Source organism: Xenopus laevis, chromosome 2S, assembly GCF_017654675.1.
Source record: "Xenopus laevis strain J_2021 chromosome 2S, Xenopus_laevis_v10.1, whole genome shotgun sequence".
Classification (NCBI taxonomy): Eukaryota; Metazoa; Chordata; class Amphibia; order Anura; family Pipidae; genus Xenopus; species Xenopus laevis.
In genome coordinates, this window is record NC_054374.1 from 110,238,029 (window position 1) to 110,305,960 (window position 67,932).

The 67,932-nt window shown below is 38.6% G+C and overlaps 1 protein-coding gene, 1 long non-coding RNA gene and 1 pseudogene across 4 annotated transcripts; all 3 read left to right on the top strand.

The window, feature by feature from the left end:
* The first annotated feature begins 1,407 nt into the window (after nucleotides 1–1,407).
* Nucleotides 1,408–19,119, top strand: LOC108709743 (basic immunoglobulin-like variable motif-containing protein). Of its 3 annotated transcripts, none has more exons than XM_018249851.2 (10): nucleotides 1,408–1,542; nucleotides 2,392–2,974; nucleotides 3,713–3,833; nucleotides 6,419–6,514; nucleotides 9,669–9,773; nucleotides 10,512–10,606; nucleotides 11,899–12,031; nucleotides 13,714–13,797; nucleotides 14,278–14,374; nucleotides 15,922–19,119. In XM_018249851.2, the coding sequence occupies exons 2-10, from the start codon at nucleotides 2,500–2,502 to the stop codon at nucleotides 16,216–16,218; spliced, it is 1,503 nt and encodes a 500-aa protein (XP_018105340.1). In that variant the 5' UTR covers nucleotides 1,408–1,542; nucleotides 2,392–2,499; the 3' UTR covers nucleotides 16,219–19,119. The 3 variants fall into 3 exon arrangements, with proteins under 3 accessions (XP_018105340.1, XP_018105343.1, XP_018105341.1); XM_018249854.2 differs by having other exon boundaries at nucleotides 2,392–2,899; XM_018249852.2 differs by having other exon boundaries at nucleotides 1,433–1,586.
* A 12,947-nt stretch (nucleotides 19,120–32,066) lies between these two features.
* Nucleotides 32,067–33,039, top strand: LOC108708971 (annotated as a pseudogene).
* Nucleotides 33,040–42,163: 9,124 nt separating this feature from the next.
* mettl21ep.S lies at nucleotides 42,164–51,488 on the top strand. Its single transcript, XR_001934571.2, has 4 exons — nucleotides 42,164–42,332; nucleotides 47,177–47,232; nucleotides 47,825–47,984; nucleotides 50,934–51,488. It is a non-coding gene; the product is annotated as a methyltransferase like 21E, pseudogene S homeolog (long non-coding RNA).
* Nucleotides 51,489–67,932: the final 16,444 nt, after the last annotated feature.

Below are 67,932 nucleotides of genomic sequence, written 5' to 3' on the forward strand. Positions count from 1 at the left end.
CTAAAGGAGATAAAGGGGCACTGTTCATTGCACACTGGCCTGGCACTTAAGGAGTTAAAGGGGCACTGTTCATTGCATGCTGGTCTTGCACTAAAGCAGTTAAAGGGGCACTTTTCATTGCATGCTGGTCTGGCACTAAAGCAGTTAAAGGGACACTGTTCATTGCACACTGGTCTGGCACTAAAGGAGTTAAAGGGGCACTGTTCATTGCATGCTGGTCTGGCACTTAAGGAGTTAAAGGGGCACTGTTCATTGCATGGTGGTCTGGCACTAAAGGAGTTAAAGGGGCACTGTTCATTGCATGCTGGTCTGGCACTAAAGCAGTTAAAGGGGCACTGTTCGTTGCACACTGGTCTGGCATTAAAGGAGTTAAAGGGACACTGTTCATTGCACACTGGCCTGGCACTTAAGGAATTAAAGGGGCACTGTTCATTGCATGCTGGTCTTGCACTAAAGAAGTTAAAGGGGCACTGCTCATTGCATGCTGGTCTGGCACTATAGGGGTTAAAGGGGCACTGCTCATTGCATGCTGGTCTGGCACTATAGGAGTTAAAGGGGCACTGCTCATTGCATGCTGGTCTGGCACTATAGGAGTTAAAGGGGCACTGCTCATTGCATGCTGGTCTGGCACTATAGGAGTTAAAGGGGCACTGCTCATTGCATGCTGGTCTGGCACTATAGGAGTTAAAGGGGCACTGCTCATTGCATGCTGGTCTGGCACTATAGGAGTTAAAGGGGCACTGTTCGTTGCACACTGGTCTGGCATTAAAGGAGTTAAAGGGACACTGTTCATTGCACACTGGCCTGGCACTTAAGGAGTTAAAGGGGCACTGTTCATTGCATGCTGGTCTTGCACTAAAGAAGTTAAAGGGGCACTGCTCATTGCATGCTGGTCTGGCACTATAGGGGTTAAAGGGGCACTGCTCATTGCATGCTGGTCTGGCACTATAGGAGTTAAAGGGGCACTGCTCATTGCATGCTGGTCTGGCACTATAGGAGTTAAAGGGGCACTGCTCATTGCATGCTGGTCTGGCACTATAGGAGTTAAAGGGGCACTGCTCATTGCATGCTGGTCTGGCACTATAGGAGTTAAAGGGGCACTGTTCATTGCATGCTGGCCTGGCACTAAAGGAGTTAAAGGGGCACTTTCCATTGCATGCTGGTCTGGCACTAAAGCAGTTAAAGGGACACTGTTCATTGCACACTGGTCTGGCACTAAAGGAGTTAAAGGGACACTGTTCATCATTGCACTGTTCAATGCACTGGGTTATAATAATAACAATAATCATAGTTGCACTATGATTATTGGCATGGCATGAATGAGTTAAATGATGTACTGATTTTTATGGATAAAGCAGAGGAGAACTTTGCTTGGTGACACGGCACTGCCAGAGTTAAATGATGTAAGTCTTCCGTACAGTAGGTGGCGACGCTATTGTTTAGTGTATCTAAGAGATCATCAGGCAACTGTTTTGTTGGGGAGGGGTGAAGAAGAGGCGAATGGTAGAACCGGAGCCGGCAGCTTTATGACATTATCAAAAGGTTGGTTATTGTTGATAGCGGCAGCCGCTTTGGGAGGTGGAAAGGTAGGTTAGATAAACATTACATCCTTTGTTTAGACAGAAGAACAATTAGTGCAGGAATTATCTTTAGAATTAGAGGACTAACAACCCCCTCCCTCTCCTGATGGTTCTGTAATTCAGGCATATGTATAATTGTTCTCCAGAGGAAACACCATCAGTCACCCCCCTCCCCGCACTGCAGTGACATGAACCTGCCTTGGCCGTGTGACTGACTGAGCTGCTTTGTTTGGTTTAGGGATCTCGTTGCCTTGGTGCTGCTGCTGCTGCAGTTCCTGTCACAGGCCTTGTACACTCAAGTGCTGACATTTGCTCAGAGTTTATTATTCCTACTTCAAATACACATGTAAAGTGCATGTAGCTGTGCTTAATGTGCATCAAAAGCAATTCCCCTGAATACTTTTCAAGGAAGTATGTGAATGACTGCATTATATTTGCATCTTGAAGCAAAAGTTCATCTTTTCTCATTTGCTCTTTAGTTTGTAAGCTTTTACAAGAAGTAAACTGTTTATCCTCCAACCCATGTTTGTTACATTATTGTAAGATCATCTGTGTGCCCTGTGTAATTTGCTGCCACTCGATAAATAAATAATGCCAATGATAATGATGCTCTGAAATCGTAAATCTCAATCACCAGTTAGTGTGTGTCCATGCCTTATATTAGAAAATAAAATGTAGTCCAGGCAGCTGCTGTGGAAGTGGTCCGTAGCCTCTCCTTCTAGCAGCGCTGTTTCTGCTTTTTCTATATATCAGTGGTCTATTGCCTCATGAAAAAAAACTAATAATAGTTTTTATTGTTTTGCATATTTAGATCTCGTTAAAAGGATGAAGCTCATTAGGTGAGACTATTATAGACCTAAACATTGGCAATATTTTTGTGGGGATTTGCACTGCACTGCAATTTTTGCTTCTTCATTCAATGCCTAACATAGAAGCGGACAGAGTTACAAACGTTTCAGAAAATAACGACCGTAAACCAAAGAGTCGGCCTCTGAGGAATAATCTCCATGAAACTGCGAAATCCTACAATATACAAGATGCTGCCACAGCAAACATTGGGCCTTCTGCAGAAAGACATTATCCACCCTGGGGATGTCCTGTGACACACACAAAGGAAAAGTTCTATACCATCTGCGCAGACTACGCCTTTTTAAATCAAGCAACATCTCTTTGCAAATCATCTAGCTCTGTCTGCAGCTCAAGCTCAGAGGACAAATCTGCTTTGAGCAATGCAATAAATTACAATGATCTTCAGACCAGCGAATCAGATTGTGTATACAATGAGGATGCAAGCTTGGATTCTATATCTAGCCATCTTGGTACGCGTCCACTTTCCTGGGAAATTGATACATCAGACTTCAGCACAATGACTTCCAAGTTAAAAAGCAGATCAGGTGAATCAGCTTTGGCTGAGTATTTTCACTCGTTTTTTGCTCTATATGCTCTACTAGAAATCTAGCAATATATTATTTAGCAGTTAGCATTGCATTAGGCCTTTAGCTTTCCATGTGTTTATTGATTTCTGTACAGGCATACTATGAGTCACTGAGCATGTGCATTTTAATTGATTTCCTTGAAAATAATTCAAAATGTTTACTAAGGGATTGCCCTTTCATTTAACATTTTTAATGCCTTTTAAGCAATAAAAGCATTTCTTAAATTATCTCTATATTTAGACGGAAGTGGCAGTGTGACTTTGCTGATAAGCATTCTTAGTGCAGTGTTTTTCTACATGGAAAAAGTAAGATTTCACTAACATGTGCACATACAGACTAGTAAGTAGCCTGAATAGTATTGGAAGTGCTTTATTTTAGGGTGCCTCTTCATGAATACAGTTATCTATTTATCACTATTTTCTATAAAAGGGAATTATCACCCTATGTTTGATTAATTTATTAGAGGAGTGATTATCATCTCAGAGCTAAGCAACTGTATTATCATTATTTATTTAGTGTTTGATAGTATGAAAACTTCTTTATCGCAAAGGATATTTATAGGTGTATGATGCAAGGTCCACATCTTACCGGTATATTTATTTAGTGGCCCTTAATAACCTGATGTAATGTTATTACCTGAGCTATAACAAAAAAAAAAAAACATCTGCAATTATTTGTGTATTTGTTTTAACGCAGGTGTAAATAAACAAACGCCTAAGAAAAAACCTGACAGGAAGGCCAAACCATTAAGGGACTGTCCGCAACACTTAATCCTGGATGATGTTAAACAGCGGAAAGTTCTAGACCTCAGGCGATGGTACTGTAATTTGCATATTTATGTTGATTTTAAAAAGTATATATATTTCTCTGTGAGAAGTAAATGTCAAAAACTATTCTTTATTCTGCCTGTATATGTTTTTCAGATATTAAAGTAATATTTGGCCTTGATAATACAAACCTCCTCTAAAGGGCTTGCTATTAAATGGCTGCAAGGTTCACCAAGAGTTAGCTCTAAAAAGTATATCCCATGTACCTGTTGTGGCTTCACACAGTTCACTACACAGTTCAGTGTACAAAGGGTAAATAAAAAAGCACATGCCCAAGACTTTAATCAATTTTTAAGGCATAATAGAGGCAAAAGTTAAAAATATTTGGCTAATTTATGAGCTTTATTCCCTCCCACACATTTTCATCACAAGGCATACATTTTCAGGCATAATAGAGGCAAAAGTTAAAAATATTTGGCTAATTTATGAGCTTTATTCCCTCCCACACATTTTCATCACAAACAGCATTTAATTTCTGATGATAGAGCTATGCAAAAGCACACCTGAGGTGGTTAAATCCATAGCAACCATTTGGTCTTCTAGAGCCAATGAAATAATGACAGCAAAAATCTAATTGGTTGCTATGGATTACTAAACTAGGAAAACACAATGTAGTGTATAATGCCATTTTGTACCTTGGGCAAACAATCCCACAAAATAAAAAAAAAACATTTGTTTTATTTTTGTTATTTTGCAACACACAATACTTATAACATACAACGTTCACATTTAAAGGAACTTATCATCGTTATGAACATCCTAAATGATAAGTCTGTAATCCAATAATTCTAAGGCAGACAAATAGACAGCAAGATCCATCACTGACAGTAGTGGTACTGTGGTAAAAACACATCATTATTTGCTGTAATAGGTAATGTTCAGAGATGCAGCCTGTATAAAAGAATTCAAAGCATTATCATTATACAGGTATGGGATCTTGTATCTAGAATGTGTGGGACCTGAGACTTCATAAGGGGTCTTTCCCTAATTTGGATGGCCATACTTTAAGTCTGATAAAAAAAAATTTAAATGCTGGATAAACATAGCAGGATTGTTTCCCCACCAAAAGGATTAATAATAACGTATTTTAGGGGTTATTCCAGCGACCACCACGAATCGCTTCTCTTCTGGATTCTTCTTTCTTCTAATTTCCTGGGGCAGAGTTAAAGTTAGTTAAAGTTCGGCTTTTCACTCTAATGTGTATGCGCAGCCATGAGAAGCAAAAAGAAGCCGGAAAAGGATCGCTCCGTGGTGCTTGCTGGAATAACCCGGGGCTGGTGCAGTTTTCTGCTGATAGGAGCACCAGCCCGGTGTTTCAGGTAAGTAAATACAATCACTTTGGATGCCTAACATTTGGCACCCCCCAAGTGGTAAACGACTTTCCTTCTCCTTTAAAGGGGTTCTTCACCTTCCAAACACTTTTTTCTGTTCAGTTGTTTTCAGATTGTTCACCATAAACAAATACTTTTTCAATTACTCTCCATCTTTTATTTTTTACTGTTTTCCCAAAATGTAAGTCTAAAGCTTAATTTTGGTGTCTCTGGTGTTTCAGTCTGGCAGCTCAGTGATCCAGGAACATTCTGAACTGATATTTTGCTACATTTAGAGGAATATTTATCAAGGGTCGAATTTCGAATTTGAAAAACTTCGCAATGCGAATTCAAAAAGACTAACCAAAATTAGTTTGAAGGTTTTTTTTTGACTGAATAGGTCAGTTTTCAATCGAATAGGTCCGTATTCGGCCGAATTCAAATCGTACGAATCAAAGTATTTCCCAAAAAATCCACCAATTGACTCCAAATAAGTTCTAGGAGGTCATCCATAGGCTAAAACAGCAATTCGGCAGGTTTTAGATGGTGTATGGTCCAAGTCGCATTTTTAAAGAGACAGTACATGATAATATTTGAATTTTCTAATTTTTTTCTAATTTGGACTATTCCAAGTACACAAAACATTTTTTTGAACTCGAAAATTCAACTCGACCTTTGATAAATCTGCCCCGTAGTTGTTACATTTCTCAGAACCATCTGTGAAATATTAGCAACTACTGTATAAATTCTAACAGCTGCCTTTAATGTAACTCAGGAATTCTGCTCAGCAGGGCATAGCAAATGTATCAACTAAATGTATTTATATAAAACAGTTAAAGAGTCAGCCCCCCCCCCGCCCCAAAGCTGCTTTAGAAGGTAAAAAAAAAACTTTACTCTTCAATATCAGAAAAAATAGAAAAAAAGAAAGTAATTGGAAAAAATTGCTTTAGAAAAAAAAAACTTAAGTTTTTACATTGACAGGATGACATAAGCATTCTCCCCAGAAAAAATATTTCCACTTAGTTAAAGTGAGGAGTTAACAGGGTGAGTTGGACAAATTTTTCCACAAACAGTAGAATACCTTGGATCATCCATGCGTATCTTGTTATATTACAACGTAATGCAGTGCCTAAATGGAATTTAAGATTACTGGGTAATCATGATTCAAGTCACTGTTCTACATAAATGTTTATAAATAGTCTTCCATATCTAAAAAGGTGGTTTATCTTGCATAATCTTTTCATTTTGTGCTTATATACTGACAGGTATTGTATCAGTCGACCTCAGTACAAGACATCGTGTGGCATTTCTTCTCTGGTATCATGCTGGAACTTTCTTTACAGTACTCTGGGAGCAGGAAGGTACATACTGTAGTGATTTTACTGTTGTTCTGTTTGAAATAAAACATATATGTGTATTCTGTTTAACATAGCTACTGTGAGGGACGTTACTTTGAATACAATTCAATAACAGCCTTCTTCATTTAAACATGGTCACCAGATGTGCAGATGTTCTCATGATCTGAGCAACCAAGAGTGGTCCACATTGAGCTGAACTAAATGTTGGGCTCTTGAGCCAAGAATAGGATCGCACATCGGACTTGTGCAGAGCCCAGATGATTGATATCAAATATTAATGAGGAGGTGCCAATTTTAGGCTCAACCAAGGACAGCCAAATCTGACAGTTTCTTAGGTTTCACATTATGTAATCATGTTGGACACACAATATCCAAATTTCAGGATTTCTGCCCAATAGTTTCGATGTTTTTACAGTGTGATGACAATCACTTGTCATATAGCTACAAAAAGAGCAATTTGATGAACTTTTATTGTTTATTTGTGTGTGTGTGTGTGGATGCACCCAGATTTTTAAACGGGTAATTAGACTTTACCATTATTGGGCAAGTGCAGAAACTCATAATGGAGACGAAGCAAAATTGTGCCCGTTAATAAAGAGAGATATGCATGCACACAAAGCACAGCATTCACTGTGAGCAAATAACATTCTGCTTAGTACTATTTTGGGTCTTGTTCCAGTACCCACTTCATAAAAAACCCATCTTCAGCTTTTTGTGTAATTGAGGTAGCTAAAGTGGCTACCTTTTAGGGGCAGATTTATCAGAGATTGAGGTGAATTTTCGAATGAAAAAAAATCGAATTTCAAGCTATTTTTTGTGTACTTTGTCTAGGGAATAGTCCATATTCGATTTGTATTTGAAAAAAATATATCGAAATTTATCATGTATTGTCTCTTTAAAAATTTGACTTCGACCATTCGCCATCTAAAACCTGCTGAATTGCTGTTTTAGCCTATGGGGGACCTCCTAGAACCTATTTGGAGTCAATTGGTGGACTTGGAAAAATCTAAGGTTTTTTTGTGAAAAACTTTGAATCGAATTTGGTCAAATATGCTATTCCTTTGATTCGATTGAAAACAGACCTATTCGACCAAAAAAAAAACTTTGACTTGATTTTGGTTGGTCTTTTTGAATTCGAATATCAAAGTTTTTTCAATTTGAAATTCGACCCTTGAAAAATATGCCCCTTTGCCATTTTTTATAAGATTTTATTTTTGCACGTTTTCAGTTACAAACAAATAGACAGAAAGGAAAAGCAGAGGAAAGAAGTGAGGCTAAGGTACAGATTATAGATATTCAGGCATGAGAGTATTCTACAATCAGACATTTTGCAAGTCCCGCCTGGTACCCCATATGGCATCAAATTCAGACAACCTCTTGCTAGGTTGGTCAGTTTGTGGCTTGGAAAGGAATTGATTAGCAATTTTTGCCAAAATTGTTGGGGAGGGGATCCACTGACTTTCAGTGCATAGTAGTGCATGGAAATGGATATGTCTGCGACCTGTTTGAAAGCATCAGGCCACATCTCCTCATCTAACACCAGAATAACTCTCTGCCATTTAATCTTGGATTTTTCAAGAGGGAGGGACCTGAGGAGGACAATATAATGTAGAGGCAAGAGCGTAAGTTCACATTTAACACCTGGACTTGGATCTGGTATTCCAGGTCACTTTAACCAACTGGCAGTGGCAGTGTCCATGGTTGTTTAGCAGAAGGAATTGGAAGGAAACTGTGATCTTGATGGCCAATATAAAGCTCTCAGGATCATTCCAACATTTTCCTGTTCTCCTAAACTCTCTAAGCACACAATTGACATGCACCAAGCAAATTGTAAGAGAAAATTTGCCAGCACATGGTTTGCCTTTATAAATAGTTATTACAAAAAATTAGGTGTTAGTACCACACTTTGGCCAAAATATGTAAGCTCATGTGCCACATCAAGGCCCCTCGTTGTACGTGAGTCCTACACTATATGCGAGCATTATAAGTTTGTAGTGCATTTAAAATCAAGTCCCCCCAGCAACCAATGTTACCGAGTAGTAAGACCATTGTGCACTTACCCTTAGCTCGGGAGCTCTAGTGGGAAAGCAGGGAGCTTTTAAGCCACAGCCAGCAAACATACACCTGTGTATAATTACCTTCCTACGCTATCTATTAGGATTTTAAGTTTACAGTGCATTTCAAATCAAGTCCCCCAGTAGACAATGTGGCTGTGTAATAAGACCATGGTGCACTTCCCCTTAACTCAGGGGCTATAGTAAAAAAGCAGGGAGCTTTTTAGCCCCAGCCAATTACCATACATCTATAATAACAAACAAAAAAAAAAACAAATAGAAAAAGTATTGTAGAAATGATACCTATATTGGCTAACAATAAAAATACATTGCAAACTTTCGGAGCACCAAGGCCCAATCGTCAGGCAAAAAACAAATGAAAACTAGAAAGGCACAGCTTATATACTGTTAGATCAGTGAAAGGTATTCATGGGCAATAAATTAGGAAGTTACAGATGGATTGCGACCAATTATAGAGATAATACAATGAATTAAGGTGAGTTGTAAATAGTCCAGGGGGCAAATTAACTAAAGGGCAAAGTGGCTAACGCTAGCGAAAATTCGCCAGCGTGATGTAATTTCTTTACTTTGCCAATTTACTAACGGGTGCTGACATAAATTCACTAGCGAAGTGGACCTACTCTAGCACTACTTCGCACCCTTACGCCAGGTCAAGTTGTGCTATGGCGAAGGGACGTAACTACGCTTATTCACTAACTTGCTCATTTTACTGAACGTTACTTTTTGCTGAAACTGTTGCTTGGAAAAGGGTGAGTGAAAAGGCACTGTGATACAGTGGGATGCATTATTAAAACTCAAAAAAATCCTAGCATTTTCCATATAACAAATTATTTAAATTGATGATAACTGTGCAGATCATTCTCTGCATGCAGTATGCATCACTGATTCAATATATTGATGAAAGATATTGAACAGTGCCTCATCTGTGCTTCTCTCCTAGAACAGAATGATGATTGTGCTCAAAACAGCCGAACACATTCTGACAAATCCTCAAAGATTTCTTGACAATAAATCCGCACCTATAATATTATAAAATATGGATTTCTGTTGCATTTAATACTACCTTTCTTTACATTTCAAAGCCTTCCACCAATTACTCAAGAGGAAGCTTTACATATTTTGGGCTTTCAACCACCTTTTGAAGAGATTAGGTTTGGTCCTTTTACTGGGAACACAACTTTGATGAGGTAAATTGTGCTTTTTTTTTAGCTTTATAACTGATTTATTCCAGTCTATTCTATTTTAAATCATACCTAACCTACAAACTGACACTATCTCCTTTTCTTTTTACCCTGTTCATAAAAAAATGGATTAGCCTTCAGTTGCAGAAATTGGAACAATTAACTTTTCAGCAAAATTTGCTAATTTTGAAAACATTTTAGAATAATTGTATCTACTGCAATCTGGCACAAGCAAGCACAGGGGTGTCACAAGGATAGAAGATGGCGATGGACTTGTTCTTAAACTGCTCAATATTTAAATGGAGCAACATTGAGCAACAATAGACAAAACATGTAAAGGAATCCCTATATTTACTGCCTTGTCGAGGAAGTTCTTAGGTACACAGCTTCCTTGCACTGGAGCATGCTGCAGTTAATCCACCAAAGGTGCTAGTATAAATTAACGTTATTAGCTGTCCATGCATACGTTATGATATTTTAATGGGCATAGCCTTTTGCTTTGCATCATGATAAATGATGAAAAATGAAACCATTGATGTCAGAAACAGGTAGACATATGATTTCTTATGAACCATCTTTTGTAGATGGTTTCTGAAATGTCCCCACATACTGTAATTGTATTATTTGACATACTTAACAGCTAAGTCTCATCACATAATTATGGTTTCTTGCCACAGTGATCACATAGTTATAAGTGTGTCATTTCTAAAATTCTGAATCACTAAAGGATAGCTCTCTCATCAGATGGTTCAGACAAATCAATGATCATTTCCATGTAAAAGGATGCTCCTATGTCCTGTACAAGCCACATGGCAAGAACAAGACAGCAGGAGAAACTGGTGAGTTATAATAATAATATTGATGTTAAAGATCTGCAGTTATTTTTTTAAATGCATTGCAAATATACAAGTTATATTGTGTCATTGATATAAACATGTACCCACACAGTAATGGATGAATAGTGTTCCTTGTTTATCAATATATTTTTTTTAATTTTTTATCTAGCTTTATTTGTCTAATGTTATTCGGCCTATGTTTTCTCTTTAGGCGAAGCTCCTCCATCTCTCTGCAATGACAGATACAGTGTCAGACTATATTCAGACACATGGAGAAGATATTGGCGCAAAAATTTAAAAATGTGCATTTATATCTACTCCAAGGGGCAAATTTACTAAAGGGCAGGTGTAACTTCGCTAGCGAAAGAGACTGACCCTGGCACTCATTACCACTCAATCGCCAGTCAAAGTTGCGCTCTGTCAAAGGGACTTAACTGCACAAATTCACTAAGATTCGTATTTTACTGAACGTTACCTCTTGCGCCAGACTTGCCTTCGCCACCTCAGACCAGGCGAAGTGCAATAGAGTAGATAAGAGTTCCTCAACATTAGTTGAAAATTTTTCTAAGTCCCAAAAAACTTCCTTTTCCTTTTTTCAGGGTGATAGGCTGCAAAAGAGTTTTTTGGGGTAACCAGCTTCCCCCCTACATTTGATAAGATACAGTATGTGTATCTTTCCTAACACATGTGTAGGGCATTATAACAACTCTAGTTTCTTTTATTAAGATTCCCTGGACTTGTGTAATGTAATGTATTTGCTGAAACATATACGTCCATACAACTTTAACCTTCCGCCGTATGCAAATTAGCCAACGCTAGCGCAACTTCGCTCTGCTTGCCAAATTCGGCGCCCTGGACGCAACTTCGCATGTTAGTGAATTAGCATTGTCTGAGTGAATTTTCGCCTGGCGAAGTGTTGCGAAGCCGTAGCTGGCAAATTCTCACTGCTTTGTAAATTTGCCCCCAAGTGTCTGCAAACAGGCTAACACTGTGCCTGTCAGTGCAGAGATACGTGACGGGGAGGACATCAGCGGACTAAATGCGGGAGGAGAAAAGCCAAGGCTGAACCTGTTTAACATTAGCCTTACTGTTTGCATTGGTGCATAAGAAATTGCTGATGTGTACTGGAATCAGACAGATTTATTCAGCACCCACTATATTTTATAGTATTTTTTTATGCTATGTTCCCCTTAAACCAAGTATGTACAACCCCCAAAAAGCCCTAGATATACAATGAATTGCTCATAGAACAGCATCTCACATTCATCTAAACTTATATTGTGTATGTTTTCTAGCTGTTGGGGCACTATCAAAGTTAACACAAGGGCTAAAAGAAGACTCAACTGCCTACATTTATCATTGTCAGAATCATTATTTTTGTCCAATTGGTTTTGAGGCAACCCCTGTGAAGGCATCCAAAGCATACAGGTGAGGAAAATACAGTGAAATCTCAGTATAAAGTACCTATTAACATACATACATACAGTATAATGGAATATTGATGTACAGTATGTATTGTGAAGCATAATATATCTGCTAATATGATAATTTAATAACAATTGGGAAATGAGGCTCTTTTAGCCCCTAGAAAGTGATCAGATCTTAGCATCCATAAGTCTAGTTAAAACATTGACATGAAATTGTTGATAGGTTGCTAAAGAGCTACTGGTTTCAGTCAGAAATTTTTTGGGTGGGGGTGTACAGAGGGGACCAATGAGACTAGGGCCCTCCAGGATCCAGACTGACACTGCTTTTATTACATCAGCAAGCTTATGCTTTGGTAATGCTCTAACGGCATATGAGGAGTATGATCATTGATTTAAGTTTTAATCACTGCACACTTCAGAGCAAGGCGACACAAAGAAATATAATTGCTGTCATTTGCTGTATAATTTGTTAAATGACCAAACTGAATAAAAATGACTTTTTAATGCTAACGTGCAATACAAATTCATTTGTAGAGGGGATAGTTTCTGCCATAATTGTGTGCAGTTTACCTGAATATCTTTAGTTCTGAATTCTAGATGCTGAAATTACCATTAGATACAGCTAGGTGGTTAGGGGTAAGGGAATCAGTAATTTAAGTTAAATTGACGTAATTGAATTAAGGTAAGTGATACAGTCTGAACTGTTTGAAATGTGACATGAAATAACATGCATCTGCTATTAAAAGGAATTGGTTGAATTTTAAAGGAGAAATAAACCCTAGCCCCCTCCACTGCCACACCATTTCCACCCCTCCAAGCTTCCTCCCAGCTGCATCTATTGCTTTTAAAAATCTGCCTGTATCTTAAACTGCTATAAATGCCCAGAGTTGCACAGCGAAGTTCAGACGGATTTCAGCAGGTTTCTTGGGTTTCTGTGCCTTTTTGCACCACCTTTTATTTTTGTGTGCAATACTTATTCCCTGTGTCATTCCACCTTACTGCAGATAACTTAATTAATGGACTTATTTGTTATTACTTGGGTTGTAACTGACATCTAGTGTAAATTGCATGTCAACAGCCCCATTAGAAATATATTTACTGAGAAAAATGTTGATGTGCTGAATACTTATTTTCACTGATGTAGATGCTATGGCCAGGGAGTTTGGAGGGGGCAATGGAGTGGTTAATGGAAGGGGGGCTAGGTTTTAGTTCTCCTTTAAATTGTTGTCGAATCATAACTAAATTACAGTTATTAAACTAACCACAGAGGCAAAGATTCGCTTATTTGATGTGTACCGGTAATTGTAGTACTCCTGTATGACAGACCCAAGATCTGCTTGTCTGGCAAGTTATATTACTTAACAAGCAAATCTTTGCCAGGTTTAGCCTGCAAAATTGTGCTGTTCAGGTTGTTTGGCCCCTGGGTCAATGGCCCTGTTCACAGCCATTAGAAGAGAACTACATCAAAGGTCTGATGTGGTGCCTATGCAGACCCATCAGAAGAGGACCATAGCTGCCCATTGCCCAAGCCACTACTAGTCAAGGAGACCTTTGTTTCAACCCCATATACAGGCCATTAAGCTGCTGAATTTGGTTTGGCCAAGTTAATAGACAATATCATACCAGCTTGATAACATACTAAGCACATTCTTTAACAGAAATTCACTTTCATTTTTATTTCAGAGGCCAGCATTTCCCACATGAAGTGGAGTATTGGATTTTAATTGGTGAGCCAAGCCGAAAACACCCCACAATTCATTGCAAAAAGTAGGTCATTATTTCTTTATTCAAATATGAATATAATTCTAACATGATAAATTTGATAAAAAATTATTTTTACTGCCTAATTAAAGTAAATTATCATTTTATAAGATATAATATAGGAGGGTTTATACACCTATTCCAATAAGTGATTCAAATCACACATTGAAGTGAATAATCATCATAACTTTTTATGCTGCAAACTGTTATCGACAATATGTATAGTGTTCATTATGTATTTTTGAAAAAATGCGAGAGGTCTTTTAGGAAGATCAGGGAAGAACAAGTGGCACAACAAGTAGAACAACTAAGGGGCACAAGAAGTCTCTAGGGAAATGAATGCCTGCAAAACTATATTAGACTATATTTTTTATCTTTATGTGAAATGAAACTTTTCTAACATTTTTTAACATCATGCTTCATGTACAGTATAATGTTTCACATATGATGTAATAGCATTAATGGATGTTTTCTAAACTCCTTTAGGTGGGCAGATATTGTTACTGACTTAAATACTCAAAATCCAGAATATTTTGATATTAGACACACTGAAAGAGGCCTTCAATACAGGAAAACAAAAAAGGTAAAGGAATGTTGGTATTCATAATTGTATTATGCCATCTTCTTTGTGGTTAAAAGGGATGAAAGGTCATCCCACTAAGTACGAGATCTGTTAGAATCCCTCAAAAGAAGCTTAATAGGAATATAGATTATATTTATTTCTACGAGGGATGCACCGAATCCAGGATTCGGTTCGGGATTCGTCCAGGATTCAGCCTTTTTCAGCAGGATTCAGATTCGGCCGAATCCTTCTGCCCGGCTGAACCAAACCCTAATTTGCATATGTAAATTAGGGGCAGGGAGGGAAATCGTGTGACTTTTTTGTCAAAAAAACAAGGAAGTAAAATATAGTTTTCTTGGTCTTCCCAATCAGAAATTGGTCCCCAAAGTATAACAATCCCTATTTGGCAGACATAGTTTTTTTATATTTACCCTGAGACATTTCCCTTCTTTAGCTATACATGAGGTTGGACTGTGCCATGCAGTGTTTCATAAAATGTTATCAGACGTGAGGGGTGTCTGATAATCCAGTCCCCTAGAACCATCACAGTCACAATGTAGGAGGACCTTGAAGAGGGTCTGATATCGCCAGGAAGCATGTGATCTCAACATAACCAATATATCATTTATAAGGGTGTGAACCATTCATATATATGGGGGAGTATATGGGTATACCTAGTGGATCAATTTCTGTAATCCATTTATTGTTTTATAAATGACCCCCTGCTTTTTTGAACCACCAGCCCTTTCTTATGATCATTAGTTCAAAGGGTAACACACTTATTTAGCTTCCTAATTAAAAGATGTCCTGGCCCCATCCAGTCTTGTAGCAAGATAAATGTATCATACAGCAACATGCTGGAATGTATAATTAAGGTGTGCTTAAGAGAAAATGAGCCAAGGTTAAGCACTACTTTTCTGACATGACAGTGCCCTTTAAAGGAACAGTATCACAAAAAATTAATTGTTTAATAAAATCTACTGTTGCCCTACATTGGTAAATCTGGTTTGTTTGCTTCAGAAAGTCTACTTTAGTTTATATAACCAATATAACCAAGCTGCTGAGTAGCTGTGGGGGCAGCCATTCAAAGCTGAAAAAGGAGAAAAGGCACAGGTTACTATAACAGATAAGCCTTGTAGTATACAAAGGGATTCTACATAGCTTATCTATTATCTACCATGTGTCCTGTGCTTGAATGTCTGCCCTAGTGATGGGCGAATTTGTCCCATTTGGTTTTGCAAAATTGTGATGACCGCGTCTATGTTGAATTTGAAATTTTTGGCATCCAAATAATGTTGACGCGTGACGGATTAGACGCGAAACACGGAAATTCGCTGCAAATTCGCACCTGCCGAATTTAGTCTTCCACCACTAGTCTGCCCCAATGGCTACACAGCAGCTTGTTTATATAAACTATAGTATTTATTCTGAAGCAAACACCCCAGTTTTACCAGTGCTTTGTTGCTTTATTTTTATTTGTGGAGAGTGAAGTATAAACGTTTGCAACTCTAACAGCGACTTGGCAAATAAATCCAAAAATCAGTTTACATGCTAATTTTACCTTACAGGTTGGAGGAAACCTTCACTGCCTTCTGGCATTTCAGAGACTCAGCTGGCAAAGATTTGGTCCATGGCCTTTGCAGCTTGGAAACCTTAGGCCAGAACCCCAGCCACCTGTACAAGGAAGAAGAATCCCTAAATCTGAAAGTGAGGATAATGTCTCCAAGAAACAGCATGGACGGCTGGGGAGGTCATTTAGTGCTGGATTTCAGCAAGATCTTGCATGGAAAAGAATGTGTAATATACGTGAGCGCAGGGGCAGTGGCTCACCTGAAAGTGATACGGACTGTGAAGGAAATGATTGAATTATAAGAAGTGTCATTTGTAGTTTTGGGTTCATGGCACTCCCATCAAGTTAACATTAGGAATATAATGCTATGCATGGTTGGTAGACATCTATAGTGCTCTCCCATTAATCATAAAATCTCTGCAATCTTTTTACAATCATTTTCAACTTCTCTCTTATAAACACCATGGCTGATCTGCAGTAAACTGTATATTGTGTACTGGCACATAAGGGGTGTTTTCATTAGACAATAACATCATTTACTGCAATATCTGGCCTGAAAAATGACTACAAAAAATAATGTTTTAATCTTCTCCATCTCTAATGTGCAAGCAGGTAGAAAATGGAGTCTTCACTGTTATCCCGAACTTATAAAGTGAAGTCATGTGCAGTACTCTGACCCAGTAAGTCCCATGCCACTGCTGCAATACTGTGACACCTTTATCAAAAATCGTAATTTTAACAAAATGTTACTTTTTCAATAATCACAATATTATTCAGTCATTTTGATTTATTAAAAATCTCAAATGGTTTCATTTCGATCCTGTTAATTTGCAGTGAAAAATCACATAAAAGCTGCAAATTGCAATTTTTCCTTTCATTTTCAAGCAAATTGATAAATCCGATTTTTTAAAAAAAAAAAAAAAAAAAAAAAAAGCAATTACCAGCTTGCTTAAATGGAAAGTGAATACATATCTACCATTAACTTCTATGGCATCAGAATAGGTTTTAGGTGGCATGATTCCAATAAATTACAAAATCTTGCTAAAAAAAAATCACAGTGAAGGGGAAAAGTTGGAATTTGCCTCAACTTTGCAAAATTTTCTGCAAAATGATATTTGATTATTGATAAATCATCCCCTATGTATTCTAAAATGATATATATATATAATTTTTTTTTTTTTTTCTAAAACTATTATAATCTCTGTGGGGTGCCCACAGAGATTTTAACTTTCATTGTCCTTTAAAACACATGCTATACCACTATTGGACAGACAGAGTTGGTGCTTTTTCTTGATTTCAAAAAAACTTGAGCACAAATATAAGTGCACAAGTATTTTCTGAAACTCAAATAAATGGGATTTATTAAAGAAAAAAAAAACTCGGTAAATAAAAGCTGGCGAGTTTCTATAGAAGTAAATGGGAATAGCCTCTAATAACTTTACTTATTATTTTTATTTACTGTATATTCTTTAAGAAAACATTCAACATTTTCAGCCTCATTGAAAATGAATGAAACCATGTGATTTTTGCTGCCATTTTTTCTTATGCAACAAAACACAAATGTGATCATACTGTTTAAGCTTTTTTTAAGTAATCAAGCAATCGTGGGAAAAACTTGGTAGCGGAAAAAGAACTTGGTCGCATAAAAAAGTTTTGTTTTCTTTTTCTTGAGATTTTTTCTTTTATATCCTCTGCTTACATATACAATTTTAGGGTACTGCACAGGTGCCATTTGTCTTTGCATTTTCACAGATACAAAATATCAGGAACTAATGAGAAGTGATCACCTAAATGCAATGTCAATGTAATTTAACAGACGTTTTTCAGATGTATAATTTATTGATGTGACAGGACATTGTGATGAGATAGGATTTCAGATTCAGAAACAGATAAGGTTCTGTGGCAATGAAACATTTTCAGTACAGGTGTGGGATCCGTTATCTAGAAACCCGTTATCCTGAAAGCTCCAAATAATGGAAAGGCCATCTTCCATTCCATTTTATTTAAATAATCCAAATTTTTAAATATGATTTCCTTTTGCTCTGCATTAATAAAACAGTACCTTGTACTTGATCAGAAGCAGAACCAGCTTATTGGGTTTATTTATAGTGATGGGCGAATCTGACTCATTTCGCTTTGCCCAAAATTGCCGATATGGGGAAAATTGGCATAATCTATTGAAGTCTATAGTTGACAAATACTTTTTTGATGGTCACCAAATTGTGCAACAAATTTTTGACGCGCTACACATTTTTTTTCACCCCTTAGAGTCTATTGGTGTCATTTTCATGGCAAAACTTGGCAAAAATGTTCGCTCATTACTATTTATTTAATCTTTTCATGGTTTTCTAGTAGACGTAAGGTATGAAGATCCAAATTATGGGAAGATCCGTTATCCAGAAAGCCCCAGGTCCCGAGCATTCTGGATAGCTGGTCCCAAACCTGCACTTGCTTCACTTGGATTGTTCAAAAGAAGGAGAAGATATAAGCACATCTTTTTAGTAAACTTCATTTTTTTGTAAAGCTTTATAATTCCTTGATTTTAGAATAGAATGATGTAAAGAATATAATCTAATCTGTAACTGAAGATCCCAGAAAGCATGAGCTTTCATTGAGTGCAGTTTGGGCTATAGAGCAGGTAGGTAGGTATCAACATTTGGTATTTGGGATGGCCCTTAGAAGCTGGTGAAGCACCGCAGAATGGGCATCCCTGCTATAGATTATGCATGTTTAACAGAGGATATCCATTCATTTAGAAATTTCTGGTCTTTTTTGAAGCAGGGTAATGCAGAAAGTTGTGGTTTAACAAAGACCAGAGGTAAAAGCTTTTCTGGCTGTCGTCATATCCATCTTCTGATCTGCATTATAGACTAAATATTGCCTAGCAGAGGACATTATTTTTTCAGATTCCTTTTTCTCTTATTTTAGCACATATCTCTCTGGCCTATTCATTTGTGCCAGAAATGTGAGTATAAATGAATACTAGACTCAACCCACACCACAAGTGTCTATTCTGCTGGAAAGCTGGCAAAGAGAAGCTACAAAATGTACATAAGTATGGCCAGCAATAATGTCTAAAAATGTTCTTGCTTATTTTCTACTTTTATAGTTCTACTTCATCAATGTATCTGCTTCTTTTTCTTTGATACTGTAACTTTCTTTTCTTAAATAACTGATTAAAATTCAATGATGTACATTTATTGGTGCTTGTGTTTCTTGCTAACTACTACTTTTTAGGAAGGACATACTCTATGTAAGTATATCCAGTGAAGCATTTGAAGACACAACTGTCAACTAGTTCTAAAAAGTAAGCACAAAATTGAGCAGTAAGTACAAGCTGCACCACAGTGGTATTATAACACTCCTAGCAATCACTGCTGGTACCTTTATGCACAAAACACTGTTAAATCTCATGAAGTTCTCCAATCAGGCAACTTTGTACTGTTTTTAGAACACTGTAGTGAACCAGGCCCCCCTGCAAAAAACCTTCAGACAGGCCTAGCACACTCAGATCCCAAACTTCCCGCTCACTTCTCCTCCGCCCACATCCTGCCTCTGCCCCACCTACTTCCCACCCCACCTCTGCCCATGTCTTGCCCCGACTTGCATTCCCTTCCTTGCTGGTAAAAGAGCAGCTGGGGAGGAAGGGGTTTTCATACTAGTTATCGATGAAGAGATGTATGGGAAACATAAAGGCTTCTGCTGTTTGTTTGAAACTTTACCTTTGGACTTATTTTTCAGGTATTTATTTCTTGTCACTTGTTCCTGTACAGCTTCATCCAGCATGAAGTGGAAAACTTGTGAGTTCTTCTTGTTTTCTGAAACACTATTACTTTCCATTTAAATAAGAGCAACAGTTACTTAAAATAAACATTGTTTTTTGTGATTAAAACAACTGGCAAAATATATGTTCAGCACAAGCCCTATTCATTGAACTTATGTTGAGCAAGGAGGTATACTGCCCCTTTGTTGCATCTCATGGCGATGCTAAAACAACTCCATATTTGTGTTGTTTACCTTCTTGTACACACTCATATAACCTGACCTCGTATCAGCTGATGGAGGGAATACATATATATGGTCTGTATCTCTATGCCCTGCATTTAAAATAAGCGAGTTTTATGCTGAATTGCTGTCGCCTGTCGTTTAGGCATGAAAGCAATTTGTATTCTTCAGAAGAACCATTTACCATCTGTTTAGGATCTTATTTAACATGTTATCCATAAACTGTTGACAGTGAAACCTTAGTCGTTTAGTTTGATGGATGCATTTGCTCTCCAGCCTTATGGACTGGGAGGGTACAGTATCATTTGTTGGTAACGTAACCATTAAGTTCTATAGTGCAATTGAGTGCCTCCTATTGCATGAATATCTGTATTGCAGTGTAAACCACTGGCTTTCTTTTATTTTTATAAACTGCCATATATTAACCTTATGGATGGCCAGGTTTGTTTTTTTTTCTGTTTGGTAGTGATCTGGTTCCAGTTGTAACAGAAGGATTTGCATAAAAGGCTTTTTCCATATTGATAAAGGGAACTGTCACTATAACAACCAAAATAATGTACTGAACTAGTGCCTGCTTAATATAGGTAATACTTTTCACAAATACTTTTTCTCCTGTCAGCAGGCACCGCACCTGTCCAGTGTTCTTCCGGCGAGCACCACAGATCTTCGGGTTTTAAATTTCCAGGAGCAGGCGCATGCGCAGTAGAGCAAAGTAGCATGCTTTTTGTTTAAAGTTTGGCTTTCCGCTTCACTTCAAATAAACTGATTTTTAGGCTTAAAAAACTCATTTCGTGACTTTACAAACTCGAAGACTAGAATTAAAACGGTAAAAAGTGTCTTGAATTTTTGCCTAGGACAACTCCCATTAACTTTTACATGATTTCGCCAGCTTTAAGATGCTGATTTATTACATTCATGTTTGCTCTTAAACATTTGAGTTTTTGAAAATATAATTTGAATTTGAGAGTTTTGTAAAGAAAAAAAATCACATTTGAACCTTGATAAACCACCTTCTGAATGTATTGTCCTGTAATCCTGTATCCCATAATGATATATATATATATATATATATATATATATATATATATATATATATATAATGGTGTAAAATAATGGCATAAAATCCTGTTATTTCTGTGTAAAAAAAAATCCATGCCATCATTAATATAGCACTTAGCTCTAAATAATAGATGATTTCCAGGATTGAGATGCACAGCATTAATGTATATGCAAGTACAACAATGAAGCCAAGAGGTTTATTTATTAAAGGTCAGATTTAAGTGATCAATTTAATCAGCTGATTTTGCCCAGCATGTGGGTGGCCAAATTGTGTCCAGATCTGCTTGTTGGGTGCACCTGGCTGTTTCCAGGTACAAATAAATTCAAGCAATGGAGCACAAACATTAGAAATGTAAGCATGCACACAATACATCTTGGTACTCACTACTACGGTCAAACTAACACCCCTGATTTTCAATAGGGATTGTAGCCAGGCATCTTCAGATCCACATCCACATACGCTAGTGTTTCTTAACTTTTCTCCCCAGGAAACACAAAGTTGGTTGTAAACCAACTTTGTAAACCCAAAAATTGGTTTATAACAAACTACACAGCTCATTTTAACGATTATTTTTTTATGAAAGAAATAAATTGCACACTATTAAAAGGGCATAATGGTGTCTCCGTCTAAACAACAAGGGGCCCCATTTTTGGGTTCTGAACCATAAGAATCTCTGACACACAGTACTGCAATGCTTCCTGACAGTTTGATTAGACTTGACTGTTCTAATGTACATCAGCTTTACATAGATGTGACCGTGATCCAAACAGTTTCGAAAAAAACTTTCCAAAGCTGTTACATAAAAATAATGCAATAAAAGGGTTAAAGTTTGCCCAGGTCTAATAACTTATAGCAACCAAGGAACCCACACCACCCTGGTCTGAATGCTCTGCTGTAAAGCTAATCAGAAACACAAAATGACACAAGACTTACAGGGTAATAAAATAAACGACCCAGACCCATTTCTAGGAACCCATCCAAACATTTGCTTGTCATGTGTATTAACTGGATATGCAATGGGCACTGACTAGACCATACCTCCCAACATATTGGAAACTGAAAGAGGGAAAAAAAGATTTGCAGCTCGGGTGCTGCGTAAATTGTTTGACCATGCCCGTTTTGTGGCCAGACCCCCTAATTAACATGTTAATTTTACAAAATTTGACAGGTTATAAAAATTTGTTGTTTTTATGTGTTATTACAGTTTTGCAAATGAAGGTGAATTGCAATTTAAGCTGAAAACCAGTTTCCCCCAAGATACCTGCTTATCTTACAATTGTTAAAAATGTTTCTTTGCTTATCTTAAATTGTTACAAATGTATGGAAGTGCACCTGCCACATATTCAGTGCCAAATGCCAATTAAGTTTTAGAAACATTGTATCTGTTTCTGCCTGTTCAGTGTAGGAGTTCAAAACGAAAGTCGGGATATTTCAGTAACAATCGGGGACTGCAGGTTGAGCTGTCAAAATCGGGACTGTCCCAAGAAAAATGGGACAGTTGGGAGGTATGTACTAGACCCCCCAATAAATTAGAATTCAAAGCTGCCCTTGAACTAAATGACCAGCCTATGAACTAGCAGGAGGGCCAAGTGGCACTACTTCTGGTAGCATAAAGGATGTAAAGACGTTGCTCACATTCTAAAAGTAGAAGTGGATTTAAGAGACAACAAGCAGCAAAACCCTTACCCTATAGAAAAAGCAGAGACATTATAATCCAGGTGCATTTTAGCCTTGGCCTTATACTGCCCAAGCCATTCCTGTTCTGATCTAAAATATGCCCTAATCCTACTCAGGTAATTTTCAGCCCTGTTCAACCTGTTTCAGAATTTAGGAGTTATGGTATTTTTAAAGCGATTCTGTCATGATTTTTATGGGGTAGTTTTTATTTATAAATTACACTGCAAATAATTCACTCTACCATGTAAAATGTAATTCCTAACCCAACAAGTGTTTAGATTTTATTTGTAATATTGGTGTGTAGGCAGCCATCTCAGGTCATTTTGCCTGGTCATGTGCTTTCAGAAAGAGCCAGTGTTGCACGAATGAACTGCTTTCTGACAGGCTATTATTTCCCTAGTCAATGTAACTGAAGGAGTCGCAGTGGGACATTTATGTTTACTATTTAGTGCTGTTCTTATATCTACCAGGGAGCTGTTATCTGGTTACCTTCACATTGTTCTGCTGATGGGCTACTGGGGGGGTGATATCACTCCAACTTGCAGTGCAGGAGTAAAGAGAGACTGAAGTTTCTCAGAACACATGACTGGGGGCACCTGGGAAACTGACAATATCTCTAGCCCCATGTCAGATTTCAAATTTAAATATAAGAAGTTTGTTCTTTTGAAAAATGGATTTCAGTGCAGAGGTTTGCTGGAGCAGCACTATTAATTGATGCATTAAAAAAAAAAAACACAGGTTTTCCCATGACAGTATCCCTTTAAATGCTTTTCAGTGGTCCCAGATAAGTAAACTGTTGATATCGGGTGACAAGACTGTTAATGGGGGATGACAAGGTGAAAGTGCAGTAAACCAGAGGCACTCCCTAAAAATTAGGAGTTGACATGTCTAGAAAAAACTAATCCAAAATCCAGAGAGCCCTGTATTTGCCTGTCCCTTCACCCTATAATCTGGTAATCAAGTGATACATTACCCAAGGTAACACACATCTATACTGGTTCTTTCCTATACAATCTGCTATGCATTTCAAGCAGGCAACCCCAGCTCTTGCAGTCCCAGAATCCTCCCTTTGACATTCATTGACTGGGATGTGATGAAAATTCAGCAGCTGTTCTGCACAATACCATATCTTGCCCACAACACAAGCCATTGCAGTTTCCCCTAAAAGGGGGGATAGACAGTACAGCTGGGACTGTGTGCTGAGCACAGAGGCTCTTGCTGCTCTGTTCCCTGATTAACTCCCAGCTCTGTGCGTCAGTGGCACTGCACAAGTTAAATGCACGGCCGGCAAGACTGCAGCTAAAGCTTGTGTTTTTTTTTCAACAACTTTATTTAGTTACTTTGCGCTGGCAAGGACACCAATGGAAACATTACTGAATAGTTATTTCTCCTGGAAATTGTACAGAATGAAATACACGTGTACACATGTACAAATACCTGTATATGCATATATTACATAGGACTATGTTTGTATAACTTGTGTAGGGCTACTCTACGCAATACTGTACATTTTTACTACAGCACATCTGTAAATATACAAAAATGGAGTTCAAGCATTGCAGTAAATAAATATACAGGGTTACAAAGATTAAGTGCTCTGTTTAAAGGGCCCCGTTGAACTTACAATCAAATATTTATTTGATTTTCAAAGGAATGGCTGATTGGTTACTGTTAACTACTATACATGTGCAAGTTAGCACCAGTCTTCAGAAATCTGCCCAACAACCTTAAACAAGTCAATAAAAAATTGATGGCTTGAACATGACTTTGTGCTTTTTTTTACTCTAAGATCATATGAGAAGGCCCAGTGGGCAAGTAGAATGTTTGGCGATATAATACTCCCAAGCTATTTTTGGGCAGAGATCTACCAAGATAAAGTGTTAAAAGTAGAAATAATGCAGACTCTCAAAGGATAAATGAAAAAACAAAACAGGTCAGTATTCACCAAACTTACAAGAAACCAGTTTTCAGATTGAAGTTCATGCAAAATTTAAGAAGAGACAGAGGTGGAATTTGTTGCATTTGTTCAGCTCGGTAAAAAAATCTGTTTGCAGATGATGTTATGTTGTGTGAATAAAGTTTAACTATACATAATGGACCAGGTTTCCTGCACTATATTTAACTGTACTCTTTTATAGTACAGCTGCTCTTTTTTACTTTTTACTTACCCCGGCTACTGCAAAATGGCATTTCTTGCTACTGATAACTCTTTTATTTACTAATACTCCCTGGTCCTCCTCTGTCAAGGATTGACGTGTAGCTGGCCATACACCAGAAGATATGTTTGTTTGTGGAAGTCGCATTCAGTTGCCTGTATATAGGTTAATAGGGTATTGGCTGCTTTTATTGGCTGTGTAAGGCCAGCTTTAATCTTATTAAAGTTATAAGTAGGCTTCTTCTTTACATATATCTTCATATGTATTGTGGTCAATTCCTTTCTAAAGGTAGTCATAATACTCCTAAAGTTATACAGAGCATATGGAGCAATTGAATGTAGGGATGCAGCAATTTCATCATTTTTGGATTCGTCCGAATACCAAAATGTCAATTACAGGTAAACAGGTAAACAAAAAATGCCATTCATTTTTCCAGAGCTTTAAAATGTAGATTATTGTCTAACTAACACAGTTGCCAGTAGTGGCCAGTCGGTAATTAGCTTTGAATAGTATACAGGTATGGGACCTGTTATCCAGAATGCTCGGGACCTGGGGTTTTCCAGAAAACTGAACTTTTATTTGGATCTTCATACCTTAAATCTACTAGAAAAACATTTAAATATTAAATAAACCCAGTAGGCAGTGTTTGCTTCCAATATGGATTAATTATATCTTAGTTTTGATCAAAAGAAAAAGGAATTCACTTTTTAAAATTGGATTATTTGAATAAAATGGAGTCTATGGGAGATGGCCTTTATGTAATTTGGAGCTTTCTGGATAACAGATCCCATACCTGAACTATAAGTTGAAAATTATAGCAAAGACCCTACTGGTTGATTTTGACAATTGCACTTGTACAATTAAGCACCTATATCATAAATTAGTCGTATACTGTGAATGGGCTTCTAAAAATATATAGAATCATTTTACACTTTTTTACATTTCTCTTGACCTTTAATTACATAGTTTACATTGCACCTAAAACAGATGGTCTAAGAACTACTCACTGTTATTTTGCTGCTTCAGGCAGAGAAAAGATAATGCAAGCAATGAAGCAAGGAAAACAAATGAAAAGCTGCTGAGAACTTTGTTGAAAAGGCAAGCAATAAAAGCTGCCTTATCAGGAAATAAGCAAAGATTTGTATGACGTATATTTTTTATTGATATTCCCCCAGATATAATAGAAATGCTCCGTGCTGAGCCAGATGGCAAGGGTATCCGAGGCAAACCCCCTCCTTCAATTGCCCCCGTTCCGCAGCAAGGTGATTATCAGGGGAGGTGGGACAACCCCTTAAAACCTGCTTCTCACCACTGAGCTGAAATCCCTCCACCCCATCAGCCGACTCCCTCAGCAGCAGTTACAGAACTAAGGGTAGGCAGACAGAAGATGTACAGTATGTGCCTAGCTCCCCGCCACCATTTTGTCCTAGGCACATGTCTCTTCTGCCTGCCCCTAGTTATGGCCCTGGATATGATAAGATAGGATTTTTTTCTCCCCTCTTACTGGAATTTATCTAAACTCCTGAAATATAATTGAAATGTATTTTTCTTTATTCAAGCACTGAAGATTTGCCAAAAGTTTGTAGGAAGGGGACCGAAGACTTGTATATTCTGCCTCCCTTGGAAGATAATGAGAAAAATAGGTAATTTTAAGATTTATCACTACCTGTCTGGATTATACTCCAATAATATACTGCAAAGGCATCTTATAATAGTCAGCATTTAAGGGGACCATCACAATCAGATGACAGATGGAGAACATATTTTCTTTGACAGTGAAAGTTGTTTGTTAATAATTTTTTAATGTTTAATCTTATAATGCCTCATCTCCTGATGTCCCATCCAGGGGAACTAAAGACTAAAATAGAATAATGCTAGAAGTGCTGCATTTTGTATAATAACTATAAACATGAACTTACTGCACCAGAAACATAATAAAATAAATGATTTATGCTTTAAAAGTTGGCTGCAGGGGGTTGTCGTCTCGTAACTATGTAAACATCTTTGCAAGACCAAGACTACGTACATGCTCAGTGTGGTCTGGGATTCTGTTGAAAGGGTTAAGCTTAGGGATCGTCATAAATTATCAAAACAGCACAAGTCAAATAATTTTTGCCATAGAAGCCTATACAGTATGACTGATTAATAATCAGAATATGCAGACTGCACTGGGTCTGTGGATACAAATCTCTATACGGTCACTGGCTGCTCTACAGGGAAACAAACAAAGCTGCTCCAGTTCTGGGAAGTAAAGTAGGGGGGCCTTCCCCCTGCCATTTGAAAGTATGATCTTTTCCCAGCAGAGTAGTTAGGGACCGTTTGAAGTTTCCTATCCGCAGAATTTCACTGCATACAATCAGGTTTGTTATAAAAACGGTACACATTTTTTAATCAAAGTATATTGGAGCCCTTCGGCAATTTTCGCGAGTTTAGGCGCATGCGCAGTTGTTGAAAGACAGAAAATTGCTCCAACTGCGCATGCGCAGATCCGCCGGTCTCATTTCGAAGACTACCAAATACAAGAAGGTTGCACCCGTGAACTCTGCTGGACAGAATCTGCACGGAGGGGTAAGTAAAGACTTAGAGGCATTTGCCCGTTGTAACATTTAGGCTGGGGGGGGGAGGGGGGTCTATGTAGGGTAGGGGGTAGGGGATTTTATAACTTGTGGGTTTGCTTCTCCTTTAAGATCCTGAATGTAGGGCCACCTGCATAATAAATAGGAGATTACCAGTGGGTGCAGAGAGTCTGCAGGTGGGCTAAATAGAACAAGTTTTTGTTTTCAGGAATTTGTTTTTTTAGATTTAATTTTCCTCATAGCAGTGAATAAGTGCAGAATCTGCTGCAGACTGCTTAGATGTATGACAGGCAGTCTTGTAATATGTCAGTGAACATTGCACTTCCAAACTTCTCTTTAATAAGCAAATGGAAATAGTCTTGTAATGTGGTCTTTCTAAGCATATTTAAGTAGTAACTGGTGTTCCTATAGTAGTATTGAAGAATGGCCATGGCCTTTCTTCCTACAAAGTGACCACAAGCTACTCCCTGCACAACAGTATTTTCTGCAGACACTCTAATGGGGCAATGTAATACAAGTCATTAACAGAAAAAAATATTGGCAATGCGAAAAGTTATGCCTCTGTGCGAACAAATTTGCCTTGGTGCGAATCTAATATAGCTTTTGCGAACCCGGAAACTGTTTAGCGAACACTAACAGTGGAAGAAGGTTTGCGAATTTTATAGTTAGTGCCAGTGTGCAGTGAATGTAATAAAACTTCTTAGGGTAAGGCCAGACGAGGAGATTCGGGGAGATTTTGTCGCCTGGCGACTTATCGCCACGTCTTTTGCGCGATTATCTCCCCGAACTGCCTCAGCGTCTTTTCCCCATAGGCTACAGCGCAAAATCGCCTGCGCTAATGCACATGCGGCGATGCGTTTTCAATAGTCGCCCAAAGTTGCCTCAGTGAGGCAACTTTGGGCGACTATTGAAAACGCATCGCTGCGTGTGCATTAGCTCAGGCGACTTTTCATTCTAGCCTATGCGGAAAAGACGCTGAGGCAGTTCGGGGAGATAGTCGCGCAAAAGACGTGGCGATAAGTCGCCAGGCGACAAAATCTCCCCGAATCTCCTCGTCTGGCCTTACCCTTAGTTGCAGAGAACCAGTAGCATCACTTATACTTGGCTGACAGCAGTGCAGAGGGCAGGTACAGTATACCCACTTTTTCAACATTCGTTTAATAAACACTTTTGCTGAACATTCGTTTTGTGTTTTATTTCTTGCACTAAACAATTTAGTATGTGACTTCATTTTCAAATTGTGCCCTGTTTAGTACAAGTAGGGGTGTATGCTATCTCCCAGTGAGAGCTGTGCATAGGTCCAATATCACATATTGTATATAAATCAAAGACATAGACAGCATCTCACTTAAAACATTTATTTGTGCAATTCAAACAAACCACAATTCACAACAGCCTTCCATGGCATTTTAACATTACACACCACAATGCAGCATCACCCCCCCCAGTCTGCCTACCTTATGTTCAAACATAAGGTAGGCAGACTGGGGGGAGACACTGCATTGTGGTGTGTAATGTTAAAATGCAATGGAAGAGTGGACTAAAGAAAGCAGTGCTGGGTCCTGCAACTTTCTGCAGATTGTATACAGGTATATCTTGGGTGGGGGGCACTTTTTGTGGCAAAATAATGTTCTGAAAATTCTTGCCCACTAGTACTTACACATTCCTTGCAATTTTGATAGGAATGTCTCATCGCAGGATGAGAGATCACATTAGCACATTAAAGCCAAAGCTTAGAAGAGCTGGGTCAGTGTCTGGCTGATAATTTGAATTAGTTACTAGTGCAGTGGCATTTTTCTTGTTCATAAATATATGCTTTTTCTTAGCATTCCACCAGTTTTTGAACCACAATTGAGTCTCACAACCACAAGACCGTTGGGTTTTGTATAACTCAACTAACCAGTCAATAGGAAAACACTTCCTATAAAATAAATAAATTTTTGCATCTTCAGGGACTGGGGCCCTTGTTTAAGTCGAGGGTAGGATAAATTCAACCCAATCTCAACAAATTCTTCAGGATAATGTTCAAGCATCAGTCACAAAGTTAAAGTTACGCAGGGGTTGGATATTCCAACCAGACAATGACCCTGAACACACTTCAAAATCTACAAAGGCATTTATGCAGAGGGAGAAGTACAATATTCTGGAATGGCCATCACAGTCCCCTTACTTGAACATCATGGAAAATATATGGGATGATTTGCAGCAGGCTGTCCATGCTCAGCAACCATCACGTTCAACTGAACTGTAGAGATTTTGTATGGACGAATGGTCAAAAATACTGCCAACCAGAATCCAGACATTCATCAAAGTCTATAGGAGGCATCTAGAGGCTGTTAGATTTGCAAAAGGAGGCTCAACTAAGTAGTGATGTAATATCTCTGTTGGGGTGCCCACATTTATGCACCTATTTTTGTTATGATGCATATTGTATATTTTCTGTTAATACAATTAACTTTATGTCACTGCTGAAATCTTACTGTTTCCATAAGACATGTTGTATATTAAAAGGAAGTTGCTACTTTGAAAGCTCAGCCAATAACAAACAAAACTCCAAAGAATTAATAGGGGTTCCCAAACTTTTTCATATGACTGTACCAATACAAGGCAACCACAGCACAGGGAAGATCTGTGCCTCTGAAGATGCTCTCAGTAGCTCCCCATCTTCTTTTTCTGCTGATTCACTGCACAATGTTCTGTGCTGTTGTCACTTACTGAGCTTAGGGACTGATATACAGTACACATATAATATAAATGTCACAATATAAGGATGATTAGTAATTAATACAGATAATTACTACATGGCAGCACAGAAACCAGTGCAACTAGCATCACAATTTAATAATCAGCCTTGCAGCGTCAGCTTATATTACAGGCCAACCTCGTTTTCTGCTTGATAATTTATAGCGACCCCTAAGCTTAGCTTCTCAACAGCTGCTCAGAGCCCACTGAGCATGTGAGTGTCACAGGCACTTTCCAGATGGTGACCCCCTGTGACAAGTTTGAAATTTTGGATCATTGCTGCTATTGACAAGCTCAAATGTCAGGCTGGTGCAATAATGTAAAATATGGAATTGTTAGCCATATTCATTTTTAGGGGTTATTTCTCTTTAAATTGTCAGCCTGTATTAGAAATGTTGGCAACATTGTTGTATTGGTTACAAAGAATGTTTGCTCATTCCAAAGCATTGATTGTACGTACAATTTACATTTGTATGATTTTTGATTTTTGATTTTGACATTTATTAATTGAAATAATCTTTGAATAACAAAATGCAGTTTCTTTAAAGGGGCCCTATGTGTGCAGGCAAATATATACAATATATTCAAATAAACATGGCTGCCACATTTGTTTACATGAGATATATTCCAGCTGAGCCCAATATGTACTGATAATGAAGTCCACCATGAATGTCACCTGTTGCCCGAGTAATCTAGTTCACCCCGCAAAGTTCTTTATTTTTGCCATTTAATTTAATTTAGGTGAGGTGAGGAGGGGTGGGATTATGTTTAAAGTTTGGCTCATCTCCTGTATAGCTTTTTTATATAAAGTTAGAGGTCAAGTTATTTATGTTATTATGTTGTACATTTTCTATTGTTCTTTCTATAACAAAGCTGAATTGCAAAAAATAACCACCAGGTGTCTTCATTTTGCAAAGACCTAGTTCGTAATTGTTCTAGTAGCTTCTGCTGTACTAGATATTCCAGCATTGCTTCTTTTTTGTTACCAATTGTAATATGTAGAATGAGCTGTAACATATATAGGGTCTGTTAAGCAGCTAAAAATACTTGAGCATTGAGATTGTAACTTTGTTAAGTGCCAGCTTACACTAACTTTAATGGGGAACTATCGCGGAAATGAAAATTTGATATAAGCTTCATCATACTGAAATAAAAAAACTTTCTAAATATAATCTATTAAATTTTCTGCATCGTTTCTGAAATTTTCAAGTTTATCTTCACTATTCCCCTCTCAGCATCTGTTTCTCTTCATTCTCTCTTCATGCAGTGTTGGGTGTCAGATAGTAATTGACACTAAGATTTATGAAGGGTCGAATTTCAAGGGTTAATAAATATCGAATTCGAACAATTTTAATCGATCGATGGATTTTTATTCCATCAAAAAAAGCTTAGAAAAGTGCTGGGGAAGTTCCCCATAGGCTAACATTGCAGCTCGGTAGGTTTAAAGTGGCGAAGTATGAAGTCAAAGTATTTTTTAAAGAGACAGTACTTCGACTATCGAATGGTCGAATAGTCGAACAATTTTTACTTCGAATCGTTCGAATCATTCGATTTGATCGAATTTGACCAATTCGATGGTCGAAGTACACAAAAAAATACTTTGAAATTCGAATTTTTTTCCATTCGAATTCTTCACTCGAGCTTAGTAAATCTGCCCCTTAGATCCAATATATTTTATAGGGGGGCTTCCTTTCCTAGCAGATGAATTAGAGCTCATTCAAATAACTGATTCCAGTACAAACAATATCTAACATAACTGCCTATTGCACAAATCCTGCATGTAGAGAGACATGATTTCTGGTGATTTTAATAGCGTGAGCTCTAATACATCTTCTAGGCAAAAGAAAAATAAGGAGTTCCCCTATAAGATATATTGGATCTAACTTTTAATGACTATCTGACACCCAACTCATACAAGAGAGTTGCAATGACAGAGAATATATTGGATGAGAGCTGGGATGAAGAAAAACACAAGAAGCCGTCTGTGTCTGTCTGTGAAGCAAAAGGAAGTGTATCACCAAGAACTCTACAACTAATTTATCAGGTTCTTGCAGAGGATGAAGCCGGGGAGAGTAATAAGAAAATGATGGTTGTGCAAAGTGAGGTACAAGTAGTAAGCAGTTCAGATGAAGAGGAAAATTCCTTAAACAATCAGGATGGAACAAAAACTGTGCTTGGAGCGTCTTTCACCCAGTTCTATGCAGTGTCAAGAATTTACTGTTACCAGTCTGCTGGATTGCACACATTCTAGACCTTTCTTACAAGTAGAGGAGCATTCCAATGAAGTGCATATAGTACAAATGGCTGATCATGATGTACAAGTTGATAATAGGAATGCCCCTAATGCCAAATATAAATTGATTGTTTCACCTTATATGATAATGTTGACAAACCTGTTATTTTGAGTAACACAATTCCAGTAACTTCTTAAATACCTTTACTTTCTGTCAATAGGAGCATACAGGAAACTGTAATGATTCCTAACAACACTGACAGCTTGGATTCTTCCAGATGTATTAGCCTAGAAAGATATGTACACAAAACATCAATTTGGAGATTTATTGAGGAGTCCTGATAAAACTGGTCTGAACTCCTCATCAGCCTTGAATGATAGCAGAACCTCTGCTACTCGGTTGTTATTATTATTATTTGACAAACCAAAGTACACCGAGCCAAGTATGATTCAAGGTTGTAGCAATACCCTGGAAGATATACAGACTATACAACCTTCAGGAAGATCAGAGGTCAATCAACCTGGAGAGAGCAATCCACCTGATATGAAAGTACTTGACAGCAATGACTCAAGTGCCACCTTTGTGCCAATGACTCCTGAAAGTATAATTGTTAATGATGAGGAGTTTGTTAATGATAAGAAGGAGGACTCCGATTCACATGCTTGAACATTATCCAGAAGAATTTGTTGATATTGGGTTGAATTCATCTGACCCTCGACTTTAACAAAAAGTCCCTGAACTAGCCACACAGCCCCACAGCATGATGGAACCTTCACCAAATTTGACAGTAGGTAGCTTTTTAACAACTTTTTGTTATGACCAAATAACTACATTTTTGTCTTATCAGTCTAAATGAGCTTTTCCATACAACAAGTGACGATGTACAGACATATTATTGTGAAAATGGTTTATTTACATGAAGCAGAGTTTTACATATGAACTGTTTTATGCAATATATTTTTATAGAGACCAACATTGTTCATGCAGTATAGTTTTCCTTTACGTATAAGAGCAAACTTGAGGAACCTTAATGGTTCTTTGCCTTGCCTTGAGAGCATTTCTTTATTAAGTGCATTATGGGATAGATGCGGGTGCATTATCAGATAGATTTTCAGAATATATATATATATATATATATATATATATATATATATATATATATATATATATATATATATATATATATATATATATATATATATATATATATATATATATATATATATATATATATATATATATATATTTTGTGGGGAATAGCTCAAAGCAGCCGGTAGGGCTCAGGTAAAACAGTTCTTACAGAGGAGACAGGAGGCTTGGGTTTGCAACAAAAGTGAAACAGGCTCCTGCCTGGGGTTTTATTGTTCAAACCAGACAACTTAAACAGGCACAATTTCCGTGCTAAACAGTCAAATAATAATGTAAACCTCACCGGTTTGCAGTGTTACAGTCCATAGGAAAGTTCCTTGCGGTGGTAACAAACATTTGCCATCTGGAGTTGCAGTCAAACACACAGTTTGTTCACAAAACACTTCACAGCGTGTGTTCAGAGGTTCTCTCTGACTCCCAGTACAACACACCCCCACTCCCCGCCAGGCTCCCTTAAACAGCCCCACCTGCGGACTAATTGGGCAGCATACTGAACTATCCTTGCTCCAGGGTCCTAACCTGTCTTACCCTGGAGATTTAAAGGAGCCAATACCTCAGGCTGGGTGCTATATACCTCCCATCATATACAGGCAGCCTATTGGGACATAGCTCTTTGTCACATACCTCCCCCTCTGTTCGAACCCGGGGTTTCGGACACCATTAGCCACCATACAGTGGACCCTTGACAAGGCATCTGCATTACCTTGCAGTTTGCCTGCTCGGTGTTCCACTGTAAAATTGAAATTCTGCAAGGAAAGGAACCAACGTGTGACCCTTGCATTTCTTTCTTTTGCCTGTGACATCCAGGTTAAGGGAGAGTGGTCCGTAATGAGCACAAACTGGCGGCCCAGAAGGTAGTACCGCAAAGCTTCCAGTGCCCATTTAATTGCTAAGCACTCCCGCTCAACAATACTATAATTTTTTTCTGCAGGGGTCAACTTCCTGCTCAAGTAGACCACTGGATGCTCTTCTTCCCCAACTAACTGTGACAATACCGCACCTAATCCAACACCAGAGGCATCAGTTTGCACAACAAATTTCTCTTTGAAGTCTGGTGCGACCAACACTGGATCTTGGCATAAAACCACTTTCAAATCATGGAATGCCTCCTCTGCCTCTGGTCCCCACTTAATCATTGTGGACCCTTTCCCTTTGGTCAGGTCGGTCAAAGGAGCAGCCCTGCTTGCAAAATTTGGAATGAACCTACGATAATAGCCCACCATACCAAGAAAAGTACGAACCTGCTTTTTAGTGAGTGGCTGGGGCCAGTCTTTAATTGCCTCCACCTTGTTCACTTGAGGCTTGATAACACCTCTCCCTATAGTGTACCCCAGATAACGGGCTTCTTCCAAACCTAGGGCACATTTCTTGGGATTTGCCGTCAGGCCTGCTTCTCTAATGGAATTTAGGACGGCCTGTACTCTGGGGAGGTGACTTTGCCAATCCCTGCTAAAAATGACCACGTCATCCAAATAAGCAGAGGCAAAATGTTGATGAGGTCTAAGAATTTGGTCCATCATTCTTTGAAACGTGGCTGGGGCCCCCTGGAGGCCAAATGGCATACGAACATACTGGAAGAGCCCTTGTGGGGTAGAAAAGGCTGTTTTCTCCCTAGCTGTTTCTGACATTGGTACCTGCCAATACCCTCTAGTTAGGTCAAGAGTTGTTATGTACCTAGCAGGACCTAGTCGTTCAATCAACTCGTCAACCCTTGGCATAGGGTAAGCATCAAACTTTGAGACTTCATTTACCTTCCTGAAGTCATTGCAAAATCGTATAGACCCATCTGGTTTAGGAACAAGCACAATGGGACTATTCCACTCACTTACAGACTTCTCAATTACCCCCAAATCCAGCATCCTCTGCACTTCCTCGTCGACTGCCTGTCTACGGGCCTCTGGGATCCGATAGGGCTTAAGGCGGACCCGAACCTGAGGATCAGTAATGACATCATGTTTTATCAAATTTGTACAACCTGGTATGTCAGAAAACACCTCAGTGTTTCTTTGCAGAAACTCCCTGACTTCTTGCTTTTGTGGCTCTGACAAGGTTTCAGCTATTTTCACCTTTTGTATACCGTCCTGGGTAGGAGGAAGGGGTTGAATTATAGCCGTGAGGACTTCTCTGTCCTTCCAGGGTTTTATTAAGTTTACGTGGTAAAGCTGTTCTTTCTTCCTTTTATTTGGTTGGTAAACTTTATAGTTCACCTCACCTATTTTCTCGATTATTTCATACGGGCCCTGCCACTTAGCCAGGAACTTGCTCTCAACTGTTGGGACAAGAACCAATACTCGGTCCCCAGGGTTGAAAGTTCGAACCTTAGCTGAACGGTTGTAAACCCGACTCTGGGCCTTCTGTGCTTGCTGCATGTGTTCCCTGACTATGGGCATGACTGCAGCAATTCTATCCTGCATGAGGGTAACATGTTCCACCACACTCTTATGGGGTGTTACCTCTTGCTCCCAGGTCTCTTTTGCTACATCCAAGAGACCCCTGGGATGACGACCATACAATAACTCAAAGGGCGAAAAACCTGTGGATGACTGGGGCACCTCTCTAATGGCGAACATAAGGTATGGCAGGAGACAGTCCCAATCCCTCCCATCCTTATCTACCACCTTCTTTAACATGTTTTTCAGGGTTTTGTTAAAGCGCTCTACCAACCCATCAGTCTGGGGGTGATAAACAGAAGTTCTTAACTGTTTAATTTTCAAGAGCTTACATAGTTCCTTCATAACCCGAGACATAAAGGGTGTACCCTGGTCTGTGAGGACTTCTTTAGGAATGCCAGTGCGGGTAAACATATAGAACAGCTCTTTAGCAATATTTTTGGAGGCTGTGTTTCTTAAAGGGACTGCCTCAGGATACCGCGTAGCATAATCCATAATTACGAGAATATACTGATGCCCCCGAGCTGACTTAACCAGTGGCCCTACCAAGTCCATTGCAATTCTTTCAAATGGGACCTCAATGATAGGCAATGGCACTAGAGGGCTACGGAAGTGAGGTACCGGGGCAGACAGTTGGCATTCTGGGCAAGAGTCACAATACCCCTTCACCTCCGCAAATATACCGGGCCAATAAAACCTTTGTAAAATTCGCTGTTGGGTTTTCTCCTGACGTAGGTGACCACCCAGGGGGTGAGTGTGGGCCAGGTCCAAGACCATTCGCCTATAGGGCTGGGGCACTAACAACTGCTCTACCACCCCCCCTTGGACTTTGTCAACCCGATACAGTAAATCTTGACTGACAGAAAAATGAGGGAATACACTCTCAGCCCCAGGTTCCTGAGGTTCACCATTAATTACCTTAACATTTTCCCAGGCCCTATTCAGGGTAGGGTCCCTCATTTGGGCTGTTCCAAAGTTAACCCGAGAGACCTCCAAGTCTGGCATATCGGATGCTTCGGAGGGCTCCAAGGGCAACTCTGTTTCACCTGCTAGTACCTCTAGGGGAAAATTATCTGCTTCAAGCATGGTCTCCCCTTCAGTTACTACCTCTGAGTTAGGTTTACAAACCCCTGGTGCATCCTTAGGAATCCCTTTCTCAGACCCCTGTGGAGAACCCTCCTTTCGCCAGAGCTTCCAAAAGAGGGGAAAGTCTCGTCCCAAAATTACACTATGCATCAAAACAGAGGAAACACCCACTTCATGACATGCAGTACCAGTAACAGTTTCAAATGTCACTATAGCAGTGGGATAACTTTTACAGTCTCCATGAATACAGAGCACCCCAAGATTACGTTCATTAACTTGGTCTGGGCTTACCAAACTGGCGTGTACCATTGTGACTAAGCTCCCGGAATCCAACAGAGCTTGAACAGACTTTCCACCCACCTTTACCACCGCCATATGCAAGTCAGGGTCTGCGGTGCACGCAGGGTGAGCAAACAACGACACCTGTTGAGCCGAGTGACAATCCATGGGCTCTGCAGGTAGTGGGCACCTGGCAGCAACATGACCCCACTCATTACATCGCCAGCATTGCACTTGGCCTTGACCCTTGGTTGGAGGGGACAGCTGAGTTTTGTCAGCTCCTTTAGACCATTCTATAGCCTTTTGGTCAGCCCCAGTATCCTGAGGCAACGAATCACTGGCTTTTCCTGGGGACCTTGCAGATGGATGTTTTGTGGCTGGCTTGCGGTGTTGTGGAAACGATCCTAAGTTGTCCTCAGCGGCAATATAACGTTCCACCATTTCCACCAGGTGATCGGCTGTCTGGGGATCTGCATGACTCACCCATCTCCTCAAGGATGGCGGAAGAGCTCTCAGAAAGCGATCCATAGTGACCCTTTCCACGACTTGAGGAGCTGACAGAGATTCTGGCTGCAGCCACTTTTTCACAAGATGAATTAAGTCATACATCTGGGCACGGGGAGACCTCTCTTGCTGGTATGACCACTTGTGCACCCGTTGAGCTCGCACGGCTGAGGTGACACCCAAGCGGTGGAGTATCTCCGTTTTTTAACTTGTCATAGTCTTTGGCATCGGCTATGGTCAAATCAAAGTATGCCTTTTGCGAATCCCCAGTCAGAAAAGGCGCTACCAGACCTGCCCACTGGGACTTGGGCCAAGACTCCCTCTCGGCAGTCCTTTCAAAAGTATGCAGATATGCCTCAACATCATCATGTGGCGTCATCTTTTGCAGAAAACGACTGGCCTTAATGGAGCTATCTGTGTTAGGGGCCCCACTCGACACATTGGACCCCAGTGCAATCATCTGCTGTACCACATCCGTCAAGAGTTGTCGATCAGCCTCAACCGCCTTTGCTAATGCTGTCAGTTGAGCTGCAAGCAAACAATTAGTCTCTTGCTGGGTGGCCATACTCTGCCTCTGGATGGTATTGGTCTCTTGCTGGGCAGCATTTGCCTCCTGCTGACTAGCATTGACTTTGGCCAGCTGCAACACAAGTTCCTCCATGTTGTTGAACTACAACTCCCACAGTCTGCAGCAGATAGCACTGCCCTTTTAACAATGGTTGTCCTATTATGCTCACTGTCTCTCTGTTGCCCGCATCCGAAACACCATTTGTGGGGAATAGCTCAAAGCAGCCGGTAGGGCTCAGGTAAAACAGTTCTTACAGAGGAGACAGGAGGCTTGGGTTTGCAACAAAAGTGAAACAGGCTCCTGCCTGGGGTTTTATTGTTCAAACCAGACAACTTAAACAGGCACAATTTCCGTGCTAAACAGTCAAATAATAATGTAAACCTCACCGGTTTGCAGTGTTACAGTCCATAGGAAAGTTCCTTGCGGTGGTAACAAACATTTGCCATCTGGAGTTGCAGTCAAACACACAGTTTGTTCACAAAACACTTCACAGCGTGTGTTCAGAGGTTCTCTCTGACTCCCAGTACAACACACCCCCACTCCCCGCCAGGCTCCCTTAAACAGCCCCACCTGCGGACTAATTGGGCAGCATACTGAACTATCCTTGCTCCAGGGTCCTAACCTGTCTTACCCTGGAGATTTAAAGGAGCCAATACCTCAGGCTGGGTGCTATATACCTCCCATCATATACAGGCAGCCTATTGGGACATAGCTCTTTGTCACAATATATATATATATATATATATATATATATATATATATATATATATGTATATATTATTAAATGGTATGTGCACATTTTTCTTTTTATAACCCACACTATATGACTCTGCAACCATTTGTCAGATGAAAATCTGAGTCCAAACTAGAATTCCATACTATTAGCAAAACATATTTATGGTTGTTAAAAACTTCTGATGCAATCCATTGAGTTGTTCTTTATGTATTACTTATGAGCACGTATAAATGACATGTAAGAGCTTATACTTGCAGGATAAAATGAGGCCAAACTGTTCTTATACTGTGTGTTTATGGCTTTCAGAATTATTATTTTGTGTTTTGTGTGTTAGTATCCAAAGAACCAAACACTGGTATGAGCCAAATATTCCCAGGGCCGATGAGGCCCTATTTATGTAAGAGCTGGATTAGACTGTTGAAAAGAGTGGCCAGGGTATCTGCAGTTCTATGAGCTACAGTGCCAACCATATGTCAGAATAGCAGTCACATTGTTATGCCCCAGTTTATAAAATATGTTGGCAGCATTGAGATGATCTTCCAAAGCATCAGACTCTACAACAACAGGTGCTTGCCTGGCGTGGCCTGCACTGGTTGAGCTGTACGGCAAAAGGATATAAAAAAAAAACTCATTACAACAGTGAATGCAGATACATGGTTACACAAGTTGAACATTTAAGGGACAGCAGTCAGCCAGCTGAATTGAAGAAGCTGCTCGGATGAGTAGTGAAACGTCTTCAATGATTAATGAGCAAGTCCAATTGCTTAGATTTACTTCTACTAGAGATATTGGTAAAAGTTCCATCAACCACAAGGCAGTATACTGACAGCAGAGGACACAAACTCATTCTCCCTACACTTTACTCTCTCAACAGGACCACGCTTACTCAGTATTACTCCTCTATGATACCTATAGATGCTGCTTTAGTTAATGAGGTACCTGACCTGCAAAAGAAGAATTTTTAGGGGGTTGTCTGTGCCTTAATACTCTTTACAGAACAGTCTGCACCTCTTGGGCAACTTCTTTGACAGGGAGAACAGCTGTCAGATTCCCCTATCCATAAGCAGAGAAGGTTGTGCTCAGACCATCGTCTCCGTTCTGTTGTATGGAGGCCCATCTCCTACGGGAGAGGGAAACTGCCATTACTCAAAAAGAACTATGTTAATGGAAAAGCTACATGGTGGACCAGATTCAATGTGGGGAAAGATGTTGTGGTTAGATAAGACAAAGTTTTTTGGCCATCCATCCTTTTTTTCCTTTGTATTCTTTTGTATAACCTGAGGCTCAATCCCAGCAATCACGCTACATCAGTATTTGAAAATTAAGATACATATAGGTTACCAGATTAACCAAAAGACCCTGGAGCAAATCTGATGGGCAAATATCACTCCTGAACAGCTGCAAAAACTGGTACATAATTACCCACAAATGACTTAGAGCTGTTTATGCTGCAAACAGTGTCCCAGCTAAACATGAAAGCCTGCCAGTTGAATATTTATGCAAACAGCATATTGCATTATCTTTTGATCATTATTTATTTCCAACATTTCAAATGAAATCAGAACCGTTTTAGTTTTTAAATGAGCTTTTAAATAAAAAGATCACAAAGAGCGCAACATCTTTGTAGGATTTGTTATTCAGCAAAATGAGAAAACTGGTCACATCTGTATACTTTTGTGAGGCAATGTATCACAAAAAAACAACACTTCAGTGAGGATGTCCCATGGGCCATGTGGCTAAGGCTGAATGGATGGATGGGGGGGGGGTGGTTAATAAGTATGTGACATCTCCCAAATCCTACCACATTGACTCTGAGTCAAGGAGGAAAGAGTAGGTGGAAATACAACCATTTCAAATGCCAAATATCACAAAATTAATTTAAATGAATTATCAGACAGAACACTATGTTGGCTTAAAGTGATACTGACATGTTCCTATAAAAATAGGAACGTGTTGGTATCATTGAAAAGAAGCTGCACATGAAATATAAGCAGCTAAAGGCGACCCTCCGACACCGTTAAATCATCTTCCAGTCACGCTGGTCTGGGGGCACCACGATCCCTCCATAGGCTGGAGTCCAGTTTTCATTTGTAATTAATCTATGGAGGGGTCACGCCGCCCCCAGCCACAGCCGGCTTATATTTTTTGTGCAGCTTCTTTTCACTGATATGACACATTCCAATTTTTATAGGAACGTGTTAGTATCACTTTAAGAGCACTATGGGCTGCAAAATGTAGCCCCCCTAGGGCCCATGCACTGAGAACATTGTAGGATACTATGTAAAGGCTGTATCTTGTGTCCCACAAAAAATTCAGTACGCGGTGCAAAGCACAGTGCTGTTGGGGCACAAGTCAGCCCATAATAAATATCTACAGCTATACCTTGTGGCCCCTGGCACTACATAATCTGCAAGTCTGTATTCAGAGTAGGGAGCAATATGTTCTATTGTAAAATGCTGCACCATAGGGTACAACCCACAGGGTGATGTGCAAATCAGTGTACCTTTACCTGTTGCCATTTCCCTTTTGAGTTGTGCATGATAAATGACCCTTGTGGTTTCTCCGAGCATAAAGTAAAAAGGCCCACTTACTGTATATCATACACTATGGTATGCAGCTGCACACACTTATGGGGCAAAACATTATCTTGTTTGTCTTGTTATAATCATCTACTGTATAACTATGTAACACCAATAACACAAAGAACAGTTCACACTGCACTATGAGGTATAATGGCACTGGCTATGCCTTTGTTAAAAATAGCCAAGAGCACTGCAAGGGCATTGCATTGTATAATGAACTGAAGTTAATTGAAATTATAAGGCACCTAATTACTAGTGCAAAAGGAGGAAATCCTGTAGTAGATTTGTACAATGAAACTCCCTAAAGACATTTGAATATTACAATACGGTATGATAATAAATGACTTTCCCAAACTAAAAGTGTTATATCCATCCCATCTGCCCATCCTACTCAGCCTTTTTCAAGGAGTCTGTATGCATAGAAGAAATATGAGACATTCTGATTCAGTGTCCCAGTTGCAGCTGTCAGGATTCATTAAGTCCCATCCCTCTCAAGAAAACCTTCCTGACACATTATCAGTGTGAAACAGACTCAAGTACGTTTTCTGGCAGTCGGTGGAAGAAACGTCTAAAGCCACCAACCAATTGTTTTCCAATCAATGTAGCAATCCAGGGAATGTAGGGAGTATTCTTTCAGCCTGCTGACATCCTCCATTGTGGGCAAGGTAAAGTCATTGTCTTAATCTGCACTCTTTACTTGTGGCTCTTATAAAGACTGATGTCACTAAACTGATCAAATATTTCTCTACACAATTGAATAGAATAGCTGGCAAGCTAAAATAGAAGTTACAACGACACTAACATCTGGAAACAAATGACTCCTGTGTGCAATGTGAGAGATCTACAGACAAATATGTTTCAGACATGCTAGTGCCTGTGAGCTAATAGAGAAGAGTTGAAGGCAATACAAGAGAAGAGTGGCAGTAATTGACCTTCCCTTGCATGATCAAACATGATGTTTGAAGATTGTATTAATCCAGGACAGTCCTTCACTCACAATTTTACAACTCATCCACTAATCCTAGCTCCCTCTTTTGAATGTTACTGTGTTAAAATAAAATTATTGTTTAAGTGGCACAGAAACATGTGCAAAAAAAGTCAGTCATTCATGATATAGATACTCTATAAATACTTTGTTCTTAATGGCCCATTCTGAAATCATAATGTATTATGCCATGGACTACAAGGGCATTTAAGTTTTATAAAGTAAATATGGGTATTATTATAAAAATGCAGCATCATTATTGTAACATAGTTACATAGTTAACATAGTTCATAGTTTTATTATAACTCAGATAGGGTGTGGGAAACATGAGATATGCCAGGCCAGCTAGAAGAGCAGAGAGATACATGTGTAAAATGTTTAAAAAGTGTGAAATATTCGTATAAGTAAGCCAGTGAATGTGTTTTTAATTTTTTTTTATTATTATTTTTTAATTTTGATATGAGTAATATTGGGAACATGGTGTGCTTGCCAGGGCAAGGTGAGTTTATGTGCAACGAAGTTCAAACATGCTGTGTAGGCCACAGGCCTGTTGTTGATCAAGCTTGTAGGTCCATTAGTCATATAACAATAAAAGTATAATTGGTAGACCACTGATAATCTGCTTTAATGGATTGTATGGCAGCCAAAAAGGCACAGCATGTACAATGTAATAGCCATTTTGAGCCAGATCAGACACAATGGAGGTGATAGCCATAATTCCAAATTGTCTTGCCAACTGTATTATCCTTTACATTGGTGGTTGGCAGTAAACTCTCTATTCACAGCAAATAAATCTAGCAGCCTGGAGTCTGAATTGACCAGCCATTTGCTGTTTTTGGTACTCTCTTTTAGTGCAAATTAAGCCATAATTACTTGGGCTATTTTTGAGAGAATTAGCAAATTGGCCAGACTTATGTTTCTTACATTCTTTCTCACCTCCACTGTCAGATCAGAGTGCCCTTGGGATAGCATTGCATAAAATAAATACAGGTACTACTATAACAATTATATAACACTTTTATATTTTATATATTAGGCAATTGTATCTTAAAAGTCTAATTGCTTTTGTGCAGTGAAACAATTGTGTATGAGAATTACATTTTTTTCTTGGAATGAGGAGCTGTTCATCAGTATTTTAATCATTGTGATGGATCCCCCTGTGCTTATGACAGAGCCATCTGTACTTGGGTAAGAAATTAAACCTGAGCTGCTAGGGGGCTGCTGATGACCTGGATTTCTAGCTTATCATTTTCTGTATTGCTTTTACCAACACAGGCATACTGTTGGGTTATCTCTATAAATAGATCTACATTTTTTAATAAATTATGTATTTATTTAAAAATGCAATAGAGCAATTAAAGATGCATTTTGGATTATGACCATTGATCCAATAGGGAAGGGGTGGGGTAATATCTTTTAGATCAGACCATGTACCTAATGGCTGTTAAGTCTTTTAAAGTATTCATACAGAGACCCACAGTGGAATCAATTCCTATAGCTAAATGTATACCCTATAGGCCAGGGGTCCCCAACTTTTTTAGCCGTGAGCCACATACATATATCAGCAAAGCAAGCATGAAAAATGTTCCTGATTGGCCATTTGGAAACCCCTATGTGGACTGGCAGCTTATAGGAGGCTCTGTTTGGCAGTACACCTGGTTTTCATGCAACCAAAACTTGGCCTCAAAAGCGGAAAAAATAAGCACTCGCTTTGAGGCCACTGGGAATAACAAACAAGGGGTTGGTGATCACATGTTACTCATGAGCCACTGATTGGGTATTACTGTTCTGAACCATTTTGTGTGCACTGCTTGCACTGCTATCAGCCCATGTACAGAAGATGCTTCCTTGGAGCTTCTAGCCAGCTCCCACTTGTTATTATTATATAGGGTTTTTGGAGTGTTTATACAAATGGCCTGTAGATGTCACTGTGCTCAAGACTTATACTGTGGATACTTTCTATACAGCTTGTGGTGTTAGAGTTGCTCACTGTTGTGTAATGGCTGCATGAACCTGCTAATAAAGCACTGTTATACTCAACTACCAAAACATAACAAACTGGCGACAAGATGTCTCTTCTAGCTCTGCAGCAGCCTGCACCTTTTTACATTATTTTTTACATTATTACTGCTGACCAAGAGGAGATCTCTGCTGCTAGAAAGCGTGCTTTACTTATTCACTGCCTGGGAGCAGAGGGACAGTGTATATTCTATACATTACCATTAGCTGATGAGACTTATGAAACTGCTCTTGCTGCTATAAAGAACTTTTCATTACAAGAATAAATGTGGTGGCTGAAAGATATAAATTCCTTCAACGTGGACAACATAATGGCGAATCCACAGAACAATTTGTAGCAGCTTTGCGAGAGCTGGTTGTTACCTGTGAGTTTGGGAATCTAACAGATGAAATGCTAAGAGACCAAATAGTGGAGAAAACAAACTCACCTCACATTAGAGAGAGACTGGAAAGGGATTTACTACACTGCAAAACCGTGCAGCAAATACAAATAAAAAATACTGCTTTCGCTGTGGTTCAACACAACACATTGCAAATGATGTTACATGTCCTGCAAAAGCTGTACAGTGCCACAAATGCAAAAAGGTAGGACATTTTCTAAGATCTGCCGTAGTTCTGCTAAAGATGTTCATGAAGTCACTACTGGTAAATTTATTCCAGACAAATTTATATGCACTGTCAATGTCAATACTGCTTCTGCTGACAAGGGACACTCCATTAACCTGATGCTTGATACAGGTTCAGCTGTTTCTATACTACCAAAGGATATTTTCTTGAAATACTTTGCAAAAGATCCGCTTGTTGCCCCTGCCTTGAAACTGGTCAGTTACTTAAAGGATCCAATCCCTGTGCTTGGTTGCTTGCCAGTGACTGTACAATTTGAATCAAATACTGCAAAATGTGACTTTTACATTGTGAATAAAGGTACTGCTATACTTGGAAGAGATCTCTTTGCTGCATTAAACCTACAATTAGTTGATGGTCTCATGGTGTAGAATGCTACTTGGATGATATAATTGTCTACGCTCCAACTATGGATCTTCATGACAACTACCTAAAAAATGTTCTGAAATGCATTTATTCTGTAGGACTGAAACTGAACCTTTCCAAATGCCACTCAGACAAACTCAGCTGTCATTGCTGGGTCATATAATTTCACAAGATGGATTACTGTCTGACCCTGACCATGTCAACACTGTTACACAAGCACCTACTCCATCTGATTTCCAGACCTTATGAGCTTTCTTAGGTCTTACTTCATGGTATTCTAAGTTTATTCCCAACTATGCTTCAGTTGTGGAGCCACTTAGAGCACTACAACATGGAACTTTAAGTCTGGTGTGGTCAGAGTCTGCTCAACATAGCTGTGAAATAGTGAAACAGTCCTTTATTGTGAACAGTAGCTTTATTTGATCCTGCACTATCCACTATGGTTACTACAGATGCTTCAGATTATGGTGTTGGTGCAGTTCTCACTAAGATCCATGCTGATCATACAGAGAAAACTGTTGCATTTGCATCCAGAACACTTACAGAGGCAGAGCGTAAGTATTCAACTGTTGAAAAAGAAGCTCTAGCTTGTGTTTAGGCAAAAGAAAAATGGAGAACCTACCTATGGGGTAGAGAATTTACCTTATACTCTGATCATAGCCCTTTAACTACACTGCTTACAACAAAGGGACTAGGAATAGCTGGAATGCCTATAGCTAGATGGTCAGCAAGGCTACTGAATTTCAATTACAAAATGCAATACAAACCATGTTTGAAAAATGTTACTACTGATTGTTTGTCACGTTTACCTTTACCTGCAGCTTCTGATACATTGGATGAGGACATAGAAGTTGTAGCATTGACTGATTTACTATCATCTACAGTTACAGCTGCTGATTTTAAGCAAGCTTGCCTCACATGTCCAATTCAAGTAAAATTACGGGACATCTTACAAAGCAAGTGGCCAAATGCTGAGTAGAAACTCAGTCCTGATCTTCAACCTTACTACAGGATTAGACACAACTGTCCTTAGTAGATGGCTATGTTGTCCATGGAGCTCACCGCTTACTGGTACTAGAGACCTTGCGAGAAAAGCTCAGACAACTTGCACATGAGAGTCATCAAGGAATTGTACATACAAAACAAAGACTACTAGAACTATACTAGTGGCCAGCAATGGATGCCGATGTGGTAACTGCCATTCATTCTTTTGTTACTTGTCAGAATCAGGACAAAACAGCTATCACACATACACCACCACTTCAGCCAATACCATTCCCTGATTCAGCATGGGAAAAACTTGCTATTGATATTGTCGGTCCTTTTACAGAGGCTCATATAGATTGCAGTTTTCAAAGTGAAAAATGGGCTTTGAGCTTCTAACCAGCTCCCACTTGTTATTGTATAGGGTTTTCAAAGTGAAAAGTGGGCCTTTAGTTAAATAATTAAAATAATCCCTTATTCAGCACACTGGTGATTCTGAAACAAAGAAGACTGACTTTGCTTTTCTTACAGGGAACTATTGGACTTAAATGGAAAGCACAGAGAATCACAAATGGCAGAAGATAACGGTAGGAATTATAAAGCAAAGACTAGTGCATTCTAATTAAAACATTCATTTATTTTATTCTTTTATTGTTTTACATATACAATCTGTTTTAGAGCATATAAAAAATGTTGCAAATTTTTACTTGAGCTGCAGTCTGCTATAGAAGGAAGATCCTGTTCTTCTACCCCTAATTTTTGCAATACCTTAATCATTCCAAACGTTATAACAACATTATATGCATCTGTTAAGGCAGAAAACATTTAATATGTTTAGCATGGAGTATATTTATGTTTTCCAGTTAATTTACTCTTGAATAGAGTTAATGGGTAATTATGAGACCTTATTCTTTAAAATCACAGTGTGGTAGCACTTGCACCCTTTGCCATATGGAACCATATGCATGGTTCCGGTAACATCAGAATACAGTATAATCATTTCAGCCGTATTGCAACTGTGCACTTTATAACCACTTACTTACTAATAAATAAACTCTAACATAGCTGACCACAAAATCAAAAAACACATACATTTAAAAGACAAACTAATAAACACTTATGTGCATTACATAAATAAGCTTCTAGTTGCCATACAAATTTGTTTTCATGTATTTGCAGAAAACTGGACCAAAGAAGAACTAATAGTATCATCCATCCTTGGACAGTGCTTTGTTCCTGCAAGTGTCACGAGTGTGGCCTGGGAAAGTTTGAATTCCTTTGAGAAGAAATAAAAATTGTGGAATCCACAGACCTCTATGGAGCTACAGTGTGGTCTTCTGTATGTTTATACCATTTTGTAATGCTTGCATATCTAGATACAACAAATATAGCATGTATTCATGTGATAGACATAGAACTCAAATATACTTCATGTACTAGATACATTTGAAGTGTTTTTTAAGTAGTAATACATCCTAAATGCGTATAGATTTTTTGTAACAATGTCAGAGATGAAACCTGTACAGGTATAGGATCCATTATCCAGAAACCCAATATCCAGAAAGCACTGAATTACAGGAAGGCCATGTCCCATAGACTGCATTGTAATTAAATAATTTGTAAAAATGATTTCCTTCATTTTTCATAATAAAACAGTACCTTGGACTTCATCCCATACAAGATAAAATTAATTGATTTTGGTGGCAAAACTATCCATTTTGGTTTAATTCATGTTTTTTCTTTTTAACAGACTTAAGGAATGGAGATCAAAATAATGGAAATATTTCTTATTCAGAAAGCCCTGGGTTCTGAGCATTCAGCTCCCATAACTATATTAGGCTTAGTGGGGGTTTAAGAATAATAGAACAGGATACAATTGTAATGTTTATTGTGCATATCACTGTGTTTATTGTACTGTATGAACAGCCCAGACATAAATTGGTGCATAGCCAGTACAATGGAAACAATATATCAGCTGTGCACAACATGGTGACTTTTACCTATATCTAATATATTGAGTTATCCAGTGCCTTCAGCTAAAGAGATTCATACATTTATTAGTAATGAAATTTTTTTTTAACTGATTGGGCCCTAGATGCGTGCAGAGTATTTGTAGATGTGCTAAGCTCACAGACACCAATACTGGTCCCATTTATCCCTGTTCCACCAAGATGATGAGCACATGATGACCAGGGGCACACGAGATGAGGTGCAAATAAGTGTCCCTTAGAGCTCATCACTTATGGCTTGCTCCTCTGCTTATCCTCTTTGTAAAATATACAAAACATAGTGTAGCACTGTTGGAAAAAAGGGTACCCTACAGGCCCAGAGTTGTGGAAAGGCCACTAAGGCCCGGGCCTAGGGTGACTAGGGCTCAACCACACCCACATTTTTTCAGAATGCACAGGAGATATGATAGTTTTTTAAATTTTCCATGCGCCAATACCCATTGCTCCGATCCCAATGACAAAAATTTGTTCAAATAAAGGGGATGGGGGCGACGAACACCAGTGGGCCTAGGGGTGCCCGCTATGTAAATCCAGCCCATAGCCTGCATTTTTTAAAAATGCACAAGCAAACTTATGTAGTGCTATCAAATACAGACCGAGTGAGGTTGAACTCAAAAAAACAATTTACCGTAAGGATAGGGCATATTGTGCTGTTTTTTTTTATTGCATAGGGTTATATACATATTTCTTCAGTCCCTCTTAATTGTCTATCTAGAATCTAGATGAACCACCAATAACTAATAACTTTTGTAAAGATGTTCTCCCAAAGAAAATAGCTGTTAACCATATAAACATAATCAATGGCAGTATAAGATCACCATCTATCCATGGGAAAGGAAGCGTTTCCACCTGCCTTTCCCAAATTATAGCATGGGAGAGCTTTTCTCAACAGCTATTTGGGTCATATGTCTGTCTATAAAATGATAGCTAAATAATGAGAAATATGCATAATAGCTTTAGGTAAAATCTCTTTTCAAATAAAAAAATGTGCAACATTTTGTTATTAAACATACATTTTTAGCAGCATTCATTGTGCTATGATTTGTATAATACAGTATAATTAAATATTATGTTAAAGGAAAACTATACCCCCAAAATGAATACTTAAGCAAACTCAGTAGCATATTAAAGAATCTTACCAAACTGGTATATATATTTAAGTAAATATTGCCCTTTTACATAATTTCCCTTGAGCTCCCATTTATGATATTCTCTGTGCTGACACCTGACCAGAAATACTACAACTCTAACTGTAACAGGAAGAAATGTGGAAGCAAAAGACAGAACTTTGTTAATTGGCTCATGATCATGAATGGTTTGTTTGTGTTCACTGTGAATCATAGGATCCCAGGGGGCCGCTCTTATCTCTTAAAATGTCAGTTTCTATTTATGATTACCCAATGACACATGCTACTAAAAAGTATGTTATTATTATTATTATTAAAATGGTTTATTTACATGAAGCAGGGTTTTACATATGAGCTGTTTTATGCAATATATTTTTATAGAGACCTACATTGTTCAGAGGGTATAGATCTCCTTTAAGACAATAAGCCTGCTTGGACTAATTGTGATACTTATATACCTTATCAGAGTATCTATTCACAGTAGGACACTTTTCCATTTCCACTCTTATCAGCTTTCAAATTACAGACTAAAATGTACAATACCCATTTGATCATTATTGCATCCCCTGAGAAAAGCTGGCCCAGTTATCTAATAATAATTGCTATTAACATGTTCCTGCTTAGCACTTGCCACACAAAATAAGTTTTTATTCTACATTACCATAGACTGTATGTGGCCAGCAACATCATATACAGACATAACATATTTATGTATGCATTTTGGTTATTTGTCATAACATTCATTTAAAGGTATTTATCAAGGGTAAAAACACGATGGGATATTTCTATCTATCTATCTATCTATCTATCTATCTATCTATCTATCTATCATCTATCTATCTATCTATCTATCTATCTATCTATCTATCATCTATCTCTCTCTCTCTATCTATCATCTATCTAGCTATATCTATCTATATATATGCCTGTCTTTCTGTCTGTCTGTACAGCGCTACTGCCCCCCTTTAGTTCCCCCTTAAACTTGCTCCATCTGTATGATTTTCAGGTAATCTACTTCAAATATTTGTTACCAATTATAATTTAAGAAGTGTGTAAACATTGTGTGATAAACATGTTATATCTCATCATTAAGCACAATTATACTTATAGAGTTACAGTTAATAATTAATACTAATATATTTCCTTTTCTAGGAGTATGAGTAACTGCAACAGATCTAAAGGAGCTTGTTGGAAACCTTCAGTACAACATTACTCGTAACACGAAAGAGAAATGCAAATATCCACCTCAAGTTAAAGAGCTGACCTGGGGACAGGACTTAGACAAAACATTTTCTAAATCATCCATAACATTTGATCATATCCTCAAAGCTGATGTTGTTTACCATCACTCTTGTTTGGAGGAGCTTCTAGAAAAATTTGATCTTTTGTGCCAGGATAATACCACAATCCTCTGGGTCATGAGATTTAGAGAACAAAGCACAAGACCTACCAATGAATTTCTGGCCAAGTTTCAGAAATTGTTTGACATGGATATTATCTATGACTTTCCTAGTCTGGACATAAAACTATACAGAGCTGTCAGATGCTGCAGGAAAATAGTCTAATTGCAATCTTTTTTTAATTATATATTTAAGTATTGTTAAGTTTCTAAAATTAATTATAACATATTTAATAAATTTAATGAAGGTGGTGTTGCTAGAATATATTTTTTTCTTTAAGTGTATAGAATGTAGTTATAACATAAACTTGTAAAGGTGTTAAAAAAGTCCAAGAAGGGTTATTAAAATTATAGTGAGTAATTTATTAGTGACAGGAAAAAAGCACTTGGGGTATACAGTATACTGTACGCAGCCCCAGTTGAAGGGCAAATTCCAGTTACATACCAAAAATGTGGATACACCAAGAAAAAGTATTCCAAACAAGTCATTATAGAACGAATAAAGGAAAATGTTATTAGGACATACAGAACCTGACACATTTAATGCCTAATGGGGCATTTACTCATAGGCTGCTTATAACCAGGGGTGCTCCACCAATGAGGCGAGTTGAGTATCTCGCCTCAGGCGGCAGTGCCCCACTAGGTACCAGGGGCAGCAAAAATGCTGCTCCTGGTACTTTAAGATCCGAATTTCCGGTTTTGAAACCAAAAATTCGTCTCTTCTATTGCAGAGAGCGCAATTATGCTCTCTGCGCTAGCGTCCTGGCCTTCTCCACCGCCCTCGTGGACCCCCTCCCAGACCAAAAAGTGAGCGCACCGGGGGGGCGGCAGCAACACCAAGTTGCCTCAGGCGGCAGAGGGGCCAGGATCACCCCTGCTTATAACATACACTAAATTAATAAAAATTGGCTCATTACTTGTCTGCGCCCATCCTTTGCCTGTTTATAGCATAACTCCTAATGTATTTTAAGATCCATAAACAATTCTCTCTAGAGAACAACCACAAATATCTATTTTAGCAGGCTTGAGTCTTATTTAATGTGAATATCGACTTTACCTACAGGGGTCTCTAATTACTAATACAAGTGTATCTGTTAAACAGAGTTCAGTGCTGAAATATTAGAAACTTAGACACATTCCTCTGTCTAATTGCTAACACCCATCACCCTCAGCTAGACATGAAAAAGGCTGCTAACTGGGTTACACCGTATCCCTTTACCTAAAATCTCAGTGATGCTACTGCCAAGCTGTTGGGAAAATGCACTAAGATGTGATAAGCTGGTGAGCTTTTTCTCTGACAATGATGGTATGGTCCAGGTGCAGAATATAACCGAATTATGTAAAAAAAAAATTGGCATTAAAAAATGAGTTGTAGAATAATTGGCAAAAGTAAGTTCCATTAGAACATGGTTTAGCATTTGACACTGCCAATGAAGTCTATATAAAAAAATGGAATTGCATTAGAAGTTTATCATTGAATTTAACCCTGTCGAGTATGTCAAATTTGGAAATACGAGGTATAGGGCCAATGCTCTTGATATTGATGTATTATTCTTAATAATTTGTGCTTCCCATAATTCCCAATCTTTCAAGCCTCTACGTGTAGCGTTGTTGAAGTAGGTTTTTATACGACTGTCCTGTGGACCAAATTCTAGCTGTAGCCTTCACAAACAGAATTTAATATGTAATACCGAGATTATATAAAGGGAGGTTGATTACTATGAAGCATGGTGTTTAGTCTGTAAGAATTGGATAAACTTTTGCAGCTACTTTTCCTCGTGGTGTTCATGTGGGAATGTTACCAAGTGTTTTTAAGCTGCAATATACAAAAAAAAAAAGGGTCTATGGGTGATGACCTTCCAATAAATTGAAGTAGTAAGGGATTCCATACATGTATTGGACTGTACGGATTGGAGAAACTTCATTTGATACAGTAATGCATGACTGTTATGTTCTCTAATAAGGTAATGGTGTTAACATGGACATATAGTCAATATAAACATGTTTTTCCATGGTGGGAGAACCTTTTCATTGGCAAACAATAACATTCATATTTACATTTATCAAACCAGCAAAGGTATTTTGCTGCCAGAGGAAAAACACTTATATATATGAAATAAAGCTTCTTACTGGAAAATTTTGGCTCTGCTAGTGCACTGGCAATGTAACCCCCCCCCCCCCCCACACACACACACATTCTCCGTCACTGGAAACTGTATAGGGAGGATTGGTTTATTCTGTATAAGATAGAACCAAAAAGGCCTATGTTTTGTTATTTTGTGTTTTTCCCTTTTTTTAATAAAACTGACCATGGGCCAGTTGTACCCTATTTTGGGTCTTGAAATAATTTTTATGTCATCCATTTATGAAAATTTAGGGGTTTAGGTTAGAACCTGTCATTTCCCCAAAAGCATGCTCGTAAAAAGCAAATAGTCAAAGTGTTTATAAATCAGTCAGGCTGTAATGCAGAGTGAATCCCCATTTGAAATTCCATTCCAAACTTAGTGCGCAGTAATGCTCTGGAAGAGAGAGGGTTTAACAGTTTATACACAGCAGTTCCAATTACATCAGTTCAGCAGTGATGTGTCTGACATACAAACTAGACATTTTTATGCAGGCAGCAAAGGTTATTGACCCCACACACATACATACACTATTGAGGACATTTAGCTAAATAATGTTGTATAGGGAAACATGATAGCATATAGCAGTTGCCCCTTAAGATAAGATACTCAGTATTGAGAAGGTCTTCACATACTTCCACATTGTTTGGTTTAACAACAGGTCTTTTGAAAGCTCAAGTTTACTCACAGACTTCATTTTTGCTTTGAATGCTTGCATGTCACACATACTACTCGCTGAATATATCGATAAGACTTGGACAGATTTGAACAATTATGATCTTTCCTGGAAAAGATCTTTCCAAGAAATATTGTTTATTTCAATACACATGTGTAGAGCTGAATCATCAGATACAGTATACAGGTAGAAACAATATAATTCCACCTGTATCTGACGATTCAGCACTAACAGTGGCCCAATCTAAATTTTCTGCCTGGGCCAATCAGCGAGCCGACCGTTATCCAAGTCTTCTGCTGATATGGGTCGGCTCATCTCCTGTAAGATATTATCAGTGCATCTATTGCCACCTTTAAAGTGACAAATAGGAACTATGCATCCATGCAATAATAAGGATTTTTTGGGCTTGTTCCCTTTAGTAATACAGGTATGGGACCTGTTATCCAGAATGCTCTGGACCTGGGGTTTTTCAGAAATTAATAGTACATTTCAATCTCCTGCTACTGACTGGTCACTATTTTAATTGTCACTCTGGCTACATATTGGTGTTACTACCATTATCTTCAAAGTTGATTCAACACAGACTCACATCCTTCTGGATTCCCCAGTTTTATTTTTAATATATCTACCTTTCCTTCCATTACCCCTGATTACCAGTGTTGGTCTGGGGGGTCTGGGCCACCGGGGCTGCCAAATCAGAGCCCCCGCCCCTCACCTCAACGTAAATCCCCTCTCCACCCACCAGCACAAACCTGCACGTATCAGTTCCTCGTGTGATCAGGCAGGTGCGGGGAGGAGGGTCAGGAGCGCAGCCGACTACTGGCTGTTCGCAGTGGGTCTGGGCCCAGGGCTGGGGCCCACTGTGTTTTTTCCCTGTCTGTTACGATAGTGGGTACAGTACACACTATATAATGGACACAAGAACAAGATAAATGGGGGCCATCGAGTAGAAGTGTAGCGCTAATCCTGCACATATATTCAGGATAACAAATATTTTTCCTATTGATCTGATAATGATTGAGAAAATAGGCTACTGTATATTATGGTGCTTGCAATAAATGACCGAATGGCCGAATGGCCGTTTTCCATGAACTCACAGGTGTAAAATAAAAATGAGGCTTTAATTGTAATGGATTTTGCTAAATCTTGGTAAAGTTATTAAGTTCTCTACTTACTTTTCTACTTTATTCTTACTTACTTTGTTTGTGTTCAGTTTTGCTTAACCCCTGCTTGTCTCCTGAATTAGTAAATCGACTGCTTTTTGTTTATGTTGCTGTTTTTGTGTTTCTGACTGCCTCACCATTCATTCACCATGGGCTCTTTGATATTGATATTTGATGTAGAAAGGCAAAAAGCCTTACTCAGAGGTATGGCCATAGATGGGAGGTTCCTGACTGTAGGAACTGTTGTCTCTTCCACTAATCAGACTATAGGTCAGAATGAGTAGCACTCATTTTACACCCTTCTTTGCCTCTCTTGCATGAGACACCTGTCTGAATTGCTTTCAGTTCTTTTAGTTCACTTGAGGGCGGTTAGTTTTAATGCAAGAGCAATTTTAAATATAGGCCAGCTTTTAACTATTGCAATTTTTCCACATTATGATTTACTAGGTCTCCAAGTGCTATATAGGTAGAGCAAAACTTAAATGAATTCTATTGTATTCCTTATGATGAACTTACTCCAACATTGCTACTATTCTACAGACTTACTTCCTGTAGCTATTCATTCCTATAAACTACCTATGATGGTGCAAGTGCAAGCATGTTTAGCAGAAGCTTAACAAGGTATTTATAATACTGGGGGTTTTCTTTGTGAGAAAGATAGCAGCCTCCCTCTTGTATAGATTATCTAGGGTTTAACAGTAACCTATTGTGGTTTCAAAATGCATTTCACTATCTTTCAAAACAAAAATTAAATTAAGCATATTTATTGTCTTGAGTTTCATTTCATTACAAAAACACCTAAAATCAAAAACACCTAAAATCTTGCACAATCTATTATTACAATCAATCACAATTACAATAGCCTTGGTTCTCTCTAGAGTTTTATTTTGTCATACACACTACTCTGGGCTCTCTGTGCTTGCTTCCTACTAGACATTAACCAGAACAGCCTGCACCAATGGCAGACTGGCTGCACAGGCCTTACATTTTACAGCAAAGTTAATACTTAGGTAATAAAAAGAATTCAGTTTTTTATTTGTAAATAATTTTAAAAACTATGTCTATTTTTTGCACTTCTGTATTACGGACCATTTTTTTTGTAGATCAGTGACATAAAATCCTAATCAATTAATTCCATTTTAATTCCAGGTTTTAACCCAACACAATGTAATCCTTGGGTTAAATACTTATGCAAAGCATTGTAGGGTGACAGATGGTTTAAAAATTTATTTTCTCCCATAATTAATCCTCTTTGGATGTTTAATGCAATGAGAAGTATCCCCATAATGCATATGCATAGAGGAATGCTTTTGAGGTAGTTTGATCTGATTCTTTTCTATCTCTGATCCTGGGAAACATCCCCAGAATGAAGTATGAGTTCTCTCATAAGTACAGTATACTAAATATAATGTGGTTGGGGCTTCATATTCTTTGACCATCTGAAATACACAATGTGGGTATTCTAATAAGTTGATGCGCCATAACGATATCAAGAGAGAGGTATTGTGACAGATAGACCACAAAATACATATAGACAAATACAAGATGTCAACCCAAGCACTCAACCCATTATCAATATATTTAAGATATTAAGACATTTTCTGCATACAGCTACTAAAAAATGTATTTGAAAGTATGTATACCAGTGGGGGTATAAAAACAGCTAGAATAACAGTTTTACCATGGTTATGCTTTTAATGAAACCCAGAAAAGAAACCAAGAAAATCTCATCTATATGCATTTCTGTAAATGAATCAACAACCTTAGTGGTAGAGGAGGATACCTGCCATGTTCAGAACAACCAAGTAATATTAAGTAATAAAATGCAAACATTTAGGTAAATCTATCAGTATTTTAGCACACATAACGAGATGTAAAAATATACTTCCAGCTGGTTGATGATTTTAACTGCCATAAATGGCTATTGTTTATAGCAGGCACAGCCATACACCTCTAACAATTGACACTGAAATACTCCAGCTTTTGTTTGTCTTGCATTAAAACAATGTGCCTTCATCAGTCATCCAACATACACTGACTGCAGCAGCTGCATCAAATGGTGCAAAGGGTATGAAAACTGAGCTTTTAATGCCATTCGGTATCAAATTTGTGCTATGCACTGAACAAAATGTCAGAACTTGAATACTAATCTATGTCCGGTTCTATAGAAAGGCACAGAAAGTTATGCTGGGTAAGATATATGAATGATAACATTACAATCCAATTTGAACATAAATCTATTCTTATCAAACAAACACTAAACCTTAATCCTATGACACATGATATTTTATTACTCTTTCCAGAACAATGCTTGAGTAATGCATAGCTCTGATATTTGCTGGGATTGGCTTCTACATACGTATCTATATTAGCAGCCTGTAGAAACAGCAGCTAGAAATAAACTAGGGAAACATGCATGACTTTCGGAAATTTTGATTTCTGTTTTCTTTTCTTTTTTTTATAAGATTGGGTTCATAAGGGTAATGTTTGTACCCAACATATGTACTGTCTGTGCTACAGATTTGCATCACAAAATTCTAATTACACAGATGGGCTTATTTACTGAATTTGTTATCTGCAATGCTTGATAAGGAGATAAGGGATCTTTCTGTAAATAACATTGAAGCTGGTACTATGGGCAGGATAGTATATATTATATAGTATAATTATAGTCAGTAATTTCCATGCAAGTTCAGTAACAAAATTTAGGGTGGGAGCAAAGTACAGATGCATGGGGAAGGTTGTGAAGGTCAACTACAATTACCGTATATACTCGAATATAAGCCGAGTTTTTCAGTCCCCAAAATATGCTAAAAAACTGTACCTCGGCTTATACTCGGGTCAAGCGCAAAAACGGGCACCGGCGTCTAAGAATAGTCGCCGGCGCCTAGGAATAGTCGCCGGCGTCCAAGCCTAGGAATATTCGCCGGCACCTCCAATGGGAGCAGAAACCCTCAATTTTTTGATTGAAACTTACCAGAAGCTGCTGCATTTCTCACCCTCGGCTTATACTCGAGTCAATAAGCTTTCCCAGTTTTTGGAGGTAAAATTAGGTACCTCGGCTTATACTCGGGACGGCTTATACTCGAGTATATACGGTATGTACGTGAATTGAAGCAAAATATGAAGACTGAACTTTATATAGCATCTATTTCTTACATATAGAAATGGGAAAGCATGTAAAGTTACCTTTTTCACATTAGAGAATGGTTTGGTTACCATTTTTCTTGTCAAACAAACTGGTTTTGCTTGACCATGGAAAATGGAATTTCTGCTAACAGTGGGCTTTAAAGGGGAACTATCTTGAAAATGAAAATGTAATATAAGCTTCATCATACTGAAATAAGAAACTTTATAAATATAATAAATTAAAAATTCTGTACCGTTTCTGAAATAATCAAATTTATCTTCACTATCCCTCTTTCAGCATTTGTTTCTCTTCATTCTTGCAGCAGTTGGGTGTCAGATATTTATTTACTGTTAGATCCAATAAATCTTATAGAGGGGCTCCTTTTGCCTAGAAGATGCATTCAAGCTCACTCTATTAAAATCACCAGACGTCATGTCTCTTACTTGCAGGATTTGTGCAAAAGGCAGTTATTACTGGAATTAGTTATTTGAGTGAGCTCTAATTGGATCTAAAGGACCCCATACACGGGCCACTAAAAGCTGCCGACAGACCAAGTCGGCAGCTTATTGGCCTGTGTGTGGGCCATTCGACGGACGTCCCTGATCGATAACCGTGCGAAAGTCGGCCAGATTGCGATCGGGCAGGGTAAAAAAATCCCTTTGTATCCCGCATCTGTTCGTTGATGCGGTCCCGCGATCCTACCGTCTGTAACGCCTCTCTAGGGCCCACCTCAATGTGGGCATATCGGGGAGAGATCCACTCGTTTGGCGACATCAAGTGGATCTCCATGTGTATTGCCACCTTAACTGTCAGTGATAATCTGACACCCAACTGCTGCAAGAAGACACAATGAAGAGAAACAGATGCTGAGAGAGGGATAGTGAAGATAAACTTGATTATTTCAGAAACGATGCAAAATATTTAATTGATTGTGTTTAAAAGGTTTCTTATTTCCGTATGATGACGCTTATATTAAATTTTCATTTTCAAGATAGTTCTCCTTTAAGTAAAAGGCTCCTTTTCACCTGTCAGTGATGTATTCAGTGTTCGTGGAAAGAAAGAGCTAGGACCTTGGAAATTATAGGGTCATGAGTAAATAAGAACCAGACAGTTTAAGGGATACGGATTATGGGAGTTGTAGTTTAAGGGATCTGATGTGTGTGTGGTGTGTTACAAAGGGTTTAAAGGCAGAGGAAGAAGGGTTGGACCTCAAGCAGCGCCCACCTTCCTTCCTTATAGTAAAAGGGTGTTGTGATAACAGGAAGCACTTGGAAGTATACTATAAAGTATATACTGTATACTATATAAATATATTTGCATGAAATAAAGTCATTTAGAACCCTTAAACATGCTTGCATATTGGAACATTGCTTAGGAATATGTTTTTTTTTCATGATGCGTTTCATTATGGGTGGAGAGCAGGGAAAGCCTGAATCAGCAAGCCCAGCCATAATGTATGTGTATCATTGATGTAAAGATAGATCTGCAGACTGGCCAGGATATTTTCAATTCCAAGTTTAACATAGGGAGTCTATAAACTATCTATTCCTGTTGCAATTTCTGGGAATTACAGGTATAGTGTTATATAATACCCCCCCTCATCTCACACTGAAGATGTCCTCACACAGAACTGACGGAACTGTCGTTGATGAGAAGTCCAAGCATAGAACTACTTGTCAGTAATGTAAGTAAATAAACAAACGCCTCACTGTAGGAACCCTCAATACACCTCATTATATCAGTTTAGCCCAAGGCTTAAACAGGGAGATCTATATCACCAATTTCAGAAGAACTGTCAATCAGCAGCAGAAGAAAACCAGGTAAACAGCATAATCAAAGCACTGCGTAACTTGGCGCTATATAAATAAATGGTGATGATTCTGTACTTCATGAACATTTTTATTAATGGTTTAGAAATTGACTATTACTACTACAAAATTGAAAATACTGACTTAGTTACACTAGTAATTCCATTAGAGAACTTTGTGAATGCAAAGCCATACTGTATATATAATGTTGCCTAATGAAGTAAAATGTCATCATTGAAAAGCAGTACCTGTCTGTCCCATCCTATTCCCCGTCCGTCTGGTTCTGACTCTTGAAACAATGTAATAGAAGCCACCTGATTATCATACCAGTGAAGCAAGAAGCATGCAAGGCATGTTGGAAAAGGAGGTTTGTTACATGATTTCAAGAGTCAGAACCAGGAGTGCATAAAGAGACAGGCAGATACTGCTTTCAGTTACAGTAACATTTACAAGTAAATTTAAATTTGTGAAAACATATAGTGAAATGTTGCTCAGAATTACTGTACATTTTCTATTATAAGGGCTCTTACTATTTAGCAGTTTTATATGAATCTTAACATGCATGCTGAGTGTACCCATATGCATTCATAAGCATTTTGTGAGTTTAACATGCATTTCTCTGCTTTACTGTATTAGAAAAGTGTGTCCAGCCCAAAAAAACTAATGTTGCATTTTTTTTAAATGCAAATAAAGATTGCTACAATAAAACACAAATCTGATCGTACAAGCAGAATATGAAGGTATCGATTCCCGGATGTGTTTAGGTGAGCTCAAACCTGCACAGAAAATGTCTGTGTTTTAGAGTCCTCCTGCAAAAAAAAACTATTTTTTTCAGTGTAAAATGTTGTAGCAAACAGTGTTTTGGAAATACTAATTGTCCTGCCACTTTCATCTCTGCCATCGTTCTCTTTCCAATCCCATATAAAACTCTGCTGTCTGTTAATAGATAGGATCATATAGGATCATTTAGTGGTTCAATAATAACATTTTAAAATGTAGAATAAATTGCATGCAATGTACGCAGTGTAATGTAGTAATACATTCTATAGCCTAAAAATCACTACAGAAGCACTTTAATGGGATACTGTCATGGGAAAATATGTTTTTTTCGACAAAATGCATCAGTTAATAGTGCTGCTCCAGCAGAATTCTGCTCCGAAATCTATTTCTCAAAAGAACAACATTTTTTTTATATACAGAACAATGGAAAGTTACCAGATAACTGCTCCTTGGTAGATTTAAGAACAACACTAGGGGGCAGATTTATCAAAGGCCGAGGTGAATTTTCAAATTAAAAAAATTAGAATTTCGAGCTATTTTTGTGTACCTCGACTAGGTAATAGTCTAAATTTGATTCGAATTTGAAAGAAGATCGAAAATTCGAACATCGAAATTTATCATGTACTGTCTCTTTAAAAATGAGACTAAAACTTGCCAAATTGCTGTTTTAGCTTATGGGGAACCTCCTAGAACCTATTTGAATTCAATTGGTGGACTTTTTTTGGGGGGGGGGAAATTAGAATCTAATTCGATCGAATGCGCTATTAATTAGATTCGTACGATTCGAATTAGGACCAGGGGCACTCTGCCAATGAGGCGAGTTGAGGCACTCGCCTCAGTCGGCAGTGCCCCCCTGGTTGACAGGGGCGGCAAAAATGCCGCTCCTGGTAACTAAGAGACGAATTTCCGGTTTTCAAACGGAAATTCGGCTCTTCTAGTGCAGAGAGCGCAATTGCACTGCAATAGCGACGTGGACCCCCCGACCCCCGTCCGGCGCTGAAGGTGAGTGTCATGGGGGGTGGCAAAAACACCCCGCCTCGGGCGGCAAATTGGGCAGGATCGCCCCTGATTAGGACCTATTCGATCCAAAATGTACCTATTCAACCAAAAAAACCTTCTACTTAATTTCAATTGGTCTTTTTGAATTGAATTTCAAATTTTTTCAAATTTGAAATTTGACCCTTGATAAATATGCCCCTAAGTAGTAAAAATCAATGTCCCACTGTGACTCCTTCAGTTACATTGAGTAGAAGAAACAACAGCCTGTCAGAAAGCAGTTTCATAGGGCAGAACTGGCTCTTTCTAAAAGCACATGACCAGGCAAAATAAGCGAAGATGTCGCCTAAACACCAATATTACAACTAAAAAAAAGCACTTGTTGGGTTAGGAATTCAATTTAAGGGCTCTTACTGACGAGCGTTTTTACCTGCGCTCCCGCAGGAATAGACGCATTACATTTTTTCCAATGGGGCTGTACTCACACAGGCGCGTGTAGGTGCCGAACGCAGGAAAAATGCAGCGGAACGTAGGGGAGTGCAGGTAAAAACGCTCGTCAGTAAGAGCCCTTACATGGTAGAGTGAACCCCAGTGTTTGGTTAAGGACTTGGACAAACTCCAGCATCTCTTGCAAGATTCAGATTTATCCTAATCATGTGAACGTAATCTGAGTGCTTAATGTCATGCAGTTGTAATCCACTGGACAACAGAATGGGGAATTCCTTGTTTACAACTGACAGCACTTTTAAAGTACATCTTAATATGTGGTTTAGTATTTGCCTGAAATTTTTGAGGAGGATTTGACCATATGCAAAAATGATGGATCTGGTCAGTCTCTTCTGTGTATACACTAGCCAACAAATAAGTTGCAACAATAGTTGAGGGTATTTGTAAACAAATGATAATCATTTCACTTTCAGTCTCCATCCTCATCGTACGTGATGTTGCTCAGCCTTTTTTATCTCTAACATATTTTTAGCTTGCACACAGTCTATCAGAATCCAAATAAATATGATATGTTCAGTCAGGAAAGGTTCCAGTTTTGGCATCATGTCTGCTTAGCGATAATGGTTTTCTCTGGCAAGTGTGCAAAACGTAACACTGGAAGCTATTGTGACATTTGGTCTGTGTAATCTCTCCTTAAATAGCACATTGTCACACTGATCACCATAATTCAGTGGTGAGTCATTATCTCAGGTGTTTATAGCAAAAATGTCAGACCTCAGACCATGCCCTTTGCCTGACCTTGGAACCCTGCTTTAATAGAAAACCATCAAAAAATGATTGTAACATCATTGGTGCAGAACTATATATTCCGGGGCTACTTGCCTCAGGCAGCAGTGCCCCCCTGTCTGCCAGGGGCGGCAAAAATGCCGCTCCTGGTAACTAAGAGCCGAATTTCCGGTTTTCAACCCAGAAATTCGGCTCTTCTAGTGCAGAGAGCGCAATTGTGCTCTCTGCACTAAGCGACATGGACCGCCCGTGCCCTCTCCAGCGCTCTAAAGGTGAGTGTCGTGGGGAGGGGCGGGGGCTGCAAAAGAAGGCAACCTCAGGGGGCATAATGGCTAGAATCGCCCCTGTATATATTCAGTGGTGTAACTAGATGTTACTGGGCCCCACAGCAAAATAATTTTAGGGCCCTCCAAAATATCAAGTGGTTGTCCTGTTTTCCCAATATATATGAACATTATTTATTAATTAGGGCCTCATGGGCCCCCCTATACCCCTATATTGCTAGTTATGCCCCTGTATATATTACAAACGAATTACATCTCCACAAGCATTTCTGCATTCCAATAAAAACCTTTTAGAATGAATGTGTTGTATATTGAAAAGACCCGCTTATTTCCAGATATACAACAACTGTTCACACAGAGGTGATTTTTATAAGCCAGCAGAGAACATACAGTATATAAACCTGGCTGTGGGCATACTGGAAATCCTCTGTAGGTTGTCGGTAGGTCCCTGGGAATTGAAGTTAACAATGTCTGGATAGTTTCCAATTTCCCATAACTGCAACAGACAGCTCACAAAAACCAATACTCATCATAGTGTTCTTGACTGCTATAGATGCAAATAGATTAGAAAAGCAATATGGAGTTCTGTAAACATAAGGCTGTGGCTCTGGCTCAGAACAGCACACCGATGCTTTTTTCTTTTAACCTTACAGAAAATTTTGCCCTGGCTTCTGAAATTAAATGCTGTGCATTATTAAAATGTACATTGAAAAATGAGCCCTGATCTTCTCTAGTCAAAAGTACATCTGTTAGACGATTCATCATATTTATTTTAATCATAGGGTTGCTTGTATACTAATATGGTATAATTACACACAAAAAACAAATACATTACATTGGTTTTACTTTCCACGTTTATTTCCCGTAGTTCTGCCGTTTTTTTCCCCCTATGGCACTTTTATTGTAGCAGTGCCCACAAATGCATCTGTTAAAAGGGAAATGCTTTTGCACTTCCAACTGTGTCTTCACAAAATCACTCTATTGCATGTGATATCGTTTTTGAGATATAATAGCAGTACAAGTCCTTGACCTATGGGTCAATAAGTTGCCAACACTGGCTGTTGGCAGCTTTTATCAACTTTTGTATGGCCACCTTAAGTAATACACAATGCCATATTATGTTGAAATAAAATTTGCCAATTTGCTCTCTCAAGCCATTAACATTACAGTGGTTTGAAGTGACCAGGATTGAATAGCTAGTCTCTGTCATTCCTATTTGTCTGTATAAAATCCTGTTAAGATACAGTACTAGTCTATTAATCAACTTAATTAATGCCACTGTATGGGAATCAGCAAATCGCTGATCGCCATGTCATCAATCCAACCCCTGATGTCATCAGCCCCCCCCAACATCACCTGCCTGCCCCCCCCCCGACATCACCGGGATGCCCCAAACATCACCAGCCCACCCCTGATGCCATTGGCCCCGCCTCCTCTCTGTTTTCCCCAAAACTAAAAGATGCCAACCCTATCTACCTTTAGATTATTTTGGAAGTCTATTACATCCCTGGGTTAGCTTTAGATTTCTTGATTTTCCTAAGATAGTTTCTTTATGGGGTTTTAACAGGTTAGAAACCTATTTGAGCAAAGCAGGTAAGGAAAGAAGCTTATGGAGTTTGCTGCAGAGACAAGCTATATAACGTGCACACGAAGATTGCTGCGCTCAGTCCCTTACACAATAAAGAAAACTCAAGTCAAAAGGAGCCATAGTTGGTAGATGTTTGATCCACAAGGTCTCTTGTCATTAGATATAGTCAGTGATCTGTCATTTTAAAGCAGTGAAATTGTATCTAGTATGTGGGTAAATGTGTGTGCTGTGAATTATGAGCCACCTCTGTGCTATGTAAATGCATCAGTGCTATATAAAGACAGAACAAAATACACAAGGGAAAGACTAAAATCAAACTGTGTATGTTTACTAATTTTTTTAATAGCCCATAATGTTTTATTAGCCATACAGGACTGACAGCATATAAATCAAATAGTGTTACTGGAAATGCTTGTTTATCTGAATCCTGTTTGCTACGGGTTGTCCTTGCCAAACAACAAGAACCTACTTTGATTAGAACCTGTACATGTGTACATGTACTTACCTGTATCTTTCAGTATTAGAAAAGCAAGGTCCCTTAGGCTTATGTTTAAGATTGTGACCATGTCCTTATATCCCTAATATGCATGAAGCTCCAAAAACAACTTAAATGGATTCTGCCATGATTTTTATGGTATAGATTTATTTCTAAATTACACTGTTAATACTGCAAATACTTCACTCTACTGTATAACATTTTATTCCTGAACCAAGTATAAATTTTTAGCTGTAATATTGGTTTGTAGGGAGCCATCTCAGGTCATTGTGCCAGATCCTGTGCTTTCAGAACTTCAGACTTCACAATGGAACTACTTTCAGATAAGCTATTGTTACTCCAAATCAATGTAACTGGAGGAGTCCCTCTGGGACTTGGATTACTATGAAGTGTTATTCAGGCAGGGGTGCTTCGCTAATGAGGCGAGTTGAGGCTGTCGCCTCAGGCGGCAGCACCCCACTAGGTACTAGGGGCAGCAAAAATGCTGCTCCTGCTATTTTATGAGTGAATTTCCGGGGGAGGGGGGGCAGCAGCAACTGCTGCTGCCTCAGGCGGCGGAGGGGCCAGGATCGCCCCTGTTTCAGGGAGCTTATGTCAGGCTAAAATCTTGTTACCTTCCTATTGATCTGTTGTTGCTGCTGGGGGAGGGAGGGGGAAGATAGCATTCGTCAAACATGTAAAGCATCAGTAAAGAATGACAGCTGTTTAGCAGAGCACAAGTCACATGACTGAGGGCACCTGGGAAACTAACATGTCTAACCCCATGTCAGATTTCAAAATTAAATATTAAAAAAAAAACTGTTTGCTCTTTTGAAAAACTGATTTCAGTGCATAATTCTGCTGGTGCAGCACTATTAACGGATGAGATTTTTTTCTTTTTGATAGAATCCCTTCAATTTGTAGTGAAGGATATTGTGTTTTCGGCTTATATTAAGTGCCAGTGCAGTATAATTTTTCAAGATTTTGTTAGCAGTATCTTGTGTTAAAAATTTTTTTTTACCTTGATTGCCTGCTTGTGTCCAATGCCATTTGTAGGTGCAGTGGTAAAGTGCACAGAAGCCTTCAAATCTACACACAAATCATTTTTGGTGATAATAGTTTCTTCAAATGGGATACATTGATGGCATGTTTTAATGTGGATAGTAAACAATCATGTGCCTCAAGTCTAAAACATGAAAATGCTTTGTGCATACTGTGCATACTAAAATATCTGCATCAACGTGTGGATTTCATAAATGAAATGCTTTAAGAATAACAACTGATATGCCTGCACCACTTTCAAGCTGTACCTATTTAAAGGGATTCCCACACTCCTTTGGAACTTAGGTGGAGCTTACTGTTTCTAATGGGAAGTATCACTCCACACTTACACTTGAAATGGTTGTTTTAAAATAACATTTAGTATGTTATAGCATGGCCAATTCTAAGCAATTTTTTAATTGGTCTTCAATTTTTATTTTGTATAGTTTTTTAATTATTTGTTTTCCTCTTCTGACTCTTTCCAGAATTCAAATGGGTGGGGGGAAACACTGACCCAAGCAGTGAAAAAAATATTGCTCTTTAAGGCTACAATTATATTGTTATTCCTGTTTTTATTGCTTACAGTATCTTTCTATTCAGCTGGAGACCTGAACAAAAACACAGATAAAAAAAGGTGGATAAAAACTTTAAGAATGCAGAGGCTTAAGGGCAGGGGCAGATTCGGGGAGATTTAGTCGCCTGGCGACTAACCGCCTCTTCTTCGGGGAGACAATGTTCCCCCTGCTAAAATGAAAAATCGTTTTGCGGCAATGCACTCGCGGTGCTTCAATTTCCAAAGTCGCCCAAAGTTTCCTTGTGAGGCAACTTCGGACAATATCGGAAATCAAGTGCCACGAGTGCCATTGCGCTGGCGTTTTCTCAATATAGCAGGTGGAAGACAGTTCGGAGAGATTGTTGCCCCGAACAGAGGCAATTAGTTGCCAGGCGACTAAATCTCCCCGAATCTGCCCATGTGCCCCTGCCCTTAAGCCTCTGCATTCTTAAAGGCGTTATCCACTTTTTTTATCTGTGTTTTTTTAATGATTTCCCTTTTTTGTTCAGCTCTCCAGCTGAATAAAAAGAAACTGAAAGTAATAAAAAACAGCAATAACAATATAATTGTAAATCTCCCCAAATCTGCCCATGTGCCCCTGCCCTAACTGAAATCTGTAGATTTTTTTTGATAATAGCTAAAGATTACATTGATTTGCCTTCTTGTTTAAATTTTTTGAAATATATTAGTCAAAGCTACGTAGGCTAATGAAGGATTCTAAATACATTGTCAACCATTTCTATCTGCTCAGCATTTTTCAGTATAATGACTGCTTAAATAAATGGTTCCAACAATATGTTTTACTTTAGTGCCAGTTCTTAAACGGTTATATATTTTAGTTTGGCCACAGCCAAAAAATCTATTGCTGTGGGGACGGGAGTAGGACTGGTAATGATTTTATC

Coding starts and splice junctions, on each gene's coding strand:
- LOC108709743 (XM_018249851.2), top strand. CDS start 2,500: ATGCCTAACATAGAAGCGGACAGAGTTACAAACGTTTCAGAAAATAAC. Junction 3,834..6,418: donor GTTCTAGACCTCAGGCGATG/GTACTGTAATTT, acceptor ATATACTGACAG/GTATTGTATCAGTCGACCTC. Junction 9,774..10,511: donor GGGAACACAACTTTGATGAG/GTAAATTGTGCT, acceptor CTCTCTCATCAG/ATGGTTCAGACAAATCAATG.